This window comes from Phoxinus phoxinus, assembly GCF_949152265.1.
Source record: "Phoxinus phoxinus genome assembly, chromosome: 7".
Classification (NCBI taxonomy): Eukaryota; Metazoa; Chordata; class Actinopteri; order Cypriniformes; family Leuciscidae; genus Phoxinus; species Phoxinus phoxinus.
Genome location: NC_136882.1, coordinates 34871489 through 34935672, shown reverse-complemented (window position 1 = coordinate 34935672; position 64184 = coordinate 34871489). Strand labels below are relative to the sequence as shown.

At 37.1% G+C, this 64184-nt stretch overlaps 2 protein-coding genes and 2 long non-coding RNA genes across 6 annotated transcripts; 3 read left to right on the top strand and 1 right to left on the bottom strand.

Annotated features, from left to right (window-relative positions):
- Positions 1-3638: 3638 nt before the first annotated feature.
- LOC307002091 lies at positions 3639-16385 on the bottom strand. Of its 2 annotated transcripts, none has more exons than XR_013798418.1 (5): positions 16199-16385; positions 13375-13490; positions 12138-12192; positions 11838-11908; positions 3639-4213 (listed from the first exon to the last, which is right to left on the bottom strand). It is a non-coding gene; the product is annotated as an uncharacterized lncRNA (long non-coding RNA). The 2 variants fall into 2 exon arrangements; XR_013798419.1 differs by lacking the exon at positions 3639-4213 and adding an exon at positions 10312-11053.
- On the top strand, positions 15636-27547 carry gjc4b (gap junction protein gamma 4b). Its single transcript, XM_079619336.1, has 3 exons — positions 15636-15896; positions 24548-25724; positions 26314-27547. The coding sequence occupies exons 2-3, from the start codon at positions 24578-24580 to the stop codon at positions 26325-26327; spliced, it is 1161 nt and encodes a 386-aa protein (XP_079475462.1). The 5' UTR covers positions 15636-15896; positions 24548-24577; the 3' UTR covers positions 26328-27547.
- A 545-nt stretch (positions 27548-28092) lies between these two features.
- LOC307001835 (lactase/phlorizin hydrolase-like) lies at positions 28093-37353 on the top strand (the record flags this gene model as incomplete). Its single annotated transcript, XM_079618823.1, has 16 exons — positions 28093-28684; positions 29274-29344; positions 29441-29524; positions 29715-29814; positions 29898-29982; positions 30065-30755; positions 30839-31484; positions 32136-33671; positions 34273-34541; positions 34631-34921; positions 35024-35222; positions 35337-35539; positions 35625-35731; positions 35826-35957; positions 36543-36766; positions 36855-37353. 16 exons carry the CDS (start codon positions 28093-28095, stop codon positions 37229-37231), a joined length of 5607 nt encoding a protein of 1868 aa, XP_079474949.1. The 3' UTR covers positions 37232-37353.
- A 2213-nt stretch (positions 37354-39566) lies between these two features.
- LOC307001781 lies at positions 39567-55511 on the top strand. Of its 2 annotated transcripts, XR_013798323.1 has the most exons (6): positions 39567-39732; positions 42067-42130; positions 42825-42879; positions 49886-49948; positions 54054-54118; positions 55302-55511. It is a non-coding gene; the product is annotated as an uncharacterized lncRNA (long non-coding RNA). The 2 variants fall into 2 exon arrangements; XR_013798322.1 differs by lacking the exon at positions 49886-49948.
- The last annotated feature ends 8673 nt before the right edge of the window (positions 55512-64184 follow it).

Sequence of the window (64184 nt, the reverse complement as noted above, 5' to 3'; positions counted from 1 at the left end):
TCTCTTTTTCGGAGATAACACAGAATGAGGTGATACAAGTACTACACACGTTAAAAAATTCTCATGCCCATGATATTTACGGTTTAAACACCATATTTTTAAAGACTCACGCTAATAGCCTGATACCTCTCTTTCTACATCTAACCAATCTCTGTATCAGGCTTTCCATCTTTCCTACTGAGTGGAAAGCAGCACAAGTTATTCCAATTTTTAAATCTGATGATCGCACTCTTGTTTCTAACTACAGACCAATTGCAATACTGCCAGCAATGTCTAAGCTCCTGGAAAAAGTCCTGCATAACCAGCTAAGTGCATACCTTGAATCAAATAACTTGCTTAGTGACTGTCAACACGGTTTTCGTGCAAAGAGATCTACTATGTCCGCACTACTTCTCTTCACTGAACAAATACGTGACTCTCTTAATAAAGGTCACATCACGGGAGCTATTTTTATTGACCTTCGCAAAGCTTTTGAAACTGTAAACCATCAGATCTTGCTGTACAAACTTCACTCATTCGAACTGTCCCCGTCAGTGATTGAAATGCTTTCCTCATATCTGACAAACAGATCGCAGACAGTCAATTTTAATCATGTCCTGTCGCAGCCTTTAGGCTGTAATATGGGCGTTCCCCAAGGCAGCATTCTTGGACCCCTACTTTTTCTTTTATATATTAATGATTTCTCACGTGTCTGCAGACATTCAAAATGTTTATTATATGCGGATGATACTGTTATTTTTCTTTCGGATCCACATCCAAATGTCATAAACTCGAAATTATCATCTGATCTTGATCTCTTACATGACTGGTTGAAAAAGAACCATCTGACCATTAATGTAAAAAAAACTGAATGCATGTACTTTCACTCACCCAGAAAAAGTTTTTCCTTTATCAATCATATTACATTTGCAAACCAAAATCTTGTTGTCACAAAGAACTATAATTATCTTGGTGTTTTACTGGACACACATCTTACATACCAAGAACATATTCTCAAATTAACAAAAAAGCTCAATCAGAAACTCTACGTTTATAATAAGATAAGGTCATATCTCTCTTTCTCAATCTCTGAAATTTACCTACATGCTATTGTGTTCTCAACAATGTCTTACTGTTTGCCAATCTGGTCTCTCACCACAAAGGACATTACTGAACCAATAGCACGACTATACTACAGAGCACTCAAGATTCATAGCAACCTCCCAAGATGGTCTCATCACTGCAATGCCCTAACTCGTACAAAAGCTTTGACTTTCCAGAATTATATAAACAACCAAGCCATTACAGTTTATTTTCAGATTAAAAATAGCACTTCACCAGCACTTACAGATCTTTTTCCAAAACGCAGGATGAGAACACAACGTCTCACTAGGTCAGTCTCACAGGAACTCATTCCAATCCCCTCACACAAGAATAACTATGGTAAGAAATCCTTTTTCCATACTTACACCAAAATCTGGAATGACATTCCCTATCACATACGAACATTACCATCCATCACACATTTCAAAAAGTCATATAAACTATTTCTCCTGGATAGTCATACTTGCACACATTAATTTGTTTATAGATACGTCTTTATGTATTTTACTGCTGTATTGGTCTGTACTTTGTTCAGTGTATATTTATGTCTTGTAAAAAATGTATTGAGTCTGTTCATTGTTCTATGTTGCTGCAGAACAGGAACCTGCTGTAAACCAGTTGCTTAAACTGAGCCAGGCCCGTTTGACGGTGACTTAACTGTTACTTTTAACTTTCCTGTATAATAAATGAAATGAAATGAAATGAAAGTCATCATGAACTCACAATAGACCTATTTATTCCCTTAATGCACATCTCTGGTTTATTTTGAATGATTAATTGGTGCACATTGTGGCTTCATAGTTTTTATTCAAAATCCTCTTCCTCTAAAATTTCTGCTGACGTCACTTAGGTCACACAGACTATTGGATGATACGCAGGCATAGTTTTAGCAAAATCACTATGACTTAAGTTTGGTTTGTAATGTCCACTTTTCACAATCAAAACATTTCTTAATGAATAATACATAAATACATCACATTAGTAAAAGTAGTTGCAAATGGAAATTCATTCTTTCACAGGTTTGTGTGTTCTGCTTCTTTACAAAGCGAAGAAAGAGTTGCTACACACCCTTAACGTGATAAACAAGTCGGCTGACAAATAAAGGTCTTGGAGAGGCTATAAAAGAAATCCTTGATAGTAAAGTCAACAGTGGTTGGATCTGCATGTTCGGTACATGTTGCAGTAAACACCAAATGCTAGAAAACTGAGGTAAATCCTTCTTGTTTTAAATAAATTCACAACTTTATTTAGGACCTGGATTTGTTAAGAACCATTTGAGGTGGTTTTGAGGTATTTTGAGGATCTAAGCTTTCTATTTGGCACCAGTGAGCTTGAAATGGTACATCTTAAAAAGAAATTAAATTGGATCAGTTATGCCTGGCTACATACTTTTTCCTTTCTCACGCTCTGCTGCTTTCCTCTGGTCCAGCTTCAGTTTCCTCCTGTGAAAGTAGACCTGGATGTAATCATACCTGGTTAGAATAATATCACCCACGATGCACTTCTCATGAGAAGCTCTTCAGGGAATCACTTTTTATTATTTTACTCCCATTTCTGGACTCCAGGACATATCTGTTTTCATCAAGAAAGAGTCGACTTGGCTAGGGTTGACTGCAATCTCTTTATCTGTGTTCTCCCTTGTGTCTTCAGTCAGCAGAGAAAATCCTTTTGAAAATAGTATTCTCATCTTCAAAAAAGTATATAAATGTAATATGTACAAGCCTTGCAGGCAGAAGATATTGTTCTTGTTGCTCATTTACCTCAACGTAAAATAAATAGTTTGATAATTTACTGTCCCTCATAATCTGCTGTATTTTCTGTGGAACACAAAATGAAATATTTTGAAGGAATATTGCATCTTTTCAAACAGCAATGACCAGAGCTGTCAACAACTAAAAATGACAACAGCAATTGAAAATCTGCATATCCACCTGCAGCTATCAGGTAGCAGTTTATGAATTAAATTGAGTTGGCTCTTAAATTGAACTCACAAACTTAATGATCTGGTCACAGTTATCAGAAAAAGGGAAAGGGGAATATTATCAGTGAATAATGTGTGTTTGTCACAAATTTATAGTATGACTTCTGAAGACTATGGACAATTTTTATGTGTTTTTGCATCCCTTTTTAAGCTTGACAGCCCCATTTCACTTTTATTATTATAAAATGTGTCATTAAAATACTACCTTTTATGTTCCACAGAAGAAGGCATACAGGTTTAGAGCAACATGAAGTTGAATAGATGATGACACTATTTTCATTTTGGGGGTAGATTATTTCTTGAAACCTTTGTACAAGTCTTTGTTTAAGTTTCAGTGACCTGGAACACAGCAAAGAAGAAGAAAGGCGAGGGTGGGTTTTCAGTCAAGAGCATTGTGTTATGTGTTGGTAATATGTGGATTTAACATCTTTATTTACCAGTGCTCAGATGAAGTGCTTCAGGGAATTTTAGCTCACCTATGTCACTAATGTCCCTACATAACAAAGCCTTTATTACAGCTGCATTGTCACTCGTGGTAACTTCAGATCCATGATAAAGTGAATATGAGCCCCTTGCATTCAACACCATTTATTCATCACCAGCCCTTGAAACCAATGAAGCAAGCATTTATTGTCTAGCATTTACTGTTTCCCATGAGCAATTGCAGTTTTGCATTATCTTGTCAGCTTAGTAGCTGTGTTTGTGCTGATTAAAATTTAAACACCATCCTATACAATGAAGTAGACTTTAATCTGAATTGGCCATTAATCTAAATTGTTTAGACAGTGTCAGAGGGTTTGCACAAAAGTCAAACATTGTAGAATCTAGCAGAAATGTGTGTAGACTTTTTCATTTAAATTTCTGTCCATCTAAAAGTCATATGTACAGATTATAATTCAGATATTCTCAATACTCAAATGTTTAGGTTTGGTAAGAATGTTTTTTGAAAAAAATGTATACCTTTATTTAGCCATTTTCTGAATTTTTTTGTGCAATATGCAGATATGCAGGCAGACGGCAAAGTCAACCTTTATTTATAGTGCATTATACAATTCAGATGGTTTCAAAGCAGCTTTGCAGTGATTACAGGAAAATGATGCATTTCGGCTGTTGTTCAGCTGAAGTCAGTCCAGCGTTGTTTCAGTTCCACTGCAAAGATCATCAATTATTAAATGAGTTAATTTAATCTATAAAGCAGTTCTGCAAAAGTTGTCATCATCCAGCTCAGTTCAATTCTCATAAAATAGCGATCAATAATAGTTTTGAACATTAAAGGGATACTCCACCGTTTTTTCATATTAAACTATGTTATTCCCTTAACATACCTCTCTCGTCTAAATCGCTCTGTCTTGCGGCGAAACTTTGTTAGCACTTAGCTTAGCCCAGTTCATTCAATAGGGGTCAAGCAGAGAAGCTACCAAACACCTCCACGTTTTCCCTATTTAAAAACAGTTACTCGAGTAGTGTAACTCGACCTAGGACGGTGACTCAAAACAAAACGTTGCGCTTTTCTAAGCGTGTAAAATGGATAACTATATTGTATGGCGGAATACCATAGCAAGTGCTTGGGAGCACTTCGACTTGGCGCAGTAATATCTTCACTCGTGAAAAAGCCCCCGCTCACGGCCCAAAAGAGCTAATTCCTCCTCCGTGAACTCGGGTTCAAACAGATATGGTTCTGGGTCTGCTACAAACAAGATATTATTGAAGATATTACTGCGCCAAGTCGAAGTGCTCCCAAGCACTTGCTATGGTATTCCGCCATACAATAGTTATCCATTTTACACGCTTAGAAAAGCGCAACGTTTTGTTTTGCGTCACCGTCCTAGGTCGAGTTACACTACTCGAGTAACTGTTTGTAAATAGGGAAAACGTGGAGGTGTTTGGTAGCTTCTCTGCTTGGCCCCTATTGAATGAACTGGGCTAAAAGTGCTAACAAAGTTTCGCCGCAAGACAGAGCGATTTAGTGCACGCACTGAGACGAGAGAGGTATGTATCAACTCGTCTTAGTTAAGGGAATAACATAGTTTAATATGAAAAAACGGTGGATTTATCCCTTTAAGTGTCCCCAACTAAGAAAGCCAGAGGCGACAGTGCAGGAACCCAAACTCCAGTCGAAGGCTTTGAATCGCCCCTTCCAGGAATTGAACACTGCAAACTCTTGGATACAAACATAGAACTTTAACCACTGCATCAGACAGCCAAGTGCGGGCTTCATCCCACATAGAGTAACATGGCTTAGTAGTAATTTACTTTAACCACGGTTGTCTCAACAAAAGTCACTGACATTTTCTCTTTATACTGAGGAGATGTGTTTTTTGTGCTAAATATGCAATTATGCTACTATACTCTGCTTGTTGAATGACAAACAAATTACCATTAAACTCTAGTGATGAGCAACTAATTGTTTAGGGTAGTTCATGAATGTTGCATGGATAATTCAGGTCAATAGCGACAGACTCTGCAGTAATTTGGCCTCATTACTGGTTGTCCCCTACTGTCAGCAAAGACAGGGACATTCAGACATTCATTGAGCTCTTCTAAATAATGGTCTGGCAAAGTCCTCCATTCTTCTGGGCAGCAGACCTGATTGCGTGAGCTTAAACTAATGTGAAACACCAAAGCATGGCTCTAGGCTGTTCACATGACAGCTCTGAAGTTAAGTTAATTTGTGCTGACTTGTTTTTTAGCATCTTGATTTGCACTGAAGGGCTGAGGAGACATTCAGCAGTTGGTAAGCTATAGCCAAGGCAAATAGATCAGCTGTTTCTCAGACTTGGGATAAAGTTCCACCATGCCTGGGAGAAGACTGTTAGAGTAATCCGGAGCAGTTTCAAATAAATGATAAAAAAAATATATAATAATTTTGAAATACAGTCATAATATAGAAAAAATTTGCAGTTTTGTAAATAATATTAATTATACCAGAAGTCAAGGGCTTGAACACTGCAATACAATGCACTAACAATATTTTTGAAAAATGTAAAAAGAATCTATTTTTTAATTAATTCAATCAAAGTCAAATGTCTGGAATTGACCCAATTGAGCTGTGTGATCTGAAACTGAACAGTGAATTAAACAAACTGAAGCGCTTTTCTACAAGGTTAATTTGCTCACCTAACACACATATGAATTTAATGAAATATATAGACAACATAAACATTACTTCATCTAATGAAAATAAGAGAAATGTACATTTAAACTTGAACTAAGGTATGTGCTGGTCAGAATGTGTAAGTCACATTGCGAATGCATTCTTTACGTGACAGCACAATAAAAATCTAAAACAAGGACAATGAATAACTAAAGCGTTAAAAATTGGTATGGCTATTTACACTAAAAAAGGTCAATTATATTTACACTGAATGTGGTAGATACTGTTTGCACAAAGTACAAATAGCAACAAATAGCATCTTGTTTACACTATAGTGCAAGTAATGCTAAATGATATTCACACAAATTGTAAACAGAGTATTTGTACTAAAGACAAAAAACTGAGCAATGGTGAGTGGCGTTTGAGGAAATAGCCTTTGATAAGAAGCTTTGACTATGTACACTGAAAAAAGATGCCGCCTGAAAAATGCATAAGTTTTTACATGATATTTGTTTGTTAAATTATGATACATTTGTTCAATAAAAATTGGAATAATTTGTCTAAATTTAAAGTATATTCATCTAAGCACAATAGACAAAACAAAACAAAAAACTAATGTAAAAAGGAACACCTACTTTTGCACATACCCAAAGTCGGTGTTCCTTTTCGTTCCTTTATCTGTGTATAGACTAAAGGCTGGTTTACACTGCCTCAGCTTTTTTTTGGATTAAGACACTAATCCAACAAAATCTAACAACCACTGGAATTTGTTGGGACAGTGGGAACTTAAGCCTTAGGAGCTGAAAGTCCTTAAAGGAGTTGAAATGAAGAAGACCTGTGGAGAGCAGTAATCATCTAGATGCTTGCAGACTGGTCATTAAACTTTATTGCAAAAATTTTGAAAGGAAGTTCAGCAGATTGGCTTTAGAGGGGACCCAAATTTCAGACAATGCTAAGTAAGAATGCAATAAACATTGGTATGTGTTTGTGAGCACTGAACTTTAACTTTTATCACTTAAAATTACAAGGTTAATAGGGTCGATTGATACGAGTAATGCCCATAGTTTAAGAGTAGACAAACTTGAGACATTATTTGAAAATCAAACATCAATTTATTTCGTTGATATAAACTTCTTCCACCTCGTCACAAGTAACAGAGCAATTCGCTTCTAAAGGCTATTGTTACAAGTTCCAGTCTGGTGCTAAAATTCAAAGGTATTTCTTTTCACGGTGCAAAGTTATGGAGCCACATGGCTTTCAACCCTCTGGTTGAGGAGTGGGGGTAAAAGGTGTGAAGTCTCAACCCAAAGTGACCTCTTCAATTGAACAGGGGTCCTCAACATTTGTCAAGATTCTTTGCATTGTTAAAACGTCAAGCCTTCCTCCTCCATATTCAGTGTATTCAAAAGCAGGTCATGCCACTGAATGCTGTGCTAACATTGTCTTTTCATGAGTTCAAGTTTGCTAAGTGTGGCATCTGCACCATGTGGCTTTCTGTTGTGCGTATGTGATTACACAGCCTTTTAACTGCGAAAGCATAAAATAGGGCCGTTGTCTGCCAAAGCAGGTGTGAACGATGAGCACTGAGGTGTAAATACTTTAACCCAATTACATGCTTCCCACCATTATGGCTGCTTAGTTGGACAACATGATTGTTTAAGACATTTCTCAGACAAGGTTCATTCAGCTTTTGTAATACTAATGAACTTTAGACTTGGTTACGTAAAACACTGTAGAGAAGATCAACACAGGCCGTGTTCCTAGCACTTTGGCATGAAAACACATCTTCATCACAGTTTAGACATGACCAAAATGTTTTACAAAAAATACATCTGTGCTGTGCATTACCCTAGAAATCTAGACGCACCCTAGCGGCAGCAAAACTTTATTTTGCAGCCAGGGTAGTCTAGCAACTCTCCGTTGGCAGTCGGTGGGCGGGCTTAACATAATGACGGCAGAGTTGTGACGGTTCCGTGTGAATTCCCTGCTACTTGAAAACAAAGAATGGCTGGCGAACAGCGGTCTTTCGAATCGGCTTTGGCCGCGACCCTGCAGGACTTGGAGTTAAGCTTTTCTTTGAGAAAAGAACAAAGAACGGCACTTAAAGGTGAACTATGCAGGTTTTTTACCTTAACCGAACAGCTTCAGAGTCATTGGAATGGTTATATTACTTTTTTCGGGTTGAATGGTGGTCGTTTCGCACCCCCCTATTGCATGTGAGCGGAAAAAACACACTTGCAACTTTGAGCCGGCGGGCCGCGAAATCTGCTAAAATTCTGTCATTATTGCGCTCCCTCACGCTGTTCGAACCCGAATGAAGACGATGTTGTAAAGAATGTCCCGTCTGCTTTAATGTCGTTGATCTACTAGCCTCTGGTATCTGAGAGTCGCCAACAAGTTTTTCGAAAAGTTTTGTCAAATATCTATTCCGAAGCTGTAGGGGGAGCTCTATAAAGAAACCTGCGAGCAAAAAGCGAGAATACAGCGAAGAAATTCCCGAACCTGCATTGGCCTGCTTTAAAGGAGAACTCCGGTCAATTTTAACATTGAGCTCAATTTTTAGTAAATTTGGAATGCTGTCAATACAGAGAACAACGACAAAAATCGGTGTTGCATACAACGTGTTATCCTCTTTTTAAAATTTGCACCCTATTGACTTAAATGGGGTCTAATTTTAAACCTGCTTTTATTTCTCTTATCATCCTTGATGTGTCATACAAGTGCCCAGCCATGTTGAGTGATTCCTTCAGAGTGAACACGAGTGAATCCGACTGCATTAGATGTGAAAGATATGAATAAAAATGATGTTATTTCAGCCAGCGCAAATACCTGTATTTAGTTCCTGTTTTCGGTCAAAGTCCAAAGTAGTCGATTGTCGAATACCTACTTTGGACTTCGACCGAAAACAGGAACTAAATACAGGTATTTAGATATCCAAAATGGTATCTAATACAGGTATCCAAATTTACTAAAAATTGAGCTCAATGTTAAAATTGACCGGAGTTCTCCTTTAAGTCATTCTTAAAAAAGGAAGATGTGTTCGGAGTTTTGCCGACGACTGGATACGGCAAATGTTTATATCACCCAGCTGGTGGGAAAACGCATGGGGCTCACTCAGCCACAACCGTTTGTTGCTTTGGTTGGTTGTAGCGCTATCCTATTGCGTGCAGAGGGAATTTGAAAGACAACCATTTATCCCGCCCCTCGGATTGAGCCATGCCAATGGTGAGTTCTCAGACCTAACATCTTGATGTGGGTCTGGCTTGCCAGGCTATCCGTGTATATCTTCTTGGCCAAAGCAAATATCTTGTAATAATATTTTTTATTTATTTAATAATAATAGTTTTTGTGAAAAAATAAATTCAATATCTCTTAAATATTTAAGACAACTACTCGTATCAAAATTGGTTGACATTCAATTTTAAGCAACATGACAAAACAACCAGTCAACCCCAAAACTCACACCCTCCCTCTCGGCACATTGTGTACCAGATGGAAGTCATCAACTTTTCCATTCGTGCATGCACAGTCACTTTCTCTGTCCAAGTATTTTTGAGATGCATCATTTTAAACTGCAAATAATGTGCCGCTACACTGTTGTCTTGTTGTCCATAAGATGCAAACCATTTCTCTAGAAATTCCAAATACCTTTGGAAATTGAGACTGTTTCCTAAAACAGAGGTGCTTTGTGTGTGTGAATGTTTTCCTTAGAATGTGCTTTCTCCAGGCAGAGCTGACCTATAAACCACGGTGTAACTAAAGGCTTCTGTGAGGCCCCTCGCTGCCCACTCACTGACAGAAGCCTGAACCTGACATCATCACGAAAAAATGAGTTACATATAGTCTGGTTCTCAAAACTTTTTATCGAGGTGATGCTATTTTTATGTATACTTGGCACTTAAATGGATAATTCTCACAATTTTTTTTTTTTATTTGTTTCCATCCTGAATTATGGTTTTCCGCTGTGGAACACAAAATATATTTTGAAGATCGATGGGGTTCAAATAATACTGGATCCCAATGACTTTCACTACATGATAAAAATGAAAAAAAAAATTTTTTCCAAATATCTTCTTTTGTGTTCCACAGAAGAATGAAAGTCTTACAGGTTTAGAAAAACACGTGAGTAAATAATGGCATTTTTTTTTTTTTTGGGGTGAACTATCGCTTTAATTTATGAACATACAGTATTATACCCTATACATCATATCTCTGACCATTATTCGATATGATGCATGTTAATCTTACCTTAACGCACAGCCACAATCTAAGACACTTCCCACAAATACGTTATATTCATTAATTTTACATGTTTTTGGACTTCTCTAGCCTTCTCTTGAAACTTGTGGAATTCACAATATTGTCGTCCATTAACATGTTTGTGATGGTCCTTATTTGTAATTTGCTTTTAATAAAAGTGTCTTCTACATAAGTAAATTCATTGCACACTTCCACTCTTGATCTGTAAATCTCACAACGATTGTGCAACTGTTTCACTGAGATGTGAATCACACTGGGCCGGGACACTCTGAAGAATCCCTAACAATTTCAGGACTTTGTGATGGAGCTCACATAATTTACTTACAGATTAGACAAAGCTGTTTGACATCCAAAATACATTATTAGCGACTATTGGCGGATTATCCCACAATACATCCATGTTGTGTATACACTTTGGGCAGGGTTAAGCATTACCTTTTAAACGTTTTTTTCCTTGAAAAAACATTCTTCATGCCTTAAAATAGCTTAAATGTAACTCTCCACCCATGCCTCATTAAGTATACGCGGTTCTATGAATATGCATATGATCCCCGCCTCCACTCACTCACACCAGCTCAGAGATCCACTCGTTGACGATCACACGTTGACGTGATTGGTTTCAAGGTAGTTTGGGACTTTAAAAGGAAGAAGGAAATAAAGATTTTTTTCAACACTAATGTGTTCTAAGTCATAGGATTTGTTCCATATCACAAACAAGATTCAGGAAATTGAAGACAGAGATAGATTCAATGTATTGTTGGGTGTTTCCAGGTTAATAGTATGGTTAACGAAACTGGGTAGCTCATGCAAATAAATTGTTGAATTACTGTTTACCAAATGACCTGGTTTTGAAATATCTCCTTTGTTTCATACTAATTCTTTCTAGTTTGTTCCTCCCTCTTTTTTTTACAGGTAACTACTCAATGGCAAAAGAGCTGTACAAAGAAAGAAAACTTTTAATGGGGATCTTTGAGAAATTGCTGGTTTAACCCACCCCCCAAACGGCTCTACCTCCAACCATCTGTTACAATGTCGGGGGAGTTTGACACTAGATCTGTCTATGGCTTTTACTTAGGGGGTTGGGGGGTTTCAAGTCTTGTTTTTTTTTTTTTACCTTGTATCCGAGAAGTACTTGTCTCACTACACCTCCCTTTACCTTTATTGAAATAGGAGATTCACCCCCCACCTCTTCGGTCATCTAACACAAGGGTGAAACAGCACAAGTGCCCAACCCCCATCCACTGGTTTGTACCCCAACCCCCAAATGGCTAAGCAGTCACATTGAAAATCCCTGCCAGAGGGGAACTATACCATTTACTTGGCCAACCTTCTTATCTGTTTTAGAGCTTAATGAGTATGTTATCATTCTTTTGTTCAGTTAAAGGAATAGTTTGCTCAAAAAGAAAATTATTTACTTACCCCCATTCCAAAATCTTGTTATTTTTTCCATCTAACACAAAAGGTAGGACAGTTCATTGACCTGTCAAGCTCTAAAAAGGACAGAAAAAAAACATTCATCCCATGCACTTCAAAGTCTTCTAAAGAAAAACAATATAGAACTTTTAGGTTGGCATTCATATAAATCGTCACCTCTCAAACCAATGCAATCTTACATCAGTGACCCCAAACCTGGTGAATCCATGTCCATTTTATAAACCTGGATTTATACACAAACGAGATTGAGGCAGAATGGAAGATCATTAGTAAATAAACACTTACATTTTAGTTTGATCCCCACGGAAAGGGTTTCTTCAAAATTTCTCCTTGGGTTCCACTGAAAAAAATAAAAGCAACTTCAATTACAATCACAATGTCAAAGTGAACAGCACTAAAAACACAATATAAAACACTAATTAATTCAGGAGTGGATTACTTAAAAAAAAAAAAAAAAAAAAAAATCATAATTCTGATTCAAAGAAGAAAATAAGAAACTTTCAAATCAGAAAAATTACAGGTGTAAGACGGAGGGACCTGTAAAAGTATTTTATGTTACAGTAAAGTAAGCGGTAGTTGGTAAAGCACAAATTAGGCTTAACAACACAGGTGGTAAACATTACGGCAGTTGGCACCTATTTCACTTCCCTGCAGAACTGTAAATGAAGCTCTAACAACTGTGTATGTTTATGGCATTAGTTAATTACTAGCATTGAATGGCGACTGCAACTTAAGGTATTTTAGGCCATTTGTGTTTATTAAATAATAACTAACCTCTGGGAAAAACTGCAGTGGAGGTTCACTTTAGGATGCAAGTGATTAGATCCGCACATGTTTTGAATATGGAAGTTTGTTTTATTGTCAAAAGCGTTGTGGTTAGCAGTAAAAAATACCATGAAACAAACCACATTAGACAGTTGCATTTATCTGACTGGCAGGCTATCAGATTCGTCTATGACCCAGCACTATAAGAGACCTAGGCCTATTAGAAATAGATTTCTAAATTGCTCTGGCAAAAGAAAAAAGGTCCCTGAGCCAAATAATCATATGTGAAATTACTGCTGGTCTATAGTTAACAGAAACGTATGCATAGCGTAGAGAATATTATGACAAAGGCTCAATAAAAGGCTTGACATTTTGTTTAGGGATAATTATTTCTTGAATGTTGTTAGTTTGAGATGAACAATTAGCTCAGTCTCAGTCATTCTGTTGGTATGGCACTGGGATAAAAAGTATGAAGACTTGAGTTTTTTTGTGTTTTAAATATATTTCTGTAGTTTTACTGCAAAGATAAAGAAGAAAATAATGCATTAAACGAACATCCCTCACATTGCCTTACAAATGTAAATTGTCTGCATTTGTTCATCTGATTGGTGGTTAATGCTGCCAGAAGCCACAGCTGGTTTATCCAAAGTCTTCAAAAGTTGGGTGCACTGTTTCTACATAAAGATTACAGGCAACTATAATAAGTCTATCAAATCACACTTGGTATTGAATATGTGTTGATATGTTAAAAACATACCCAGAACTCAGAAAGGGAAGCCCCCCTTAAAGCCTCATCCTGTGGAAAACGCAATGGAGGAAAGATCTTCAATAACAACAACTTCCGAGCACCATCCTCGGCAGGAAAAGGGAAAGCTGTTGGTTTGGTTACATAAACAATGACACGTTACATTCAGGCAATGCTTTTAAAGATATTTCTTTTCCTCCTTCCTTTTTATAAACAGGGGTTCACTGACGATGAAATGTATTAAATACATGTAAAAAAACAATCAACCAAAAATGGATTAAATACAGTAGCTCTTAGAATGGGACTTTAGTCCCTTCCCAATCCAAACTTGTTTGTAAGGATTGACAGTAAATTTATTGCTTGTAACATTGAGAAAATGAATAGTGGCGTGAGTAAGTTGCTCCGTAATAATTGTCATCACGTGACAAACTGACGGAAAAAATATCACAATGAAACAGTGATTTATCTTCTAGATTTATCTTTTCAGTTTTGTTCATTGTCTGGGCCAAAGTGAAGAAGGAAGCAAAAATTACATCAACAGTAAAACTTAAGAGGAAAAAGGAAGAATGACATAAAAAAAATATTGTTAAAAAAACCCCCACATTAACAATGGTTCATTGAAGTAAACGTAGCAACAGAACAATTTTGTTTTTTTAATGACTAATTTTTAAACACAGTTGGGACCTGTAAAATATATAGTCACCAAAATGCAATCCTGTACAACGCCTGATATTGGCTATGTTGACATACACCCTTGTAAAGTGTTTAAGATAGTATATGTGCAGCAATTGATGGGATAGTTCACCCCAAAATTAAAATTTTGTATTCATTAACTCACCCTTACATCATTCCAAACCTGTTTGATTTGTTTTCTTCTATAGAACACAAAGAAATATATTTGCCCAAGTCATGTAACCATTTTAATAATCAAGGTAGTTCCTTAATTTGATTATCGAAAATAATCTGAATACTCAACACACTCTTATGGCAATTTGTAACTATTTTACGTTTCGGTAAATTGGTGGCTAATTCGTACAATGTTATTTGTACGTTTTTGTGATCTGTTAAAAATCTTACTAAATCACATCACATTCATACAAAACTGCCACCTCACACTCTAAAAAATGCTGGGTTGTTTTAACCCAATTTTGGGTCAAATATGGACAAACCCAGCCATTGGGTTACATTTTTAAATTGCATTTTTGATCCAACGTTTGGGTTTGTCCATATTTGACCCAAAATTGGGTTAAAACAACCCAGCATTTTTTAGAGTGCATAAAAGTCAAGTTTTGTCACTTTAAGTTTTATAATATACATTTTCCTGCTAAATAAATAGGCTAATAAAATCGTTAGTTAAAAAAATAAAAATCAATGTTGGCAAATGTTGCCACTTAAACAAATTTCTGTCACTGTACTGAGCCCTGCAGGGACATGGTGGTGGGGGGGAAATGAGATGGCAGGGGAAAAAATAAGTCAATGGTTTTGCGTTCACTCGCAAATGTTTTGCGTTCCCCTGAGAAACTTTGCGTTCGCTTCAAAAACCTTTGCACTCCACTGAGAAACTTTGCGTTCACTCGCAAAACATTTGCGTTCTCCCGAGAAACTTTGCGTTCGCTTTTGAGCTCTTCCCGAGCAAACGCAAAGTTTCTCTGCAGAACGCAAGTTTTTGCAAGGTAAATCAAAGTTTCTCTGGGGAACACAAAACATTTGCGAGAGAACACAAAAGCATCGTCAGAGTCTGAAATCGCTTGAGTAGGTAGGCCTACTTATAGTAATTACTTCATGACCGCTAAAAAAGTATCTTCTATTCTACTCTCCTATATAGTATGAGTGTGTAGGCTTAAATATAATCTGGACGTACTATATTCAACATGTTATCATTATCATGTGACCAACCAGGGTTAGTACATCGCTTCACTTCCATTCATAAATCCTCTTCCTTGGCCTCATGGGATAGTAAAGTGTCCATTGTATGCACACCTCAGAATCTCGTGGGAAGAAGTAGGTCATCTGGGTATTTTTTTTTTTTTTGCCTCTTTTTATACTGTTTTTCACCTACAATAAAGTATGAGATTTCGGATGCAGATAAATATTTTTTTCCTATAGGCTACCATGTCTTTAGGGGCTCCGCAGTAGCTAATGTGCTATTGTGGAATTTGTTATTTTTATTTATTTATTTATTTACATTTATCCAAAATATATGACGGGATGCAAATCAAGGATGTGATAGTGGGTATGAGATATAAAAATTAAAAATCGGGGCAAGCATGATCAGACAGATTTCATACTCAAGACGTAAAGGGGGTGGGGTGCACAGACGCGAAGGCGGGAGCAGACTTTGGGAGCCTTTGTCCTACTCTGTATATGAACCCCCGTCGGCATGAGGGGAGGATTCACATGTAGCCATACTCCGAATGGGTTAAAAAAAGAGTGTGGCTTTTATCGTCAAAGATAGCTGAGATGTGGTGATATTTCATGCTCTCTTATATACCGAGGACGTAGCTGAGGAAAAGTGTGGAAATCTACTCAACGAGGTATGTTTTTTCTCTCCCGCTTTTCAACCGACTGATTGTCGACAGTGACTCGCGGCCAACGGATTTTTGGTGACATCTTGCCTCACACACAGCAAAATAACTAGTTATCTGATTTATCGGTTGCTTTGTGAGAAGTACATACGCGTATTTTTCAAATAACAAGACAATTAGTGTTTAACTAGGGCCTCTAAGTTGTTTTATAAGGAACTGTCGCGTCTTTGTGTCAGGCGGAGAACAATAGTAAACTTAAGCACAGCTGGAATGGGATTTTTCATGGAAATGTGGATGGATAACAAACAGACCTTTCGTAACTGTACGATGAAACGTCTCTGTGGTCGATATTAAGTCGTCATGACGTTCTTCTGTAAGTGGCGTTGAACCGCCACGCTGGGTTTTTTTAGGGATGTTGGATTTTTTTTTACTTCGAGAGGAGCAAAAGATTCACCTCAGGTAAAGCGCGCCACCATTCGCGCGCGTTCACATCGACACGTTGCGTTGGATGAGAGAGAGATATTTATCGAAAAAAAAAATCTCAGTTCAATCCTTAAAGAAAATATGCTCAGTATGTGATGTTTTCTTATCGGTCGATTTTTAACAAATAAAAGACAAGATACAGATTATTTTGCATCTTGGATCTCTCATCCCTTTATCGATATACTGAAATGTTGTAACTTAACACAATAGGCCTAACGTTAGTTGTTGTAATGTTAGCCTACTACCGGTTCTTTTTGATGGCATACATTGAACTACAAACTTTAAAAATGATCATTGGACTATATTAAGCTATATTTATGTATTTGCGTTCGTAGTTAAACGCATATTTTTTTAAGTGAATGGTTATGTAAAGTTTTAATGCAATTTGTGATGTAATTTTTAATGTAGACTAGCCTAACTGTTTAATAAGTTGGCCTACTTTTATGTTGTTAGGTCAGATTTATTTAAATCTACTAATTTGTTGATACATTTCAATTACTGATTTAAAAAAAGTTAAATATTGGTTTTATTACTGTTTGTATGTTAAACCGTTTATGGACCGATGTTTTTATGAGCATAGGTTTACACTGGCCTTTAATTATATACTGCTAAATATCATGTAAGGACAGTTAAAGCGTTTGTTTTTAAACTTTGTTTATTTGATTAAGAAAGATATTGCACTAAAAGCCACGCTTTAAAAGCCAAAGTTACCCATCATCATCCTGCCACATTACTGTATAAGCTCATGTTCTGTGAATTTATTTTGGTATAGGGGATGTGATTTATTTTGAAACTTAAAAAGACAAACATGGGAGAAATTGATTTTACACCGAATGCATTTTTGTGGCTATTATTTGATCAATTAATTATCAAAGGCCAGGTAAGTCTGGCTGCTTCAAATTGCTTTTAATTGTCTTTGAAACTGAGATGTTGTTTTGAAGTAGCAGCCTCCTGTCCTTCCACCAGAGCTGAAGGAATCTGGATTGGAACGATAACTTCTTTCTCAGATGTCTCCACAAAGCCACTCTGTTCTCTCTCTTGAAGTTAATGTCTGACGTGGTAATGGTTGCTCTGTGTGGAGTTGCTTGACTGAAGAGGAGGTCAGGGTTAGGTTTGAGGTATTGCTGAGGGTCTCCCAGTCTTTTAACAACTTAAAGGGATAGTTCTCCCATTCATAAAGGACTTGGGACACAGCAGATGTTTTTTTTTTAAGTTGATGTCAAAACAATGAAAGTCAATGTTGTTAATTCTTCATAATAACATATATTTTGTTCCAAAGAAGAAAGTACAGATTTGGAATTATTTGAGTTAATAATTACTAGGGCTGCCCACTAAATAGTCGACTAAATGTTAGTCGACGAGAGTAGGCTTAAGGCAGGCTCACACTACACAACTTTTGGCTGGATTTTGCTTTCACAGACAGATTTCCAAGGTCTGTGACAAAACCCTTGAACTGTGGCTCAAAAAAGCTTGTTGCAGTCGCTTGTGAATACGAGCCTTTCTCGAGCAGTCATAGACGCTGCGATATTTTCAAACCTGTTTTTATATTATCGCCATCGCCATCTTGTAGTGCAAGCGATGAGACAATATGGTAAACTGCTCTTATGATATCATGCACCTTAAAACTACAATATGTAAGAATTTTGTAATAAAATATCTAGTGATGCACCGAAATGAAAATTCTGGGCCGAAACCGATACCGACAATTTAGGATGCACTTGGCCGAAAACCGAAACTGAAGCCGAAAATGGCTTCTTTTAAAAACTTTAAAGGGGTGGTTTACTGCTTTTTTTCTTTGCATGATTGTGTTTATGGGATGCAATATAACAGGTCTTTGTTTTGTTTTTTTGTTTTTTTGCCTTATTTTTCATCAATTTCATCTTTATTGTAAGCCGCTTTCTCCTCTTGTCATTTGAACGACCGGTTGACTTCCTTATTCTATGAAACCACTCCCTCAGAAACAGGCAATGGGCTCAGATTGGTTAGTTGGGCCGGTGTGTTGTAATTGGCTAAACTGCGTAGTGCACGTTGTCCGGAAACTTCAAGCCCATCACCTTAAAGGGCGAAAGTTGCATGTGCTCCGGTCAAATGTAAATAATGGTGTCAATACTGCCGTCAGTGTGAGCCAGATCAGACCCAGAAAGCGGCAATGGGTCATCAGTTTTTAATTGGAGTGTCTGTTCTCTAACTGAAGTAAATTTATTTTTATAAAAAAAAATCAAAATGGCGGAGAGCGGTGCCACGCCGCAGTGAGCATGTGATGTGACCAGTGTTGCGGCTGAACACCGATGACTTAGACTATCACAGCAAGCCTATACCACACTTACTGCATGACATTAACTTCTCTAAATGCACGTCCATCTGTGGAGATGACAAGCCTGTATCATCAACTTTGCATATGATTCAATAATTATTTATAAATTGATTATTGGTTAATAAATCACTAGTTTATTAATGAATTGTTAATGTTCAGAGTCTCTTTTTTGTTACATTTATAATCATTAGTTTTGCCGTAAGCTTTTTGCATGCGCTTGAGCTTAAAAAATAAATAAATATATATATATACAGGGCTCCAAACTGCGACTAAAATGGTCGCATTTGCGACCAAATATATTTATTTGCGAGTGAAATTTCTGCCAAGGTCGCCATTGGCGACAATACAAATTTACTCCCTTTGATTGTAAAATCTGCATCATACATGCATGTTTTATAACCAGTAGCCTATCGCTTCATTTGTTTTGTTAACGTCATGAAATGAGACGCTTTGTGTGAACTGAGTGAAAGCGCCAAAATATGAGCGGGTAAAACGAATGTCACCTTTCGCGTCAGAAAAAAAAAAATGTCAAAGCGAAAAATATTGGACTTCTTCAAGCAATCCTCATCTCTGTCAATCACCAGCACGCATGACACACCTCTGCTAACAAAAAATATGCGATATTTTAAATGCGTCATTCTGTTCATAGAACGCTCCATATGAAAGTTTTTTTTTTTTTTTTTGCAATGCCAATCTAGCGCTGACTCCATGACGAGCCAATAATCAGAGTTGTTCCCTGCACCGCACAGCTTAGTTTCTAGATGTAGAAACTAAAATGTTTTGCCGGACTGGACAAAAGCGAAGCGAACTGGACGAGATGAGACAGAGTGTGTCTGTGCGCGAGCAATAGTGCGCGAGAGAGACCGATAAGGGTGTCTGCGCGCGAGAGACTTCAAATAACAAGAGACCTTTCAAATAACAACTACAGAATTTTATTAACTGACATCGGGATCCCGCTTACATGGCTACCTTCCAAATAAATCAATAATTTGACACAAAATATTGATTTAAAAACGATTGTATTGCTTCCGTGTCCATGACAACGCTCTGTTTTTCATGGCAACTGTGTCTTATCAAGAAATAACATACTGCATTCTACATTAGAATTTAACCAAGCCATGTAATAATAGGTAATAATAATAATAACAGAAGATAATATCTCTAGTCTATCCTAATAATTATTATAAATACAATGTATATAAAATATAAATACAATTTAAAATATTAATAAATTATTTATTTTTATTTATTCTGGAGAAGCACTGAATTTTGGTGAATAAGAGGACCCATTTTATTTTGATACACATTAGCAGGAGATGTAGCACAATATGAATGTAAAAAGCAGTTATAATTAGCCTATGTGACAAATCAACAAATAATTTTGGCCAAAATCGTGCAGCCCTACTGAGGTATGATCACGAGACACAAAATTTTTTTTGTGACTTTTGTTCAAGAGCGGGCAAAGAAATAGCGGGGAAAACGGAGTTCATTACAGGAACTAACCATTTCAAAAAAGAGACTGTGAGAAAACACAGGGACAGTAACAAGCATAAAAATGCACGCGATCACATAGGCTAATCGCGAAGAATGCTCCACAGACTGCACCGTTAGCACGTGCAGTTTCTCGTGCATACGAGCTGCGGGAATTTATTATTTATTATATAAAAAAAAAATTTGGACTGTATATAGTTCATAAGTCGGAAGTGACATTCAGTTCCCAAATAAGCTTCAGTTACCAGAACATTCACAAGATGAAAATGCTGAAACTGTAAGAAGAGGAGAGACATGCACACAACAGGGTGACTAAAAGTAAATGCATTATTATGTGGCTCTTAAAAAAATTATTTGGCGCCTGTTTTTTCCCCCTATAGGAGCCAATGGCTCCTTACTTGATTTTTTTGTTTGGAGCCCTGATATATATATATATTTAAATTTAAAGTCATTGTCTAATATTTATAAGTGGCATGGAAAATTGCATGCACCCTGTTGTTAGATCACACCTTTATAAGATCTCTAAGCTAGGTGTGTTATGAGTGTAGTGTGCAGAGCCTTTTTGGGGCCCTGCTGAAGTGTAATTTGAGGGCCAACTGAGCACCAGCTGTGGAATGTTCAAAACGACAACCACACAGTTGTACTTCTGCTGGCAATCGGATATGGCCCCTTTGTACCGAGTACAAATTACAGTGATTTGATCCCTTTAAATTGCACTCTTAATCTCTGTTCTCTACCACAACAGCGTTGCCCTCACTTATGCAACTGTCTCTAATAAACCCATGGACAGAAGTTGTGGCCATTGGCAGCATATCATCCACCAGTTCCTATAAGTTTTATTAGAATTTATGTTATTAGGCTTTTTTTGCGGGGGGTATTTTTGGGGGGGGGGGGGGGGGGGGGGGGGGTTCGTTGTCTTCTTGGAGGCATTTCTATAGTGCAGCATTGTAAAGTAAAATCTATAAATGTATAAATTATGTAGCGTTGCATTTTAAAATCCACATCCAGTACTCAAGAACAAAGTTATAGAAAATCAATGAATCAATAATGGTGATAATAACCCCAGAGTGTCTTAACAGATGTTTTGGTAAATTCACATACAGAACTTTGTGGAAAAATCAAGTCACAGCCATGCCTGAAGCGTCTTGTTTACTTGATGAATGTCTCAGCTTTTAAATTTTGTAATTATGAAATTCAAAATTAAATACTGTTTTGTGGTGCTTTAATGTGTAGGCCTCAGTTCAAGCAGCACGTGAACTGATCATCTCTTCTAGTTATAGCACGACTTAAACCTGAATGAACATCAGTACTGCAAAAAGAAATCAATACACACCATTTTTCAAGTTCTAATCCACTGATTTAAATCTGGTTTGGTTTGTTTGTTGGACAAAAATGGCGTGTATCTGCATTATGATTGTTCAGATTGCCTGTCAATCAAATTCTGGCGAAAGGTCTCAACACTGAGCTCTTAAATTATCATTTTAAACCTTACAAAATGATTGCAATGTATAGTTGCAGTCGTACGTTAATTTATTTTTTGTACATCTTTCAGAATCTGCAAGGTAATGCTCAAGAATGCAACACAATCTATAAGAGCCAGGGGTAAACTTTTGAGCAAGATGATGATGTTAATTTTTCTTATTTTGTTTTACATGCTGATATCTTATTTACTCTCTGAAGGGCAGGACTAAATTAATTAACACATTTTTAACCAAAATAAGAAGAATATACACCAATGATCTAGTTCAAAAGTTTACACCCCCTGGCTCCTCATTAATAAATAAATATAACATTTTGGAGATTCTGCATGCAAGGTGTATGTAAACTTATGATTTAAAGTGTAAATGTATAAAAAATTATAACATTATTAGATGGCAAAATGTTGCTATGGTTATTAAGTCGGTCATCGCAAATTTCATGACTCAAGACAAAAATTTAGCGGATTCACTCCCACATTTAAATGCAGTTATCACTCTTTATAATGTACAGTGTGAACATAACCACTGGTCCTCTAGAAGCATGAAAAACAAAACTATTATTTAGATTGTCAATAGCGCTCCCTTTAACCCATCACTTACTTACCGCGTTCTGCACTCTCCCTAAAACTCTCATCATAAACACTAAAGTTGTCCGCACTGCACAGTGAATTTCTTATTTATATCACATCTAGACTTTGTTGTTTATGAGGGGATTTGTGAAAGGATAAAGCTTGTGCTGATTCTGAACATACATTTTGAGCAAATTCTCCGCATGGTGACTCTAAAACGCCTCTGATTTGCCTCTGTTCATGCGCTAAATATACATGTCAGTGATTTGCTACAATGCTCAACGCTGAAACAACACAAGTAGTTTCGTTTAGTTTTTGAATAATATTGTGTCCTCCAGTGCCCGGACTCGACTGTACTCTGAAATTTTTCAGAGTCTAAAATGTCAAGTCAGAGTACAAATTCATCCGAGTGCATGACAGTCCGAGTTCATTCAAAATTGGACTCGAGTCTGAGTTCGACTCTAGTTGCCTGTTTCGAATTTACATTGTTAGAGCTGCCAATTCCACAGACCAATTCCACTGATGGTTTTTCCAAAAAGGGTTTCTTTCTGTGTCTGAGGTCTAGCCTACATAAGACCCATGCTCTATTTCAGTGGTTCCCAAACTGGGGTACACATACCCCTGGGGGAACGTGAGGTGACTAGGTATGTGAACAAAATGCTGAGTTTTGGCATTCATTTAATTCTACCCTACAATAACATTAACACCAAGCATGTATTTCTACATGCTTCAACAAAAATGCAGCATCTAGTGTAAAAACGGGAAAATTGTAGTGCTTTAAAAGGCACCGCATCCACCCAAGAAACATGCATTTGATAAGTTCCGTGCAAAGTTCAGTTTAATTTAAAAGTATCACTTTGTTTTTACCTTCTTTTTTCTTTTTTTATCAAAATATCTCATAACAGTATGCCATTGTAATTGCATTCAGGGCACCTCTGAGACAGCATTATACTGTGTAAATGCGTCATTTAGGCACAGTTTGTGCCACTGCCAGTGCAAAGATGGCTTTTGTTGATACTGATTGAAATTTTATTTGGTTTAATTTATTGCTATTGACAATTTGACAAAACATGACATGCATTTACTAGGGTCTTTATAAAGGTTAAAAATGAAATTAAAAATTTCACCTAGAAATTTTAATTTAAGGGGGCAAATATTGTCTCTTAATAGAAAAGGTGTGACTGCAGTCTAAAGCTCCTTTCACACAGCGCGTTGATCCCGGGAAATTGCTGTAAAATTGCTAGAGAGCCTTCTGTGTGAACGCAAACACGTCCCGGGATTGATGCCGGGATGGAGACCTAGTAAAACAACACATCCTGACGTCACGTGTCTTTACGGGATCTTTACGTGATGTGTGTGAACACGCTCACAGATTCCGGAAAATCAATGGAATTGTGAATGAATCAAAATCAAACTATCCCGCAACAAATCCCGGGACACATTATTCGTGTGTTTTCCGGAATCTCTGTGTGAAAGGGGCTGAAGTGTAAATGCCTCTGAGGGTATGCCAATCTAAAAAGTTTGGGAACCACTGCTGTATTTGCTGACAAGTAGGTGTTACACACTAGAGGTCAGTTAACACTAAGGTGATAAATACCTCCTTCAAATGATACATTGAAAGTATATTTTGCTTTAGTTTATTTTTTTGTGTGCCTTTTTTAAATCCATGTTATCCAAATTTAAATTAAGGTTAATTGAGTTAATTGAAGGCCTGTATACAAAATGAGGTGAAGTTAACATCAAACTTTAAATCACATTTAATCTTAAATGTTTCTTCATGTAAGAGCAAAATTTCATACTTTTTTAATTAATAATAGTTATTAAAATGCCTCTTTTTTTTTTCTTCTTTTTTTTTTTATTAAATGGTTTAAATGTAGTTATTCAATTATTTAATGTTAAGGTGTTATTATTATTTTTTACTTCCAAGTCTTGGTTTTTACTTCATCCGACTTGGTGTTTCTGTGAAAGAGCTTGTTAGAAAAGTAACGTTTTAGCTCCATCTAGAGGATCTAGCTGGTTAATCCAGGTTTGTGTGCTCACGTGAACTTTCAACTTTTCCTGATGCAGGAAGTCTGTCTTTTTGAGACCGACTTCATTGTCTCAAAAAAAATCTAGAATCCTTGGGAAATTATAAATTTGCTTTGTCCCTGATGTTTACCATTTAATTAATTCTTACTATTGAATTAGCACTTAATTTCCTCTCATTAGTGATACAGCTTTTGTCAGTCATGTTATAGGAAGGTACGGTATTTTCATGACATGTTTATCATTGGATGTAATGTATTATTTTCAATTACTAACAGTTAATGTCTTGTTCTCGTGCAGGACTGAGACAGCCGTTCTTCTCGGAGCACCATGAGCTGGAGCTTTCTTACACGGCTGTTGGATGAAATCTCCAACCACTCCACCTTTGTGGGCAAGATCTGGCTTACGTTATTCATCATCTTCCGCATTGTGTTGACTGTTGTGGGCGGCGAATCAATATACTACGATGAACAGAGCAAATTCACGTGTAACACCCAGCAACCTGGTTGCGAGAACGTCTGCTATGATGCATTTGCACCGCTCTCTCATGTCCGGTTCTGGATTTTTCAGATCATTCTAATCACAACCCCGACTATTATGTACCTGGGCTTTGCTATGCACAAGATCGCTCGCATGCATGATGACGAGTACAGGCCGAGGAACAGGAAACGCATGCCCATGATCAACCGCGGAGCCAACCGTGATTATGAGGAGGCTGAGGACAATGGCGAGGAAGACCCCATGATGACGGAGGAGATCCTGCCAGAGAAAGAGAAAGCGCCTGAGAAGCCAGCCCCTAAACACGATGGACGACGGAGAATAAAGCGGGATGGGCTCATGAAGGTGTACATCCTGCAGCTTTTGTCACGGATTGTTTTTGAGGTGGGCTTTCTCTTTGGCCAGTATATCCTGTATGGTTTTGAGGTCGCCCCCTCGTACGTGTGCACTCGCAGCCCCTGTCCGCACACGGTGGACTGCTTCGTGTCGCGTCCCACGGAAAAAACAATCTTCCTGTTGATCATGTATGCCGTGAGCTGTCTCTGCTTGTCTCTCACGGTGCTGGAGATTCTTCATTTGGGCCTCAGTGGAATCCGTGATGCTTTCCGGCGACGTGCGCGCCATCAAAGCGTTGCACGCCAACAAAGCAGTGCACGCCAACGTGGTGCCATATGCAGACAGGTGCCCACTGCCCCGCCAGGGTACCACACTGCCCTGAAAAAAGACAAGCTGTCCATGGGAATCAAACCGGAGTATAACTTGGACTCTTGTCGAGAGTCTTTTGGTGATGAGTCGTCATCGCGAGATATGGACCGCCTGCGTAAACACCTGAAACTGGCCCAGCAGCATCTAGATATGGCCTATCAGAACGGTGAGAGCAGTCCTTTACGCAGCAGCAGCCCAGAGTCCAACGGCACCGCTGTCGAGCAAAACAGACTCAACTTTGCTCAGGAGAAGCAAGGGAGCACATGTGAAAAAGGTGAAATTTTGTTGTATTTTTTTTTTCACAAAAGCTTACTGTTGTAGTTTGTAGAAACATTTACAAATTAGTAGAAACAAGTAAATGTGAACCTTACACACACACACACACATATATATATATATATATATATATATATATATATATATACTGTAAACGATTAATCGCATCAAAACTAAAAGTTTGTTTACATAATAAATGTGTGTACGGTGTATAATTGCTATACATTGTGAGTGTGTGTATATATATATATTTGCATGTATATAGATTTATATTATATATATATAAATGATAAATATTTTATATATAAATAACACATTTTTCTTAAATGTATACATGAACATGTGTGTGTATTTACAAAATAGTTATACACAGTACACACACATTTATTATGTAAACAAACTTTTATTTTGGATGCGATTAATCGTTTACAGCCCTAAAATATATATATAAATATATATATATATATATATTATATATAAAATTTCAAGAAAAGTATGTAAATGGAGATTTTATGTTATATTCTTAGAATAAATGTGTGTGTGTTAATAATTTTTTTGTCTTATCTCTCTCTCTCTCTCTCTCATAGGGATCCGTGCCTGATTGAGACTCAGAGACTATCAAGTGCTTGCCTGTTCAGCGAAGCGGCTCAACTGCGGCCCAATTGCTCATCTTGGAAAATGGAAAGTCTGTATGTGTGTATTGTGTATTTTTTGTTTGGCTGCTGAACATTGTGTGAAGCATCGTGAGACTGAGTGGAACCTGTGTCTGTATGCACACTGGTGAATCTGTGATAATGTGTTGTGCAGTATTATGGCAAGTGAACGTCGAGTCAAAAATCTCACCAGCCAGTTATACTTGACATCAGCCAGTCTGCCTGATACTACTCCAAAGTGCCCTATGGCTAGTTAGGAAGATGTTTGTTATACTCGGTCACTAGGCGACTGCAATGTCTCTTATCTCTCACTTTTTTCATAGGAAAAAAAATCAGTGGTTCTTCCATTTGTTTACCACACTTCTAATGAAGTGCCAAGGGTTACATCTCAAAAATGCCTTAAACTGGAGTTTACATATTACCTATGCCATTCCAAAATGAGATGGATGAGCCAGTATAAAGCCACGTCAGAAATGTAGAGTAGTTGTTTAGAATAGTGCTGTGTTTTGAGTAGTGGACCACAATTAGTGTATGTTTGTAATGAACAAAATGGAAACCTGGAAAATGCTTGAATACTTGTGAATCAATTATTGATCTACAAAGAGGCTTTTGATATTTTATTTGCATATTGTGTGCTTTAGATGTAAATTAATAGTATTTTGTAGGCTATCGTTTCAGTTTTTCACATTTCGTGAGGCTTTAAGCTAATTTGGTTTTCTTTGGCTTTTGTTTCATTTGACCAACTGTTAGAGGCAAACTGTTTTCAGAGATTATCTTTACACATTCGAAAGCACTAATAAAGAACGTTACATTTCATTGGTTTTCACTTTCATCCTTTCTCTAAATAGTTTCTGTTCAGATTAGTGTATATCTTTGCCTCCATTATGCAAATGAAACCGTAAGTTGGTCCAAATGCAGTTTACATTGAATAGCAATAAGGAAAGCCATAAAGCCTAAAGTTTTATACATGGTGCCAATGCAATATGTCATCTTGAAACAGTTTAAAGTGTAGGAGAATAATCCACCCATGTCTGTTAACAGCCAGGTTTTCCATCTTTTGATACTTTTTTCCAGCATCTCAATTTTTTACATTTTCCAATGTTTTTGTAAGGTTTTGTACAATTATTTTGTAATATGCCAAAATAAACCTTTGATCTAAAAACTGTGTGTCAATGTTCATTTTTATCTGTGCTGCTTATATGGATGTATGTAACCAGCCATGCTGGTAAATCTACAAGTATTTGGTTAGTTTAATGTTATTCCCTTTGCCTGGAAAGCAACTGTAGTCCTTTAAACATCTTCGTGTCACTCTAGTACAAAGTACTTGGATATTGATTTTGCCAGTTAAGGATTGGTAGATAAGATTTAATGTCTTTGCCCACACTGAAACTATTGCTAGTGATTTCCCTAATGTTTTGATAGGCATTGAGGATGTCACAAATGGAAAGGAGGAATTTCTTTTAAAGATTAATGTAGAAGTGGGGAAAATGTTTTCAAGACTGTTCTTTGTAACTCTAGTGTTTCTTTAGAGATAACCTTACAGTATATCACACTTATCTTAGTCCAGAGTCTATATGATAACTTAATGACTGCCATAAGATCTACTACTAGTTGGATTAGGGTTGAGTTGCGTGATTGTAACACTGAATGCCTCACTATTAGATTAGCAGAGGTGGTTATAAAGAACTCTTCTCCACTTGTAACACTGTCACGATGAAGGTCCTGGTAGGATGTCTTTCTCTAGGTTGGTTGGCTGTTTTTTGGAGCTGCAGCAATGCGGAGCAACAGGAGTTCATGTTGCTTGCAGGCCCTCTGATCCCTGGCCAGACTTTACCTTTAGGGTCTTCAGGTGAAGACGATACGTTTATCTGCGGAGGTCCACTTCCACAACAATCCATAGACTACTTTCTGTATCTTCAGAGCAGAGGGGTGACCCACTTTAAAGTTCCCCTTTCCTGGTCACACATCCTTCCCACAGGAGACTCCAACCAGCCACACGAGGACACCGTGACATGCTACAAGACACTTGTGCAGCAGCTGACTGAATTGGGCATCAAACCTCTGCTGGTTCTCCACCACTCTGCTGTACCAGAAGTCTTCAGAGGCAGATATGGAGGCTGGGAGAATCCATTACTGGTGCAGATGTTTGAGCAGTATGCAGGATTTGTGTTCAATACATTTAGGGATCTTGTGGACACATTTGTCACGTTCAGTCACCTGCATGAGCTACATAATGAAGAGCAACTTCAAAATGCTCTCCAGTCCCATGCAAACGTTTACAATGTCTATCATCAAATGTCCGAAGGTAAGACTTGAGTTTATCCATTTGTTTAATATGTACACAAAACAGAACAGGGTTAGTTGTCTCAGTAGGTTTTGATTTCAAAGTCCAATTTACAGAACTCAATAAAACCACACTATTATGAAAGCTTGAAAAGTTTCGTAGGGCATTTTTTTCCCCCTCAAGTCCCCAATCAGGTTGTCACATGCATCTTGAATGTAGTTTTATACAAATTCAATTACTTAAGATTTCTGTAAAACAATATAATGGTTTGTTATTTTTGTATGGTGCAAACAAAATTAGCATAGCATGCATACATAGCACGTGCAAAAAATTTTTATAGTTCAAATGTAGCTGAAAAAAAACACTAAATAGCTCATTTTATGGTTCATTGTGACAACTTACCCTGCAGCATGTGCATGGTCAATGGAAATGTTTTGGAAATGTTCAAAAGCTTTTTGTAGGCAAGACTTTCAAAATATACTTTATATTATTTTAATCATATTCACTGGAATAAAAGTGTAACAACTAACATCTGTCTCCATATTACATAGGTCTTTATAACAGTGCAATGATGGTCACTCATAGTCATGTTTTTGTTTTGTTTTTTTAGCACTTAATTTGTCTCTTGGGATCAGAGCCAATGATGTTAACTTGATTTCTCAAGCGGGGTCAAAAATCATGGTAAAAGTTCAAGGCAGAATGTCATATATATATATAGTTACATGTAATAGTTAATATTATGTACTTTATCATGTGCTTCTCTTATCTCACCATCAGGCATATGTGGATTTCCTCACTGTACACGTGCAGTACAACTGCAAATTGCAGACAGCTCTTACCGAGGAATTGAGGAAGTTACAGGTATGTGATCTATATGGCTCTTGAAGGATTATATAATCAACTTCGCAATAGATCAGCCCAGTAAAAAGCCATCAGATTCCATTAGACTTCATAACTCAACTTGTTTTTAATATTCAAATACCACTTAAATTGTCTGACGTGACAGAAAACGTTCCAGGTCACCAAAATGACACTGACACTCTTGTTTCAGATTGGCAGTGGTCAAAAGTCCATTCTTATGTATCAGTTGACTGTCAAGGACTGTGATGGAAATGAAAATAATTTCCAGCCACTTACTACAATTCTTGGAGGTAAATGTTAGCTTATTTCTTTAAGTTATGTGTCCAAATTCTAAAATATCATGTAGTAACCTAGTATTATTTATTGATGTCAGTTTTACAGAACAAAGATCTTCACATCATAGGCTGTGACATAACACAGCTTTTTGAGAAGCTAGATCAGGAAGAAACACTCAAAAGGTAAAGCTAAGACCAAAAAGGGTACTTATATGCAGTATATAATGACTATTTTTTAAGTGAAAATAAGAATGTTCTCATCCAGTTTGCAGGAGGAAAATACTGAAACTGTTGTCCATCAGAAATCAGCTTCTGCATTCTCATACCAGAAGGTCTGGGAGAAATTCAGAAGTCAAAGCGAAGCTGAGCGCGATCAGTTCCTGAATGGCTCATTCCAGGTTGATTTTGAATGGTCCGTCTCCAGTGAGAGTTTCAAAGTGGAGGGTGGATGGGCTGAACACGGAAAGGGTGAGACCATATGGGACCGTTTTAGCCAAAAGGGTCACGTCTTTGACAACCAGACCACTGATTTGGCCTGTGATAGTTATCACAAGGTGGACTATGATGTGTATCTGCTTAGGGGCATGATGGCACCTAATTATCAATTCTCAATTTCCTGGGCTCGCATTTTCCCCACTGGACGCAGAGAAAGTTTGGTTGAAAAGGGGGCTACTTATTATGACAAGATGATTAACACCCTTCTACAATCAGGCATCGAGCCCACTGTTACCCTGCATCATTGGGACCTTCCCCAAGCTCTGCAGGACTCAGGAGGCTGGATTAATGACTCTATTGTGGAAGCTTTCAAAGAATTTTCGGACTTTTGCTTCTCTCGTTATGGAGACAGAGTCAAAACATGGATCACATTCGGCAGCCCCTGGGTAGTGAGCAACCTGGGGTATGGAACAGGGGAACATCCCCCAAGTATGAGTGACCCAATAATAGCCTCTTACAAGGTGTGTCTGTCAATCTGAGAGAGAACCATCTATTTCATGGTTTTAGAAAGTGTATATTGACAATGCTTTGCTTGTTTTCACAGGTGACGCATAACATTCTGAAATCTCATGCTGAAGCCTGGCATATTTATAATGATAAATACAGGAAACTGCATGGTGGAAAAGTGGGCATTGCTCTTCACTCTGATTGGGCAGAGCCGTTGAATCCCTCAAGTGATCAGGATATAGCAGCAGCTGAGCGTTATCTGAACTTCATGCTGGGCTGGTTTGCTCATCCCATATTTGTAGATGGAGACTATCCAGCCGTGCTAAAGGAACAAATTGAGAAAAAGAAAGATGTCTGTGGTAAAGAGCTGGCAAGACTCCCTGTCTTCACTGAGGCTGAGAAACAAAGAATCCGAGGCACAGCTGATTTCTTCGGGCTTAACCACCACACTTCCCGACTGATTAGTGAGAGCTTGAATAGCTGTGAGGCTGGACCAAATCATGTTGGGGACTTTCAGGCTCACATTGACCCCACATGGCCCTCCACAGCTTCTGACCAGATCCAGTCAGTTCCGTGGGGGCTTCGGCGGTTATTGAACTACATCTTTTTAGAGTACACATCCATAACAAAGGTGCCCATCTACATCACAGGAAATGGAATGCCAACTGATTACAATGGTGATGTGCTCAATGACACTCAGCGTGTCGAGTATCTCAAAGCTTACATTAATGAAGCAATGAAAGGTAGGTATTTTAAGAGAAGTGGTCAGTGTTTAAAACAAAGTGAAATCAGAGGTTATTGCATGGCCTAAAACCAAGGTCTGTAAAATATTTATTGCAGATATTAACATTTTTATATTTGTTAGGTATTTATTATTTAGCATTAGTTATTTCCAGGCCAAAAAAAATCCCTATAATGGAATCCATGTATAGATTGAGTCTCTCAAAAATGAGAAAAAATTGTACCATCATAATAGGGATTTACACATTTGAACTTTTCTGCTTAGAGCATTTCCTTGGTCTTTTTATGGATCTAATTATTGCCCCAATGCCACCCACATCTAGAAATTGAATCAATGAATAATTCTTGAAATACAATACACTAAAAAGGTTTCCAAATAGGAAGATTTTGATCTGGAAATAATGAATTATTCAGGGGGCTGAAAATATATGGAAATGTTAGAATCTGCAATAATTTTACCAACGACAAAGCAGCAAGCTATGAACAAACATGGGGGGATTTGTTTATAGCCTTTTTGGATTTGACACAGACTGACCTTAAACCAATCCTCTACAAATTTAACAAAACCATTGCCAAACCTTAACATTGGAATATATACAATATTACAAGATCCCTATCTAAAGTCCATTAACTACTTCTTTCTGCCTTAACAGCTGTGCATTTGGATGATGTTGTCGTCCAGAGGTTTACAGTCCAGTCTCTTCTGGATGGTTTTGAGGGTCCTCAAGGCTACAGTCAACGATTTGGATTGCACTATGTGAACTTTGATGATCCTGACAGGCCAAGAACCCCAAAAGAATCAGCATATTACTATTCAAAGGTGATTGAGAGTAACGGGTTTGCTGAGACTGCAACAAGCCCTAAGATGCAAATCTATGGAAATAAAATTGAGAGAACAAGACTCCCTAGTCAACCGCCATCTGAAGTTCCTTCAAAATCCAAGGTCGTTTGGGGAAAGTTCTCCCCTCAGACCAAGTTTGAGAGACAGCTTTATCACTATGGAACATTTCCAGAAGGATTCCATTGGGGTGTCTCGTCTTCAGCATACCAGGTTGAGGGTGGCTGGAATGCAGATGGAAAAGGACCAAGTGTTTGGGATAATTTTACTCAAACTGGTAATATCCCAAACAATGACGATGGTAATGTTGCATGTGACAGCTACAATAAAATAGATGTGGATATACACATGTTGAGAGCCCTAAAAGTGAAGACATATAGATTCTCCTTGTCATGGTCTCGAATTTTTCCCAGTGGTTATAAATCCTCGCTTAACCAGAAGGGGGTGGACTACTACAACAGGCTCATAGACCGCCTAATAGCAAACAATATCACACCCATGGTGACTCTCTACCATTGGGACCTGCCACAAGCTTTACAGGACATCAACGGTTGGGACAACCCCGAATTGATTAACATATTCAATGAATATTGTGACTTCTGTTATGCAACATTTGGAAACAGGGTGAAGTTTTGGATCACATTTAATGAACCCCAGACAATTGCATGGTCGGGATATGGACTTGGTCAGATTCCACCTAACGTGAGACAACCCGGAGATGCTCCATACAGGGTTGCACACAACCTCCTAAAAGCTCATGCACAAGCGTATCATACCTATGATGAGAAATACAGGGCATCTCAAGGAGGTCTGGTATCAATTAGTCTAAATGCTGAATGGGCAGAACCCCAAGATGTCAACATTCCTCGAGAGGTGGTGGCAGCTGATCGAGCCCTTCAGTTCCAACTAGGCTGGTTTGCACATCCTATATATAAAAATGGTGACTACCCTGACGCCATGAAGTGGCAGGTCGGCAACAAGAGTGAACTTCAAGGCTTAACAGGATCCCGCTTGCCTTCTTTCACTGACGAAGACAAAGCCTTTATCCAAGGAACAGCTGATGTATTCTGCATTAACACATACACAACCAAAGTTGTGCGCCATGTGACCAGCAGACTTAATATTGTGTCTTATGAGACTGATCAGGATGTTGAGAAGGACAATGCAGATGGCTCTGAAAATACAGCTGTTGCTTGGGGACTCAGGAGACTTCTTAACTGGTTAAAGGAAGAGTATGGAGACCCTGAGATTTATGTAACGGAAAATGGTGTGGCTACAGGCACTGCCATAACGGTTGATGATACTGATCGAATATTCTTCCTGAAGACCTATGTTGATGAGGCTCTTAAAGGTATGCTAACAATGGTTCTCTTTCTCTAACAGTGCATGCATATGTATTTTTTTGCATCTACAGTAATCTCCTTACAAATCTTTCTAAATGTATTCTAAATTTTGAACCAAATACATATGGGAATTTTTTTTAATGATATAAGAATATTTTATATTCTATTTATATTTTAGTTATTAGAAGTATAAATAATACTTCTATATAATAGAATAACTGTACAAAAGTGTGAATTATTTCTGACAACAAATAAGATTGATATTACAAAATGCAGGCTGTATAGAGTGACTTACTTTGTGCAAACATCATGCTTGTTCTAAGACGAGGTCGCATGAAAAGCCCTTACCTGGGTATATTTTATGCAAAAAAAGATGTGTGTGAACACTCCCTCATTTAGAATAATCCAGATTCAGCAACATATTAACGAACGAGGGTAAAAACAAAGTTATGTGCGTTTGCACCTGTTAATCCCGTGGGAATTTTGCATAAACATTTTCTGCGCTCATAAATACACAAAATGTACAATTTGAATAATGAGTGGGGCTTAATGTTTGTAATAGTGTTAAATTGTTAATTTGACACACATTTACATGCATTCACTTTTTAGCGCACAACTTGGATGGAGTACGTATTAAGGGTTACATTGCCAGCTCTCTAATGGACTCCTTTGAGTGGCTGAATGGCTACACTGTTGGCTATGGACTTCACCATGTGAACTTTAAACTTTCAAATCGGCCGAGAACTCCAAAACGCTCAGCTCACCTCTACTTTGATATAATGAGAAATAATGGCTTTCCACTGCCAGTGGAGGAAGAAATGTTATATGGACATTTCCCAGAGGGATTTATATGGAGCACAGCAACAGCTGCATATCAGGTACATTTAAACAAATACTTTTCTTTTTTTTTTAGCATATTTTATCAAATGAAGACATTTTTGTTTCATGTTATGCTCTAACACCACAGATAGAGGGTGCCTGGAGAGCAGATGGAAAGGGTCTCAGCATTTGGGACACATTTACACACACTGCTTTAAAGATATCGCTGGATGAAAATGGTGACATTGCCTGTGACAGCTACAACAAGATCGCTGAGGATATCAATAATCTCAAAACACTGAGGGTCAACCACTACCGGTTTTCTATTTCATGGCCCAGAATTATGCCGGATGGAACAAACAGGAGAATTAATGAAGCTGGACTTAACTACTATCATAGACTAGTAGATGCTCTATTGGCAGCCAATATCAAGCCACAGGTAGACTATTTTGAAATAATTTGCATGCAAAAATTTGCCTTTGTAACCTAAAATAATTTAACACGTTTCTGACTGTCTTTTAATCATTTTGTCATCTGACAGGTGACTTTGTACCACTGGGATCTCCCACAAGCACTCCAGGATGTTGGTGGCTGGGAGAATGACACTATTGTCGACAGGTTTAGAGACTATGCTGATGTTGTATTTAACAGTCTGGGGGACAAAGTAAAGTTCTGGATCACTATAAATGAACCCTACAATGTTGCAATGGTCGGCCATGGCTATGGAAGTGCAGCACCAGGTATCGTTCGCTTTAAGAACTATACTTTTACTCTTTGTACTATATGACTTATCAGTTTCAGTGTTAACAGTTAATAATGCAACATAAGGTTCTTGATGATCTATTTATGTTCAGGTATAAGTTTCAGACCGGGCACTGCACCATATATTGTGGCGCACAACCTCATCAAGGCTCATGCTGAGGCCTGGCATCTGTATAATGACAAGTATCGTGCAAAACATGGTGGCATTGTTGGCATCACCATTAACTCTGACTGGGCTGAACCAAGAAACCCATACAAACAGGAAGATGTGGATGCTGCCGTGCGTGTAGTTCAGGTACAGATTTGTAGTTCGACCACATAAACATGTCTGTAGCCATGTGCATTAAATAAACAATAAGCACTTCTCTTCTCGAAAACAGTTCCAGATTGGTTGGTTTGCTCATCCGGTGTTCAATGGAGATTACAGTGATTTAATGAAAGACATAATTCGAGAGAGAAGTTTAGCAGCTGGCCAACCTCAGTCGAGGTAAGACTGACTCGTTTGTGAGTAATTTGAAGCTTTGCATTCAAAAGATTATGCGTTTAGAAATGCTTTTACATTTGCATTTCACATCGAACAGGCTTCCAGAATTTACCCCTGCGGAAGTAGCGAGGATTAAGGGAACTCATGATTATTTTGGATTCAACCACTACACCACTGTCTTAGCGTATAACATGGACTACAAAAACCTCCAGCACTATGATGCAGACAGGTAACCTTTTAGTTTGAATCCACATTGTTCAACTCTTTCAGGCCCAATTTGTTTAAAACAATCAATCAAAGCAGCTTTACAGAAAATCATGATGTTATAATATATTCATGCCTCATAGTCACATTTAGCAAAGTAGAGCTGGGCGATAATATAGTTTACATTTTGTAATGATACAAGCAATCACACTGTTGAGATTATATATTGAGATTTCCTATATATAGCAGTGGTTCTCAACGAGGGGACCGGGGCCCACTAGGGGGCCTCAACAAGCTTCCAACGGAGCCTCAAGATGACTAAAAAATGTTTTAAAATAAGCTAAAACAAGCATGAAAATAATCTAAAGGTAATACTTGTACTTCTTATTATATGGTTATTTTTATAATCTGTCTTGTTATCCCAAGCTTTAAAATATTTAATCGGGTAGACATTGTGAGCGGGGGTGGGGGTCTTTGAAGTAAAAAAGGCTGAGATCCACTGCTATATAATATATATCGTCTAACGTGAGTACACTGTATGCAAATAAAGTTGGACATACTTATATATCCAATATACTAATATAGTTACATATTTTGCCATCTATTCCAGGGGTGCAGGAACTGTAACGGATCGTACATGGCTGGATTCTGGATCCTTCTGGTTGAAAGTAACTCCTGTGGGATTTCGAAAAATTCTGAATTTCATTAAGGAGGAATATGGAAACCCGACCATTTACATTACAGAAAATGGCGTATCAGAACGAGGGCCAGTGAATCTGAACGACGTCCACCGTATCCACTATTATGATAACTATATCAATCAGGCCCTGAAAGGTAGAGATGTACACAGTATTAAACAAGAGATTTCTGTGGCGCTTTTCCATGCATTTTTAATATTATTGTTTTTCATTTCATTCTTTAGCGTATTTGCTGGATGCTGTGGACATCCGTGGCTACTCTGCTTGGACACTGATGGACAATCTGGAATGGGCGACGGGTTTTGATGATAGATTTGGCTTTTTCTATATAAATCGATCAGATCCCACTTTACCACGTATTCCTAAGAAATCTGTCTGGAACTATGCTACAATAATCAACTGCAATGGCTTCATAAGTCCAGGAGAAAGTCCCCATGAATGTCAGGTCCATGAACCCGAAGGTGAGGTCCCGGGTACGTTCCATCTGTCTGTCTGTCTCTCTGTTTATCTATTAACCGAATCTTTTCTGGTTTACAGAGACTATTCCTCCTGGTGGGGAACTGTCAGTCAGTTTCTTGGGTTTGGAAGTGTCAGGTCCTGATGCTGAACTGGCTCTCAATGTCCTCTTCAGTCTCACTGTTATTGCTGCAGTCGCTGTTGTCCTCTTGGTTTTCGGACTTGTCAAGGCATCCAAGAAACAAAAACGTCCAGTAGAGGAACACATTGACCTTGTAAAAAAAGATAAGTTCTGAACATAATATATGCTATACCAATCATCTCAATATATATATATATATATATATATATATATATTTATATATTTTTTTTTTTTTTTTTTTTTTTTTGGTTAAATTTACATTTTGTGTAAAGATAATTATATAAAAAATTATGTCATTCATAAACCTGAATAAAACAAGAAATTATTGTTTGCATAATAATGTTACCTTCACAGTAGGGCTGAATCTTCCTATAAAAAACTGTCAATGTTAAATGTCATTCATTTGACGTTTAATATGAAAAATAAATATCAGTATCTGCATCAGTTTCTTAACTTTATCTGCCTCAGTTGCAATGTACTGAGTATTTAATGCAAACTGCAAATCTGAGTCAACTTATATCCTTTACTTTACAGGGAATATATCACAAATGATCACAAGTGACGCTGTATTTTGAAACATTATGATATAATGTTAGATTCCGTATATTATTACATATGGTTTTCATTTATCAATTGCATGAGCTAATTTTGTCATTGTTCGTTGTATATGTAATTTAGTTTAATATGTCAGTCTTTTTAAATGCCTTGATTGGATTGCATTAAAAAGTTGTCACTGCACATGCTGACTTTACAACAGAAGTCAAAGGAATAAACTAATTCAGTTGTTGTATAAGTATATCTCTCTTTTTTATACATATCACAGTGTAAACAACAATGCACTGATGCCATTGAGCATTTACTGCTGCTATCAGAGGAAAATACATTACAGACCATAAATGATCCTGAAGTCTGATAAGCACATGCACAGAGATGCACAAAATCTCAAACATTACAGAGGGTAAATTTGTTTAACTGCATGGCTGCCAGAACAAAATACTGCCACAGTATATATAGATAGTAAATATCTGTAGTGCAATAACTTAAAGTAAACTCACACACTTGCTCTTTATCTCAACAACAATAATGTGTTTTCAATTATTACCCTGATTACTTTTGATATGCATACTTTAAGTGACCCCTGTGGGGAGTTTTATGAAAGCCTTGCAAACACACACACACACACACACACACATACACACACACACACCAAGATAACACATATAATCAAAAGGAGAAAGCAAACAGATTTGATATCTTTGCTTAGTCAGATAACGCAGCATAAGTGCAGACTGATATGATCAATACAGTTTGAAGACAAAGTTCACTGATTCAACGGATATTTTTCACATTGCTGTGACTGGTTAAATGTAACATTATGCCCATGTAGCTACAGAGAGCGTGTTTATAGAGGGAGGTCTGATTTTCTTTTTTCAAATGCCACATATACAGATAGCCTATAGACAGAACAAACTAGCCAGCCACATGAAACGTCAATGATATATGCACATTTTAATGTTCACTTTCCTGAGATAATACATAATTTAAAAAAATACTGCAATAAAAATCTCTTCATGAACACTTAGGCATAAACGCAAAAGGCAAATGGGTTGTGATGGTGAGTATGAGGACAACAATGAAGTTTCAATGTATTCCCTGCCTGGTTTATTTGATGGCCAGAGTCAGGACCATGAGTTTATTTATGCCCATGAGAAAGTAGCTGGACTTGGAGCTGGAGTTTGTGATCAGACCACTTTTAACTGGTCATCTGTGGGAATTGTACAGATGATACAGTTAGATCTATTGTTTCCATTGCATCTTCTGTGACTTTTTTGTTGTTGTACAAAATGGGGAATTATAATACATTTCTTTCTATGTCTGCAGGTGTGATAAACATTCTGCAATTGATAAATCTAAAAGGAACTGCATTTCTTTTATATGTAGCCTAGGTGCTACACCACAGAGAGAGTTTTTAATTTTCCTATATTCTCTGCACATCCAGAAGTTCACTTTAGTGGACCTAACCCATCCTCCCATTCAATTTATAGCATTTTTTTTCTTTCAATTATTAAACAAATATTTTCAAATGTTATGTTTTATAAAAAATAATTTTAGAGTTTTTTTATGGAAGCTGGTTTCTGCCACAGAATAAAAAGTAAAAAAAGTTAAGCGACTTTTTCTCTCTCGCAATTCCACCTTTATAACTCGCAATTCAGAATTGTGAGATAAAAAGCTACATCTTTTTACGGTAATTGTTTTATTCCCTGCACATCACTCACAACAAAATGCGCGCCACCTACTGGCATGTCGATGCAAATTCCTGAAATAGTGAACTATTCGGAACACTTTTTATTCACTTGGATGAATCAATTAGGCCTATAACTGATTCGATATGCCTCAGACATGCCCACGAGCGCACATAGTCGAACTATCGGCAGAAAGAAGCACAACAATGAAGAAGAGGAGAAACTGGCTGTTCCACAAACAATTCATCTAAATTCATACCCGTAAGTTAGCCTACGTGTTCCCGTGAGTGAATGATTACTAATTAAACCTTTAAATGCGAATAACCTGTTAGCTGTTATAAGTAAATGATCAGTTAACAGTAGGCTACAATCAATGTGCTTATGCTATGCTAAACGCGCTAATGTTATGATACATTGCGAGACTTTCCCTTACGATATAGCATAGCCTGCTAAATTACCGCGATGTTTTCTATTTTTCAGGTACAATTTGCACATAGCCTAATGTTAAAATGTAGGCCTACAGCTTGAAAACACATATTGTGAATATCACTGCTTATTCAACACTAACTTATATTTTTGATTACAAACTTAATAACTTTAACTGTGTATATATGTTTATATTAATATTGTGGCGCTGACGCTGTTTATTCTCTGTTATAAATATGCTTACTTGATTCACTTATTGTTGGGAGGAGGTGTCCGGGAGGGAAATGGTTAAGGGGGAGGGGCTTAGGGAGAGGCGGGCGGTTTTTGAGATGAATCTGACAGGGGGTACCGGGGTAGAGAAAAGTGAGAGGAGAGACATCTCTGTTTTTGGGAACAGTTAGGACACCTCCTGATACCCGTGTTTTAGGTTGTACACGTTCAGGAAATAAACCTCAGCCGTTTGGTGCTTATAAACCGGATCCTCGTCTGCTGTCTGTTTCTCTGGGAAAGTGCACGACGTCACAATATTCTTGTTGTTTTCTGTTGTTGTTGTATTAAGTTTTACAAAATTAAGTTTTGTGGGTCATGACTCATGCAGCCAGGATGCAGAATAGTTTTTCTCAAAGTAGGCAGGGTCTATTAAAAAAATTGGATGAGAAAATAATTGCAATGATACAAACAAAACACAAATATTACAAAATATGAGATACTGTGTGAACCATTCATTTTTAGACTGTCCAACAGCGACACCAGTGGATCGAGGGAGGCGTCTCTCATTTTCCTGCTGATCTGTGGTCATGGCATCATATCACTGTCATTATATATGGCATATACTAATCTAATCTTTATATTTTTACATTTTTATTAAATGTAAACATGTATAGTTTTTTATCATTTATTAGAGCTCAACATATTTACAAATTGTAAATGAGAATATTTCCTCATATACAGCAGCATTTCTGTAGTAGTTACATGGACTTTGATAGTGATAGCCTACTATTTATTTAGTATTATTTACATTTGTTACGTGATTACAAATGAAAGCCAAAAGCTAGCATATCACTGTCCTTATCGCAACCTTTGATAAGGCCTGTGGATAAATACAAGATAACTAGGAACTGTTGAATGTTGCCCCGTTGCATAATATTGTGCATGTTCTTGTGAATCAGCTATCAAAAATTTCCAGCTGTCATTTGGACCCCAACTAAATGTTTGTTAGACATTTGAACTTACTAATAAATCAAATAATCGTCTCTAGATCTCTGTAAACTAGATTATGCATTTCTGAAAATGCATTTATTTTAGCATGAAATTCTAATATAGCCATATTATCATCATTCTTTAATTTTGTATACAAACCAAGGCAGTCAATTGTCAAATGTCAAGATTTCTTTTTCTCTAATTTGTTCTCACAAATTAGAGCCTGGCTAAAAATAAAGTTTGTGAGTTCTGAAGTAACTGAACTAAAGAAGCATGAAATGTCGTATCTGTTAGACAGTTGGATCTGTTGGATCGTTTTATTTAGGTTTCAAAAAAACGTTATGTACTTTTCAATAGTAGATCTCTGTTCCTCTTCTCTTCCTCTCACTACTGTTTAATGTTCATGATAAACAGTTTACCTGGTCGCTAGTATCTGTTGTCCACTAGGTGGCGATGTAACACCACTGTCTCACTTCACACAAACTATCCATTATCTTAGAATCATGTTTGGAGAGAAAGGTACTACTAATAAACATTAGTGTATATATACATAACTATTAATACACAAATTATATATATATAGTTAAGAAATATTTACATGTTCTTAATCGCTTAATAGGAAAAGTAATAATAAATTCACATTTTAGTCAGGAACACTACAAAATTCAAATCACAAAAAGATGCCAGCTTATGTTAAATACAGGGGATATGCCACATGATACCGGTGGAAAACCGTGACAGACGAATATGAATGGCTACTAAACCAACAGCAGAGACTCGCTGAGCTCCAGTGATTTAATTCCTGTCAGTGCAAACAGGCCTTTAGATATGACAAATCACAATTGTGACAAGAAAGGGCGTCCAAAGAGCCCCGTGGCATCGCAGGACCCTAATCTGTCCTTGCTTTTATTAGTTTTGTTCAAATGAGTGTCCTTTTGCATATTCTGAAGTGTGCTTTTAACTGCCCAGGAGGTCGTGATTGGTCTCCAGAGCAACTTCTTTTGGAAGGAAAGATCACATCAATTAACCACAGGTGGATGATGAGCTCCTAATCACCCAGTCAACCCATTAAACATGCATGCCAATGCTGCGTTCCACTTAGATCAGTTAGTTCAGATGACACCGTTTTCAACTAAAACATTTTGGCCGTTAATTTACATGGCAATGCAAATTTTTGAAAACTGGTTTTAAAGTGCAAGTTTTTAAAAACTGAACGAACAAAAAACGTGAATTTGGGAAAACAGTGACATCATGTGTATTACATGCTCAGTCTATAGGCGTGTGTTTCCTTACAAAGATGTTTTTTTATGTAAGATGACAATGTTTTAAAAATAAAAATGCTGTATCATGCATGCCAGGCCAGTAGTTGGCGAAGTCACTTTGTAAGAAAAACACACATTCTCATGTAGTATCGGTTTGTACGGCCAAACCCAAAACGCATAAAAAGTTTTACGTATTTTTTTTTTTTTGTAAATTGTGTCATGTGTAAACGGCCCCTAAGATTCTTCTTTTTTTAGATGAACAGGCATAAAATTAACCTTACATAAAAACTGTATGCATACTTGCATTTCAATTGTCTGTATATGTAAGTATAGAAAGTGACCAAGTAATTGATATATTTGTTTGAGTCTGTCATTTCTTTCTGTGCTATTATTTAATTGTTGTGCTTATGTGTTGGATAGACATCTTTGACTGCTGTGCCATGTCTTGCTGTTTTTTTTTCTCAGTGCCACACACCACAAGCGTTGTGTTTTCAGGCTGACGTGTCAAGCTAAAGGTGCTGTAAGTGAATTTTTTTTTTCTTCACGACATAAAATGTCTCTACTGCCTGACAGCTATCACTGAAATAGGCGTCCTGGGAAATCCCACCTGTCTCTGTGACAGCTCTTAACTAAACTGGAAACAGCAAACAAGAATCTGATGGCAGGTCACTGTTATTTATCCGATGGAATTTACAGGTATTTTCTTCCTGCTCATTTTGAATGCTTGGGATTTGCTGATGCTGAGTTTGCAAGTGCGGGTTTAAAGTTTTTGACTTGGAGAGAGTGGACTTGTCTAAGTTTGCCGGTAGTTGTCAGAATTGCTCAAATGGCATAAAAACAGTTAAGCTTTTAAAATCTCTCATTGCATATTAGCAGTGGTTCACAGCCTCGGTCCTGGGGGCCGATAATCTCCCTTATCACTCAGTTCATGGAGCTTATTCCTAACGAGCTGATGATCTGAATCTTTAATTGTATGGTCCACGCTTCTAGATAAGAAATACTACTTAAAGGTAGGGTAGGCAATTTCGGAGAGGATAGCAATAGCAAGTTAGCTTTGAAAGCGTGAGATCCCGCCCTCCCTTCAGAGCGCCTCCAAAGCCACACATCCTTCAAAAGACAGCCAGAGCAGATTCTACAAAGCGTCGATCAAAAATACAGTTACAACAAAAATATTGTTACGGTAAATATTTTTTACAATTTAAATTAACTGTTTTTTATTTTAACATACTAAAAAAATTATTTTATTCCTGTGATGCAAAACTGAATTTTCAGCATAATTTCTCCAATCTTCAGTCACATGATCCTTCAGAAATCATTCTAATATGATCATTTGATGCTCAAGAAACATTTCTTATTATTATCAATGTTGAAAACAGTTGCCCTGCTTAATATTTTTGTGGAAACCGTGATATTTCCCCCCCCCCCCCTTGATTCCTTGATGAATAGAAAGTTCAGCATTTATTTTAAATGGAAATCTTTTTTCTTGTAACATTATAATTGCCTTTAGAGTCCTTGCTGAAGTATTAAGTAGGCCTAATTTTTTATTTTATTTTTATGTGGTCATTGGCGTGTAAGCGCTTAATATTATTTGTTGTGCTCTCCCCCTAAAAGCAGCACCCGAGCTGGGAGTGTGATACAACAGAGACTCGCTCATTCCCTGCGAGTACGAAGTCTAATCTTAGACGATCGAAATCAGATCTCGTCGAGCGTCATCAGCGAGTCCCCACGGACGGCACTGTCAGCCTTCGGTGACGTTTTTGCAGCCCTGCGCTGGGCAACATAAGAGTTAGTGGATTTGTCTGGGGCATTATTAGCAAGGGCCCAGGTGGCAGTAATGTTGCCTGGGATGCTTTGACGTCAGATAAACCCCTGCTCTGTAAATGACCCCCTAGGACACCTTCTGTCCACAGTAACTAAAAAGACAACACGCCCAATGATTTCTGCGGAATTACAACAATAGTGCAGCGCCGTGAATGTTTATCCTCTTTCTTTAAGCCACAAGAAAGATGAAACACTTGCTCTGTTGCTTAATCAAATGCTTGCTGCGTATAACTGCACCTTGGTGTCACATTTTCTGAGAAATTGTGATTGCAAAGTGCTCTAAACCAATAATACTCCCAGGAAAGAGAATCGCTCTCTTCTTGTATAAAGAGTGCAGATTGCGTTCCCCTATACTGCCTGTTTAATGGGTCTGTTCCCACTTGACATGCACAAGCACACATTTTTCAGTAAAGTGAAATCACATGCTATAAAAATATCAAATAAACAGCCATCATATTCACTGTACTTCTGAGCAGTTCGGCATGTATTTCTGTGCTTTTTCTCCTCACATTATAATGGCTCTAGATTGGATGCATTTTCCCCTAATTTCAGGGGAATATTTATAAACAAAGTGGATAACCAAACCCTATGGACGTCTCAGCTGTGGCATGTTTTCCCTCTATTTGCAGTTTTGGATGTCTGGCATACTCCCTTTTCCTGGAAATAGCCTGAAATCTTCCCTTTTGTAATGCGAGATCATGAAAACATTATTGTAAAGGAATGGCGCGGGGTGGGACGTGGAATCTGCAGTCCAAACTCGAGGGGCGAATATTTTCACTTCAATAATCTGAACATGATACTAGAAGAATGTTTCCAGCCGAAAGGGTTGCTCGGGCAAAATGCAACCTTCAAAGTAAGTTTTCTGCAAAAAAAAAAAAAAAAGACAGTTTTCTTGACATTTGCAATTGTTTTTTAAGAGAGAGAAGTCAACATTTTTTACCTAAGGAGGTCTATACCTGAAAAGATTTAGAATATTATTTTAGCATTATTTATACTATTATAGTATTTATTAATATTTTCTTGGTTTAGCTTTTGTTTTTCTATTTCTATTTCTATTTCCAGTTTTCATTTATTTTAGTTTAAGCTTTAATAATTATGTTGCACTACTGTATTAGAATGATTTCTGAAGGATCATGTGACACTGAAGACTGGGGTAATGATGCTGAACATTCAGCTTTGCCATCAAAGGAATAAATGATATTCTAAAATAGATTATAATAGAAAACGGTTCTTTTAAATTGTAATAATATTTCACAATATGACTATTTTTACTGTTTTTTTTCGATTAAATAAATTAAGCCTTGGTGAGCATAAGGAGATGTCTTTCTAAAAAAACTAACTTTTCACTGGTATTGTATGCATTTTTGTAATTTTTATTAGTTATTATTTCTAATTGGCTTTAATTTATTTCAGTTGTAGTTTTAGTAATTTTAGAATTTTAGTTCAGTTAGTGGCCAAGGCAATATTTCTATTTATTTTTTGTTTACATTTTTGTAAGGTTGTTTTTCCATCTAATATTTATGTTTTATTTTATTTCAGCTTAATTTCATTCATCAAAAACAATTTGTAATATTTTTCCTTTTAGTTAACCATAATAACACTGTGGCAAAATCAGCTTTTTGGCCGCAGAATGATGTAGCTAAGGCCCCTACCAGCTAACCAGCCAAATCTAGACTCATTGGTTTTCCCGTAGTCATCCAGATACAATACAGCTTCAGTTTGGATTCCTCTCATCATGCCAGGACACCTTCTTTAGGCTTTTTGTGTCAAATTGCTGCATATCATGAAAAAGAATAACCCATATAATTAAGTGGAAAAAAGTTCCTTGGCTTCATCTTGATGCTTTTTGAATGGTGCTCTCGAAAAGCACTAAATTAGCGTTCATCATCGCCCACGTTCTTTTTCTCCAAGTTCACCGACTCTCATATAACTGCCTGAATTATGCATGCATTTTGATTACCACATCCACCGCAGAATCAGTGTCTCTGCTAGGCATTCATGTATTCCTCAGACGCTCACTTCTACAGATATCTTGAAAGGGCAGGCGCACTCCACCATTCAAGAATGTGACGATACAGTTATTCAAACATTCCTTCGGCTCACTGTGATGAGGTTGATTCACAATCCCTTTTCTTTCATGAATACACTACCTTCAAAGCTTCCCTCGCGGCAACCTACGCATGGCCATAAAGTAGAATTGTGGATAATGTCAACCTAAAAGTGCGATTATCACATGTCTTGCTTAAGTAAAAATAGCCATGTTCCATCATTTTATGGTAAAATGCAACATTATGTATGTATTCAAGAATATTTCTTATTTCGGAAAATGTACCCAAAATTTGTGCAGCTTGGACATTCCACATAACGTCTCTTTGTGTGTGTAATGCTAAAAAAAAACTAGCATTATAACTCTTAGAAAACAAAGCTTCAGTGGGGTTTTATTGAGAACACGGAAGCTTGTTTCCACCACAGTAAAAAAAAAAAGGTAATTGCAACTTTTTATCTCACAATTCTGACCTTTTTTATATAAAGTCGCAATTGCGAGTTGTAAAGTCAGAATTGCATGATGTAAAGTCCAATTTGTGTTATAAAGTCAGAATTGTGAGATGTAAACTTCCAATTGCGAGAAATAAACTTGCAATTCTCACTTTTTTTCTCAATTGCGAGATATGAATTGTGAGATATAAAGTCAGAATTGCATGATATAAAGTAGCAATTGCGTGTTATAAAGTCAGAATTGTGAGATGTAAACTCGCTAACTCTGAGAAAAAAGTCAGCATTTCTTTTGTCTTGTAATTGGACTTTATATCTCGCAATTCTGACTTTATAACACGCAATTGCGACTTTTTGTCACGCAATTCTGACTTTATATCTCACAATTCTGAGAAATAATGTCAGAATTGCGAGATGTTTTTATTTTTATTTGTGTTTTTACAAATTTTTCACAATCTCACAAAATTCTCACAATCAAATTTAAAGAACCATATATACCAAAAAGGTTCTGTATAAGGAGAAATGCCTTAAATAATACTTTAATTTTAACAGGTTATTTCATTTAATTCTAGCAATAAAGTATGTTTACGAGCTGTTTAATTCATGAAGTTTAATTAAAATAAAAAAATGTATTAAACCAATTAAAAACGAAATCCATAAAATGATCCCATATGGGAACCCATGAAGGTTCTGTATATGAAGCACCTGACAGAGTCCACATAGAACCTTTTCTTCTAAGACTGTACAATTACAATTTTTATTTTTGGTCTGAACTATTCCTTTAAGGTTTTTTCTCTCTTCATTTATTTTTGGATTATATTCTGTTCCGTCGGCCAGTTGGCATTGACTCTTGCTCTCTGGCCAATGACCCGGAGAGCTGAAGCCGGTGAGTGAGCGATCTGCTCTGCAAATTGCCTGGCTTCATCACAACAGTATTTTTCAGGCTCATCGTTTAGAAATATAGACTTTGACAGTGTCTGCAACAAGAAGGCGGAACAATTTATTTCACGTCAGTGCAGAACCACATGTAAAATTACTCTAAATGAAAAGATCAGCAGTGGATATTCAAGGTTCAGCCCAGACCTCTGGGTATGAGGCCATCTGTAGTGATGGTAATACATTAGACTTATTTATATAAAGGGTCAAATGTTATATCTGCACTGTCGTTTATATAATGTCAGTTTTCAAATACTGTAGTGTTTGTGTGTGTACAAATACCAAAAATGTATGCACCTCTTGTTTGAAATAAATGTTGTGATGTTATTCCATCGAGAGGTGCATACATTTTTGGTGAAGATCTTGTATTGACATGACAATGCAAGAGTCCAGCTCTCTGTAAAGTCTCCTCCAGAACATCCCAAAGACTTTTAATGAATTTAAGCTCTCGACTCAGAAGTGCCGATTCATGAGTGAAAATAATTCTTCATGCTCCTCCCAACCATTCTTTCACAATTTGAGCCTGATGAATCTTGACATTGTCATCCTGGAATATGGCCATGATGTGTTTTCCTACATGGTTGTTTAAGAAAAGCTACACACTCCATCAATAGGGTTAGAATAACTGTTGCCAAACATTTAACATGATAGAAACCTAATAATCACTGCAATAATGAAAAATATATATATTTACAAACTTTTATGTTAGATACGATTAATCTCGAATAATCGATTTGATATATATGTATATACACACACACACACACACACACACACGTTAAATGTGATTAATTGATTTGATATATATATATATATATATATAAAACCGATTAATCATATCTTGTGTGTGTTTGTTTGTGTGTGTGTGTGTGTGTGTGTGTCTATCCATCCGTCCGTCCGTCCTTCCAGTTTAATACAGGATCTGTGCAGGAACCACAAGTGGTCAGGCTTGTGTCTTTTTGCAAATTCCTCCAGTACTACTGCATATAGAGAGTGCTGCAAGGATGACGTCAAAACCCAGAAGACTAATTCGCCAGTGGTTCCCTCAAGGTTTTCCTATGGGTTTTAATAATAAGGTTTTTCAATTTATGAGTAAAATAAGATCTAACGATACTTGATGATACTGGATGTTTTGTTCTACAATGTAAACTGCTTACACTCACACTCCAAATATTCTTATCTATTTACTTATTAGAAACATGCATTTTTTTTTAATAGACTTTACAGCTTTGATATTCTTGTTTTTGATATGGGTGTGTAGTTATCCCTGCAGCTCTCTATTACACAGTATATCCCTGAGATGTATTGTTTGTATTATATATGGATGACAAGAAGCTCTAGCAAAACAAAACAAAATCAATAGATTGTTCTTTCTAATTTCTCCATTGCTATTTGTAGGATGCAAAACTGTGCTATAATTTAGATGAGCTTTCAGTTTCTTTCAGAATAAACAACAATATACTCATTATGAACATTATGGCAATAGTCAAAAAGTCTGGCTGATGAGGCTATTTCTGATTTATTGAGCAGAATTGCAGCTCTAAATGTTTTAATTATTGACATCCTAAAACATTCCTTTTTGAATCTCGCATCTTTCTTCAGGGAAAACCCCATGTATGAAAACAATCGTCACTATTGTGTTTGCTCTGGAATTATGTGCACTCTGTTTTTGAAAAGGTTAATCTACCAATATGAACGATTGCTCGCGGGATATCGCACCCTGACTGATTTCTTGTTTTTCAAGAAAAATAGCTGTAACCTTTACATGCTGACGACAAACCTCTTTAGGTTCTTTATATTGATTCAGCTTTCAAACCAATAGTGAGTAATAATATGAACGTCAGGGGTATGTCTGAGTGCAAATATCTCAGTAATTTAGCAAGTGTTTTTCTTTTCTTTTTTTCCTGAAGGTTCATGTTAGCACGCTGTTGGCTTTGTGCTACATTTCTACATCCACCGTTATTACACCGTGGCATTTCATAAAACTTACACACTCTAAACCAGATAACTCGATAAATAGAGGTTCACTTGTGTTTAAATCCTTCAGATAGTTCATGACCCCTAAAAACATGAAACTGCGTGATATAGATTTTATTTCCACTGCCGTATTATTCTTATTCTGTATCAGTGCATAGTTTTTTGGGCTATTTTTGGCTAGTTCTAATCAACTCAGTCAAAATTTGAAAAACTTAGCTTTAGTTTTGTTATGCATACTTCTATCACCCATCTGTACCCATCCTTGCATGTAAACACTGTAACTCTTGATTTTTTCACAGATATGGCTGACTCCTCAATGCAACTCCAGGTGGTGAAAACTTTAAACCACCCCATTTCATTGGGTAAATTCTTTTCTAAATATACCAAAATAAGTATGACTTATACACTATATTCATAGTCTTATGAAGCCATACAATAGATTTGTGTGAGGAAAAGAGGAAATTTAAGTTATTTACTGAAAATCTTCCCCGCTACTGCAGCTTTCAAACCTCATTATCCATTCCATATACTCAAACTAACATGTTGCATTTGGTTACGACTACGAGATATTTGACACATGGGGCCCTATCTTGCACCCAGCAAAATTGACTGTGTACACCGACGCATGTATCATTCCTATTTTGCACCCGCGCACAGCGGACTTTTCCCTCCACAGACGCACGTCGGTAAATTAGGGAATGAACTTGCGCTCGCGGGGGCGGTTCAGCAAAGAGGAGGCGTGACCCGGCGCAAACATTCCCTGGTGCTATTTTGCAATTTCAGAAAACAATTCCGCCACTGACCAGGAAAAACCTAGTCTAAAGTCAGTGGCGCGTTAGTCATATGCTATTTTAAGGGCGCATGCTTGGATTATGTAGCGTATGAACAACGCGCATACACCTTCATTCTCTAATCTACACAGACGCAGCAGTTTTCATTTTTGCAAATCATACATTATTACAAGGATACATATTAACACACGAGGGAAATCATTGTTGTGTCCATGAAGATGTGAAATAAATAGGCATAAATCTAGCTTACACATTTACCCAAATTATTATACACCTGTTTAACCGAAGCTAATTTGGGTGGGTTTCTCCCATCCTCATACAATGTCACTTCTCTGTCTTTTACGGCCCTGACGAGAACGTCGGTCTCCTCGGCTGTGAACCGCTCCTGGCGTGCGCTGGCAAACCCGCCCTTATAATAGCAATCCGCCATGGAACAAGCACGCCTGCTCTTAAAGGGAATGTGAGAGGACGTTCTGATTGGTTTATTTCACGTTACACCCAAACCACACCTATGAATAATGAAGCTACTTCAGACCAACCCATTTTAGATTTGCGTCGGGCGCAAGAGTAATTTATCCCGCCAGTATAATAGCAATAGCGCCCGGGATCCGCCCACAAAGTTACTTGCGTTTCGCAATTGATCGTTAAAATAGGGCCCATGGTGTTTTTGGTGTCAATAGCTATGTTTCTGTCACAAACTGCTCCGAGACCTGAGAATAGGGTCAAAATGCAGTCCTTTATTAGGGTAATTCAGAATCGTAAATCCAAAACAGGCCAAAGGTCAAAACACAGGGCAGATAATCCAAACAAAAACAGCAAGGCAGAAAACACAGGCAATTAGGATAATCCAATAAACCAGGCAGGAGATAATAAAAAAACGTGAACACAGGAAACCAGATATTTCTCAGAATTACAGTGTGACAACAAACAAGACTTTGCAATGAATGACTGAAAACACAGGGCTTATAAAGGCATAGTTAACAAGGTAAATGAGTCACAGCTAAAAGTAATGAAGTATAATGAGTTTAGGCAAAGGGTTATGGAAAGTGTAGTCCATGATGGGAAAGCCAAGGAGACAGGAGGAGTGGAAATCAAGGGCACTCCAGCTGGTGGATGTAACAGTTTCCATACACATATTTTAATGCGCAGTTTGGATTTTGGAAAAAAAAACTATGTGCTACATTGAGGCAGATACATTTTTTATCCGATAAGAGGACATGCGAATAAACCACGACGGAAACACATTTTCCGAATAAATGCCACAACAAAAAACTTTGCCTCAACAGTGGTGTGATCCATTTTTATTACAGATATTTTGCACCAATTTCCCTGGAAGTGACGATTTTGTTCTCTTGAACTCATGAAATGTTTTATATGATATTCCAACTTTATACATAAGTTAAATTCACAACTTTGGATGCAAACATAGCTAATGAAATCAAACCTGAAACACTTATTTTTTAATCTGAACGGTAACACAAATGCAGAGATTATCTGTAACCATTTAAATCGGTTTAGTTAATCGGTTATTTTATAGTGTTTTATGCAGTTTTTTTTAGCTTCACATTGTGGTCACTATGAAAAAGAGCTGTACGATCCTTCAAATTTCCTCCTCTTTGTTTAAAGGAATAAAAACATTAAATGGATTTTGGAGTTTGGAGTGACGTGGACGATGGTCCACATTCTACTATTAACTATAAGTAACTTTGCAACTACATGTCAATTAGAGTATTAGTATATTAAGCTGCTTAATATCTGCTAACACCTTTTTTGATGGTCTTATAGTTCTACTGACTAAGTAACTTTGTAAGTACATGTCAACTTATTCTAACATGTAGTATTCTATGACATGTAGTTTCAAATTAATGTGAGTTAGTTGGTATGTCATTGCAAAGTTACTTATATTTAGAATGTCTAAAGTGGACTGTCTAGATACAACGTAGCGCTCTTTTCCATCATGATTTATCTGATGATAATCACAAAGCATTAATAGTTGATGGCCATTATTCCTCACGTACAATTGATCAAATTCCACTGATCGTGGGTTCTATTTGAATTCTTAAATGAGTTTAACAGCGGTTAAAACAGACATTTTTATTTATCTATTTCGCTGAATCTGCAAGGTTGAAACTGCAGACTTTTCTGTTTGTAATTACAGTGATTTGATTTAGAGAAAATTGATCTTGCCAAGTTGGAGAAATGGTAGTGTATCAAATTATTCAAGCTAAGCTGGTGTTCAATTTTTCGACTTGGATTTCACTTAGCAACGGACACAAGCATGTGATAAAAGGGCTATTTATACACACACAGGGTTCTGTTACAGCTTGAGCGTGTTTGCCTTGTTGCATGGAAAATACTGGCACAATTATGGGGAAAAAAGAGCACTTCAGAGAATGGAGAGATGTTCGATGTTGCGCACCACTTACCCTTAGACAAGAGAGATGCACATTTACTGCAAATTGTTAAATAGTTTTACTAAAAGTTTAACCCAATCCACTTGGATGATTTGAAGTTCACTCAGCCTTTCTGTTTCAAACAATGAATCCGTTTTCATGCTTAGTGTTTTCTTTTTTTTTCTGAACTGCATAAACACACGTAACTAGTTGCTTATTAGCATGCATATTACTATGATATTTGGCTGTTTATTAGTACTTATAAAGCACATATTAAAGCACATATTAAGCACATATTCTACATCCCTTAATCCTCCTACCCAATGCCTAAACTTAACAACTATTAATAAGGAGTAATGAGGCAAAGTTCATAGTTAATAGTGAGAATTGGACCCTAATCTAAAGTAAAATGTGGGAACGTTTATCAAACAATGGTGTAAAATGGTCATAAAAATTACTTAAAAATTGTTGCAACGTTAAGTAAAATCTGTGCTGCCATTACAAAACAGCCATAACAGTCACTTTTCAGTCTAGGAGCAATAAAAACACAATTTTCTAAAAGTGACAACCGTTAATTGTCATCTTTGTACCAGGAAAGACATTGCTAATTAATATGGATATTATATAAGCCATTTCACTGTCCTTTTTAGACAGAAATAATATGCTAGATGGATTTTTTTTTCTCTAGACGTAGAAGAAATATTACATTTATTTGGTCATTAGCTTCTTCTGTCTTCTGAGGTTCCATCAGAATGACCCTTCATGACAAAAGGATGTCATTAACGCTGACAAAGTGCTCTGGTTTAATCATATGCAAGACTCTGAGCTGAAGAGATTTCTCGCTCTGGCGCTAAATATGTAAATAGGATCATTTTGTGATAATTAGCAAAACTCAAAAAACTCAAATAGATTAACATTTGCTCCTTGTTCAGATTTTATGGAGTTGCACTGCCATGTTTAATTCAGCATGGATTGTTAAATACCTGAGGTGTTGCAATTGTTAACTTATAATTTCCAGAGAATTCTCCAAGAAAGGAATGAGGATCTCTCAGGTACTGTAATGCAGCACAAATGATTGCGAAAGATTACATTCTCTGTTAACTGGCACATGAGGGCCCATTGAAAAGAAAAAGCACAAATGAAATCTCTCTAATAATCTCCATTGTTTCTCCCAAACAGCAGTGAGATGAAGGTGGATAGCAAATGAAGACTTTAGATGTTTGACTCTTAGATGTTTGTCCTGAGTAAAAGACTAGAAATCTCATGTGTCTCCTGTGTTTCAGAAAAGATCTCTACAATGTCACCAAATGTGCAGATTTTCCAGGATACTGTAGTCTACAATCATATGGTAAGATCTTGGTATCAAATTTCAACAATTGTCACAGTTGTTTCTGTTTTTATTTCTATGCACGTGTTCCTGATTTCTCTCAACATGGGGAGAAGAGAGGTATCAGTCTATAAATGGGAAATTTGATCAAATAAATGCAGACTTGATGAGCATACGATGAGACTTCCCTTTAACATTAAGCAATCTTACTGATCCCAAACTTTTGAATGGTAGTAAATATTCAATACTCTTCCATGATAATGACTTTTTGTTTTTGGATTGCTGGTACATATTTAGTATTTCATAAGCATGACCATCTTATTTTTTTGCCAGGTAATGGAGAAAAGCCATTAAAGTAAACATGACAGGATATTTGCAACCCATAACTAACATTTATTTCCAAGTGAAACAGAATATGAGAGCAAAAATGTACAATTTATCCATTGGAAATGCATTAGATCATGATAAACGGGTGTTACATAATTAGATGGGGGTGATTGTAGGGGTCAATGAAAAGTAAGAGGGATTTGTGATGTCAAGGAAAGTCATTTTAGAAGGTAAGCAAGTAATTACGTTTTGATAAAAGATTACAAAGACAATTTAATTTAGAATAACATCCACAATCTTATTGTGCCCAATAAGACCTTGAACATAGGGGTAATTTTGATTTCATGTTGACTTTTAAAGGCAAGGACTAGCAGTCTGTGCATGGCATCTCTTGTAAGGTTTAGTTCTGCTGTGGGAGTTCAGACTGTCAGTCCGAGTCCGATTTTTGTGCATATCCGATCAAATTTAGCAAGTTGAACGGCAAAAAAAGCACATGAAATGCCTACATTTATATGTGGTTTGAAATCCTATATTGCATTTCTGAAAATCCGCTTTTTCTGCCACTGGCTCCGAAGACTTTGTAGTCATGTTGTAAATAAGAAATCTGTATTGCAAACCCCTCCATGTTGCGGTTGTTGTTGCCGCAACTTAACTTAATTGCCATAGAAACCAATGCAGATATTTCGGAAAACAAATTGGATCTGAACAGTTGCGATGCAAAATGTGGTCAGTCAATAATTTTAGACCAGATTTCAATCGGATAGACAAATAATCGGATTTGGACTGACAGCGTGAACATAGCCTAGGTGTTGTGTCTCTCGGTCCCCGGGGCCTCTGGTCCCTTGATCCCCACTATCTTCAAGCTCTCTTGTTTCAGCTCAGCAGCCTGGAATATGAGAGGATGTGAAGAACATCCCTCCCGGCCCGCTTCAGCGACGGACAATGGAACCTTAAACCCTCGTAGCACGAGCACGACACCGGTTTGAGCCGTGCCTTGAATAATTTATTCCTGTTGCATGAGGAGAAGAATGTGGAAAAACTTGGGGTAATGTCTCTACACTTGAACAATACTGACTTTTACAGGTTTATTAATAGTAATACCTAATTCACTTCTTTTGTTGGCCAAAGTGCGAGACCTTCTTTAACAAATTTGGTGCCTTAACAACCTCATAGCTCACAGTAGGTCTGTCTTTAGCGGTTTATAAGTTATCGTAAAAAATCTATTTTCCTATGAAGAAAATTAATGTCGTTTTTATTTCCAGAACCCGACTTAATCGTCGTTGCAACATTCAGTCACACTATCAGAAGTTTGTCAAAGGATAAGATTCATCGCAAAAGCAAATAATTGGCAAAACATGGGTGAGTATGTCATAGTGAAAACCACAACAGTAGTATGAAAATATCACAGTGGAGTCAATGGGAGATTTTCAAACTGTAATGTTACATTTCTTCAAAAATACATTTTATGAAGAGCAAAAATAGATAGAAACCCTGAAAATGAAATTATCTACAAAACAAAGTTTGAATGTGGAGTGTGTAAGTCAAGTAGTTTGGGCTGAATTGAAAAATGCAAACTTTTTTATCTCACCTTTGCTTTCTGTACCTTATTTCTGACTTTCTATAACAGTGATTTGATGGACTCAACAGAAAATAGCACCCTTTACACAATAACGAGGTGTGCTGCTTGCTGTTATTTCAGGCCTGAGAGAGAGAGAAAGAGAGAGAGAGAGAGAGAAGTGGCAGATGAGACTCATTCAGACCGACTTGCCACGTTGTAATTTAGCTGTCAGAGGAAATGTCTGCTCTCCTGCAGGACTGTCACAATTCAGATCCATCATGTATGTCATGTCAATGTCAGTTAAGAGCAAAACCCGATCGACTGTTTTGATGGGCCTGCCAAAGTTGAGCGACGGCAATATGCCGTCAGATTTCTGCTATAAAGGGCTGAACTGCCGTCGATTTGATGAACCATTTTCGGAGTAACAAGCTTTTTATTCTTCAGCAAACTTTCCATCAAAGTGACGGGGAGAGTTTGACTAAATCCTGTACTTAAGTCATCATGATGGTGATTCGGACACGCCCCCAAAACAATTAAATATTAATAAAATGTAACCGCTTAGGGGCTCACAACGGATCAGGCTGCCATGATCTAGTCATCTACACATGTTTAGGCTCATTTTTGGTCTGCTTCACTCAGTCATAGATTAGGAACTAGTTTAACAAAATGTTTGCCGATGAATACACTGTTGTTCATTAGTCTCCATTCATTTTTCCTTTTAAAGGAACGCTGCAACTTTGTTTACATTTCCTCCATGGTAACGCATCATTTACCCAGTTATTCTCTAATGGCTGAATGCAAAAAGGGAAATTGCTTCAACTGAAGTTGATTAAATCCCAGGTGTTCGCAATAACCTGCTACGGATTTTCACTGAGGCACGTAATCCTGTGATAAACAAGTGGTAATAAAATGTTAAGAATGGAAACATCTTGGGGGCACTGGATGCTGCTCCTTTAATGCAATATGTCTGCTGTTGTTTTGTGCTACGTAATGTTCCCCGGTTAGATGTAATTATTAATAACGGCGCCATTATTGTCAGCACAGCCTGTTCACATTATTCCTGTTTTGTCAACTCTGATGTAAAACTTAAAGCTATTGTGTTTCTCACAATACGTGCCTGGTGGTTAGAGGAATATTTCATGCCTAAATTAATTAAGTACGTCATATACTGATGTCATTTTAACCCCGTATTCATTTCTGATTTCAGTGAAACACCAATAGGAAATGCAAGTGGAATGATCGAACAGCTGTTTTTCATACGTAAGTGGATGCTGATTTATAATGCCAAGCTAAAAAAAAATCATATTTTTAAAGTGGTTCATGTGTTTCACACAGTATATTTATGCACCACTCTTCAGCGATGGAGAATCTATGCCTCCATGACTGAATCTTCAGCTTCACGGCAAAATAAATCTTATTTTATTAAAGCTCGTAATGTGAATTTGCAGTCTGAATCTAATGTGATGAGACGTAAAGAAGGGTTGTTATCGTTAACTAAAACTAAAGCCATGAACAACTTTTTCATTACTTGAAATAAAATAAACTAACTGAAAATAAAATCAAATATAAAAAACGTAACCTTACTTTATTTCGCTTAAAGTTGAAGTACTTGAATAACTAAAACTAATTAAACATTTTTTTTTTAAACGTAATAAAAAAAATAGTGTTCTCAAATTGATTAATCACATCTAACAAAAGTTTGTAAATGTATAGTGTGTGTATAATATATATATATATATACATACATACATACATACAGGTGCTGGTCATAAAATTAGAATATCATCAAAAAGTTTATTTATTTCAAGAATTCAACTTAACAGGTGAAACTAATATATTATATAGACTCATTACATGCAAAGTGAGATATTTCAAGCGTTTATTTGTTATAATTTTGATGATTATGGCTTACAGCTTATGAAACCCACGAAATCAAAATCCCAAAAAATTAGAATATAACATTAAATCACACAGTAATTACACAGTAATACCATGGTCATTGAACCAAATGAAATATGTATGCACACACTCATATATATATATATATATATATATATATATATATATATATATATATATATATATATTAAATATATATATAAATGTTTTATTTTAGATGCGATTAATCGGTTTGACCTAATAAAAAACAAAACTACCGTAATAAAAATTACAAAAAAACACACCAAATTTACTAAAAGTTTTAAATTAGAATTAAAACAGAAAATATTGAAATAAAAACTAATTCAAAATATTTACAACAACTATAATAACATCAAATAACACTGAGTATGTGCTGCAAAATAATAGCAAGAAAACACTCTTCTGTAGAATAGCACTAGTGTAGTTTCATTCATCATGAGCAATGACTCATGACTCTTCTGAACAGGTTGTAAAAAAAAAAAAAGAGTTGGAATCAGTCAGAGTTGTTACTGAATCAACTTCTGACTCACTTACTGAACTGCGAGTTATCATTACTTCTCTCCAACTGAGGCAACAGCTTGAAAAGAAAGTTATTGCATTTCAATGTTCTTTTAACGGTCGGTTTCAGTCAAACTAAAGCAATAAGCAAAAATAAAGAAGAGAGAGCGAGTAATCCAACCCACACAGTTTCTCTCCCACTGTCTAAATCATGCCGAACACATTCCCCCTCCACCGTGAGAGCGCTCAGCATCCCGTGTTATCAACGCAAAACTCTGAAAACACAAACTGCCTATCGGCGGCACACAATTACACATTGTGACTTTAGAGCTGTGCTGCAGAATGGAGATGCGCAACACGCTGAGAAAAACTGTGTCATTAACAAAGACCAACAGATGGCGGTTCTGGAAAGAGCCCAGATATGAGATACAACAGGCAGAGGAAGGAACTGGTTTGGGCCAGTAATGGCAAATTGCTCTCAATAAAATAGCGGTTGTGCTTTACGTCTGTGAGATCAACAGATCGAACAAGTCACAAAACATCTTAACATACTCACCAATTTCTACTGAGGCCATTACAAAGTCTGCCATATTGACACAAGTGCTACTTGGTGGTTGTGTCAAGATAGGAGTATTTCATGCAAAAATTAAATTTGGTTCTTATTTACTCACCCTCATATAGTTTGAAATCAGTAATGTTTTTTTTTCTCAATGTTTTAGTCATTATTTATTAAACATGTTAACCTCTGCTTTTAAATCAAATATTACTGCTGTGGTGGAGGTTTGATGTCATGGTGCAACGTGCAATATTTCATTATCATTGAATAATGACTCTTTATTGTGTGTTCTGGTCTGTTTATCACACAGAACCATTGTATGACTTTTCAAGGATATACATACATACATTCATACATACATATACTTAAAAATATAGCTTGGAATGGCAATTCAGTTTTATTTTGAGTGTAATGACATGTGTAATAACACATTAACTGTGTAATGTCTATGCCAAACAGAATTCCTCCATTATGTATTCCTCCATTATGTCTGGCATTGTGAGGCAGAAGTTACACATTTAATCTTTAACAGTCTTAATTTCATTCTGTCATGCCCACAGGCTTCAGATCAATGCAGGAAGTCAGGATGAGGTGACGGTTGTTCTTCAAGAATCTTTGAAATCACAATTATGTGATTTTTGGTGAGTTGAGCTTCTTCCAGCACCTTGACTCGTATTCCCTTTATTTTGAATTCTGGACAATGATAAAAGGTGTTCTGACAAAGCATGTTGCTAACAATGCCAAAGTCATGGGTTTAATTTCCAGGCAACACACATGGTGGCAATTAAAGCACCTGCCTCATGCATAAATGTAAATGTTGAAGCATATTATTCAATATGTTGCCAGTGTCCTTAAAAACTGTAATGTCTGCATTGTATTGACATGCTTTAAAGTGTCCAAACAAGAATTCAATTTTTTTTTAAAGAAATGTGGAATGTAGAAAACATTGGCACCAATGATATTTCCAGTGGTTCCTGACAGATATACTTGGGCTGAAGATCATTTTGGGAAATGCAGCCCCGGTCACACTGCAAATCAAAATAGAAAAAAAGTTGGAAAAAAACGCATGCGATATATTTTTGTCCAGTCAAAGCGTTAAAATATGCAATTAACACATCATTCGTTTTTTCTGTCATCCTTTAGCTAGCGTTACATTATATGATCACGCTCTGAATCATGCAAATGTTTTAAACCATTCAAGCGCGACAAGACAAAAGAGAGACGCTGTCTGTGAATGTCCTAACACAGTGATTCCCAACCTTTTTTTTGTCTGAGACCCCCTTTTTCCCAAGAAAATATTTTAGGGCCCCCTTCACATTTAATGATATTATCGCTCTTGTAAGCTTGCAGCAAGATGACACAATATGTTGTTTTCTGACAAACGGTATGTTTACTATAACCAGATATGTTTATGCACAAATAATAGCCTATAATATTTAAAATACAATAACATCAGTAGCCCCTTTGTCGTTTAAAAACGTAAGCCTAGGAGTAGCCTATAAATTGGCCCTATTTGAAATGCAATAACACAAATATTCACACTGGTGTGTAGGTAAAAGAATAAAGAATATAGGCTATTACTAAATGACTGCTGTCTGGGACCTCAATACCTGCATGTTATTTGTGGCGCTATAGCGAGCGATAATAAACTTGCGTTAATTAACAGAATAATGCGTCTTTCGGAAGAACATTGTAGCCGGAACTACTTCTCTCTGTGTATGTCTATGACGAGTCACGCAGGTCCTGGGCTACTCGCAGTAGCCCAGATCCGCACTGGTTCGGATCCGTGATCCGAACCAGTGTAAAATAGTCCCAATGTAAACACTTATTCTAGGAGTACCATAGTGGCTCAGGATAAGATAAAAACACGGATTGGGAAATGGATTCATGATGAACTCACTCATTATATACATTTTGTACATTTTTAACAGAAAAAAGTTAAGGACTTTTATTTAATTCTCATTGCTCAAAACTTTTCAAAATATGTCGCGACCCCCCACAGAGCTCGCTGAGGCCCCCTTGTGGGCCGCGACCCCCCTGTTGGGAACCAATGTCCTAACACACACACGACACAGAAAGACGCACAGACAGAAATTTAGTTCTCTTTCGCTCTTGAACAAACAATAACACACACATTTATGCCAAAATGTCAGTTTTGTCGAGTATCCTCATAAGAGCAGTCTTAAATTAGTTAAATAAAGTCTTAACGTAAAGAGCGTAAAGAGTTGTGAGAAAGTGATACGCGATTGAGATCCGCCTCATGTGCAGCAGCGGCAGGTCTTAAAGTGACAGCAGCCGTCTGTCTGTCTGTCTGTAAAGATAATAAAAGAACAAAGGGAACGGAGAAAATCACTCACTGCTCTTGACTAAAGAACTTGTGTAGCTTTAATAAGGATTAAACTTATGTATAATTTATGCAATGCAGACCGTTTGAGAACTTTATTCAATTTCTGTATATTTACCTGCTAGACAAGGGCACAGGTATGACATACTGTATATGGGTTCATGTGAGGTGAGTATTTAAAATGTACTGTCTTTGTTATTTCTACATTAATTTAGAGATTAATTGTGAAATTATTACATTATTAAATATATTAAAAACGTGTTTTTGTCATTGCTTTAAAATAAAAAATAAAATAATAATTATATATATATATGTATATATATATATCTTTGAAATAATACAACTTGTCCAGGTTACATTGAAAATTAAAATTTATGTTTTGCATTAAAATAAATTAAGCATATTGTCAGCCCCCCCCCCCCCACACACACACACCTTTTTGTTGTTGTTGTTGCATCGATCGATTTCTTAAATAGTGATTATCACTTTTAATTCACTTTACATTTTTTACTCATCAATTTTTAAATGGTCTTTAAATTTCATTTAGACAGTACAAAATGCTACAACAATGCATAAATACTTAACAGTGTAAATAATACATGATTTTTGTTCCCATTACAGTAATGAGATATTTTTTCCACACTCAAACATGCCCAAAAGACACATGCTCGTTATGAAATCAATGTGGCGTGGTTCATCCAGGGGGTTTAAATGCTCAGGCATGGTTATGTAAGACATCATAATCCTCTGTTACTATGGTTACCACAGCCCCAACTGACTTTAAGAAAGGTATGCATTCAAACCGTCACTCAAAAAGCTTGTCCTTTTGATGCCAGTAGTCGTTGTCTGCGGATAAACGCAATATTGTGCGCTTGGCATCCTCTTTGTACCGTGGGAGCATCTTTCAGTGCTGTAGCTAAGCACCCGTCCTTTCCTCTCCAACAATCTTGTGTACATGTATTTTCATGTAATATGCATATTACACCTCAGTGGCGTAAAGTCTACGTCCTGGTGCTCGGATCAGATGTTGTGATGTAGTGGGAGGAATCAGATTTGGGGATTTTCTCAAGGGCTTAATGTATGTTTTCAAAGACAAATGTGAACAGCGTTACATCTTTGTATGATCATATATTTTCCTTGCCAGGCTGCTAAGCCAATCTTAACGAAAAGAAAACCCCAAAACACATTGACAGAAAAAAGTGATTTCCTTTCATTGTGGCAGAAAGTGTCTCACCTTGCTAAAAGCGTTGAACACACTGAGACACGGCTTTGCCTGAGCAGAATAAATAGTTAGTAGTATGGCATTGGCGTTTCATTACTGTGCCTGTTGACAGAGACAATGAGCTTTGGGGATTGTGAGAGGAACAGCAAGGCAGTTTGCAAGGTCTGAGGGGGCAGGAGACAAACTGTGCCGTGATGAAGGTTTGACAGGTGGAGGTCCTCTTATTTCCCTTCAGAGCAAAAGGACTATGCATGTATATGCGTTTCTGTGTATGAAGGGCACGTCGGGAGAGAAAGAAAGAGGCTGAGGGAAATATAAAAGAGATAAAGAAGAAGGTTGTGACATTGGACAAAATAAATGTGGAGGTCATGTTGGAGAACAACGGCGATGATGATTTTAGAGCCTTTGAACACAAAAGACCACATTTCTATAGTACATTTACAAAGGTCAGCTGCTTCAGGAATGAGTTTACCATTGTTTTACTGACACTAGGCTTGTGAATGGGTCTAGACTATAGACTGTATTAAATACACCAATGAGCCAAAACATTATGACCACCGGACTAATGTGCTGTTGGTTTTCCGCTTGCTTTCAACAGCGTCGACCCGCCGAAGCATGGACTGATGTTTCCTGTGGAGCCGCTGTGGATCAAACTTGTTGGTTTAGCACATCCCACAGATGCTCAATTAGATTGAGATCTGGGAAATGTGGAGGCTAGGGCAACACCTTGAACTCTTAATCATGTTTCTCAAACCATTCCTGAACAATGTGTGCAGCATTATCCTGCTGAAAGAGACAACTTCCACCAGGGAACACCACTTTCATGAAGGGGGGTACCTGGTCTGCATCAATGTTTAGGCATCAATTTACAGTCCACAACACATGGCCGGACCCAGGGTTTCCCAGCAGAACATTTCCCAGAGCATCACACTCCCTCTAGCGGCTTGTTGTCATCCCACAGTGCATCCTGGTGCCATTACTTCAGGTAAACAACACACACGTCCATGTGAAAAAAATTGGACTCATTGGACCAGGCAACCTTCTTGCACTGCTCTAAGGTCCCAATAGCCTGTTTGTGGTTTGTCCCTTCTCGGACCACTGCTAAATTCTCACCAGTGCTTACCCAGAGCAACCCACAAGCCTATACTCTAGCCCAGTTACCTTTCCATGACAATTTGGCCTTTGTCAAAGTCACTCAGATTTGTATTCCTGCCCATTTCTCCTGCATCCAACACGTTGATTACGAGAATTGATTGTTTGCTTACCATCTAATCTACCTAGACCTTAATATGTAGCCTTTAATATTGATGATCATCAATATTTGTCATCAAAGGAGATGATCATCAATATTTGCTTCGCCTGTGACTGGTTATAATGTTTTGGCTCATTAGTGTATATTCTACATGACTATTGGGGTAAAGTATGTCATTTTATGTCTAAAAGCCTATATTCAATCTGATCGTCATGGAAAGCGATCATGTCTCTTTAGAAAATTTGATCTAAATCACTCAATTCCTATAGATTAGTTTTACGATCTCTTAAGTGTCAAAGTGGTAGTTGTGTAGCTGTCAATGGAGGGACAGACATCTAGAAATATCTCAGATTTCATAAAAAATTTGTGTTCCGAAGATGAATGAAAGTCTTACTGGTTTGGTGAGTAAT

What these genes read in the sequence shown, in the direction of transcription:
- gjc4b (XM_079619336.1), top strand. Translation starts at nt 24,578, where the DNA reads ATGAGCTGGAGCTTTCTTACACGGCTGTTGGATGAAATCTCCAACCAC.